This window comes from Aethalodelphis obliquidens, unplaced genomic scaffold (genome assembly GCF_003676395.1).
Source record: "Aethalodelphis obliquidens isolate GAN/ISIS:26980383/991018 unplaced genomic scaffold, ASM367639v1 scaffold32, whole genome shotgun sequence".
NCBI lineage: Eukaryota > Metazoa > Chordata > Mammalia > Artiodactyla > Delphinidae > Aethalodelphis > Aethalodelphis obliquidens.
The window spans coordinates 5,950,911-6,022,999 of NW_020837976.1; the positions used below are offsets into that span (position 1 = coordinate 5,950,911).

A 72,089-nucleotide genomic window follows, 5' to 3' on the forward strand; every position below is an offset into this window, starting at 1 on the left:
ATCACCTCTCTGAAACTTATCAGATTTTCTATCTCTCTCTCTCTTTTTTTTCTTTCTCTAGAGTAACCAATAACTGCTCTGAGGAAGCGGCAGACTGGGAGTGTCTGATTGGACCGAAAACCACCATTGATATTTGAATACACTTTCCACATAACAAAGAATTTTCACATATCAGGTAATACCAAGATCTTACTGTGTCGCACAGGGAACTATATTCAATAGCCTGTGATAAACCATCATGGAAAAAAATCTATATAAAAAAAGAATGTTTATATGTGTGTAACTGAATCACTTTTAAAAGAAATTAACCTGACATTGTAGATCAACCAAACTTCAAAAAAAAAAAAGATAAATTAAAGACAAACAAAAAGAAAACCCAAAGAATTTTCACATAACAGAGTTCCTGGAATCTAGTCAATCAGCACTCAAAAAAAGTTGCTGAATGAATAAATGAAGTACTGTACGGAGAGAAAATTGACTAATAGACATTGACTTTTGATAATGTAGAGAAAGCACATCAAAGTTAGTTTATGAAAAGAGGCGGGTGTTTCTGTGATACGACATGTATTTGTCAATACATGAGTATTGACAAATATGATACAAAATCAGAGTCTGTTGCAGGGGCAGGTGTTATAGAAGTTACCTTGTTAGCACAAAATAGAAACGGTAGAAACAACCACAGCAAGTTTGTATTAAGAACATACTCTCAATCTCCCCTTGTTTTCAAATGACTCCTTAATGGAAGATTAAAGATTTTGTTCTCCATTACGTATTGCTGCATAGGACATACTACTTTGCAATCCTCCTAAATGCTTTTGAGAGCGGGCAGCGTAAAAATGTTACTAAAGGCACTTTGTGAAATTTCTCTTACCATTTTGGAGAGTAGCCTTATTTACCCCATGAAATCCACAAATTTTGATTTAAATAAGCAATGCAACTTTCTGACGTATTTTGTGACTAGCTTCTAAAAACTCCTCCACGTGGTATATTCTTGGGAAGGAAGTGCAATCTTTGGTACTCTGCCTTTCAATTCTGACCTTCACATGCTAGGCATTTTAGCCTGACATGGTCACAACTCCAGGAATTGTCTTAGGCAGTTTTCCCTCTTGAAGACCCCAAGAGATTAGGTGTGCTTACAAATTCTTATCTCACCTTCTGCTAGGGCTTGCTGATCTATAAAGGGAGCCCCTTTTGTGTCTAGGGCTCTAGACTAAAACCCCATGGGATGCTGGAAGTTGTGGTTTCTACACAGAGTGGGCCTAGGATTATGGTTGCAAAATATCTACATTTTTAAATTTAAAAAACCCCTTATATGTCACAAAATAGAAAGTATACAATTTTACAAATTTTGAATTATGTCGATGAAAACTAGAAAGTATCCCTTGTCCATTCTTCTGATTTCATTCTCTATCAGAAGTAGACATTGCTAAGTTTGGTGTGTATCCCTTCCAAGTCTTTTCCTATACTGTTACATTTCCTGTAGTTCTATAAATCTTTGTCTTGTTTTCTCTGCCTTTGTAACACACACATTTTCCCCTCCCTCCCTCCCTCCCTCCTTTCCTTCCTTCTCTCCTTCCTTCCTTCCTTCCTTGCTGTACCAAGGGGCATGTGGGGATCTTTGTTCCTGGACCAGGGATCGAACCTATGCCCCCTGCGGCGGAAGCGTGGAGTCTCAACCACTGGACCCCCAGGGAAGTCCCTTTTCTTTCTTTTTTTTAATACCCAAAAAGGCTATACCATTTTGGCTATACCCATTTTTGGCTATACCCATTTTTGGCTATACGCAAAATTGTAGACTATTCCGTTGCCCAGATGTGTCACAATTTATTTCACCATTTTTCCATCGATGATCATTTTTGTAATATTCCCTTTTTTTATTGCTGTTATAAGTGCTGCTGCAACTAACATCCAAATGCAGATATCTTTGCATTCTATGGATTGTTTTATATTGGTGTTGCTGTACATGAGGAAAATTGTGTGGCATAGTACGTAACATTTATTTAAACCTTCATCGGTATTACACTGTGGATCACCCTTTGTGGTTTTGAGCAGGAATCAGAGGATGACTAATACATATTTTAAAACCTCCTGTCAATGGAGTGTGGTGATGGGGGGCGATAGTCCATAACTCCCCACTATTTTACATTCTTCTGAACTGTTACAGTTTTCTCTGAGAGTGTTACATAATCATCACCTCAAGAAAGCTATAGCTGTTCAGTCAGCGGCCCCCTACCTCTTTTCTTCATATTTCCCTTTTTAACAGTAATTTGTTTGTAGAAAACATGCCAATGTTTTTCTTTTATTTCCATGTCTTCCCTTTCTTTTTTTCTCTCCTCCCTCCATCCTTTTTCTTTCCTCCACTTTGAGAGCACAACTTTATCAGACAGCATTCCTATTTGGAAAGCTCCCATCGGAATTACATTGTTTTCCCAGGGAAATTCTGAGTGTAAAATAAAAATAAGCAGGTGGCCAATATGCTAGTTCTCTACCATCCCCTTTTTAGTAGGTAAGGATCAGTGGAGTTCCAGTGGCTGTCAGCTCTCAGCAGTGAGCTGTAGTACAAGCATGTGCTAAGATTGCCTTGGAGAACTCTGCTGAGACAACGATGACCGTGTCTCATGGCAGGAAGCTATGGGGATCCCGGAAGTGATCCCCTTAATGGTGTGGTTTCAAGGTGGCTCATCTTTTCATGGTTGATCTTTCTTAGAATTTACAGGGACAGTAGTTTGACCAAGACCATAAAGTTAAGAAACACGGATGCAGTAATCATTGTTGATTAAATAGAACCAGAGGGATCATCGGTATGAAAAGAGAGGATGAAGCCTGAGACAGAGGCAAGGAAAAGTAAGATCATATTACAGAACTCACAATTAGCAGGTGTTTTCAGGGAATGTGGTTTAACCTGGCTATTCCTAAGCACATCATAATAGCAATTTATTCTATTTATTGGGAAAAGTTATAAGTGATTATTTTATATATTATTATATATTATAATATATATTATATATTATTATAAAATTATTTAACATAATTTTTTTCTGATGTGTCACTAGAACATATACATGACACAGGCAACAGATATTAGAACAAACAAATCAACTTTCTCTTTGATGAGTAAGTGATCAGATCGTACATGGCTGACATGCTCCAGTCACCATTACTACAACAGAACAATGTTTGGTTCAGTTGTTTAATCATTGAAGCTGGCCCATTAGGACTGGCTACTTGGAAATCAATTCGCAGTGGGAGCATTTTTCATTGTGGCAGCCAGACAACCTCACAACCATATGCTGACAGTCTCTGATCTTCTACATAGAAATAGTCACGGCTTCTCTGAATGAAGATGGAGAGTGAAGCATGTCGCCATGTTTTGTTTCGTGTAAAGAGCGTCTAAGATATAGTAGATTAAACCAAAGCAATAATCGGTGTTCCTGATCTTGTCTGTGGTTTGCCTTTATTGTTCTGCAAGAGGAAGCCTCACACATGGAAAACCATATGCTCTATCACTTCTCAACTTGCAATAGCTTGTCTGGGCGTGGTTTGAGCCCCCATCCCTCAACATTTTTTTTATGACTCCAAGATTAGAAGGCCACATTCCATCTTATTTTATTGTATCTTTTGAGAGAGACACAGAAATGATAACTCTTAGCAGAGGAGGGAGTTGTATGCCATCTGAGCTGGAAACAGATACAAATGTTCACCTCTTGGTAAGATCACTGGCAAGAATATACACAGTATTTCTGCATCTTTCAAAGTGAGGGTGCCTCTGACAATAAAAGAAAGGAAAAATTACCTCAATATAACCCCCCAAATACCGTATTCATATGTAATATCATAACATTACTCTTCTTTGACGAAAATTGAAACTTCAGTTGGTCACTCAATCGAAAAAAGCCAGTTAAAGTAGGGGATCATAAAACAACAGCTGAAAAAAAAAAAGTGACCAAGATGGCAGAGTAGAAGGATGTGCTCTCACTCCCTCTTGCGAGAGCACCAGAATCACAACTAACTGCTGAACAATCATCGACAGGAGGACACTGGAACTCACCAAAAAAGATACCCCATATCCAAAGACAAAGGAGAAGCCACAATGAGATGGTAGGAGGGGTGCAATCACAGTAAAATCAAATCCCATAACTGCTGGGTGGGTGACTCACAGACTGGAGAACGCCTATACCACAGAAGTCCACCCACTGGAGTGAAGGGTCTGAGCCCCACGTCAGGCTTCCGAACCTGGGGGTCCAGCAACAGGAGGAGGAATTCCTAGAGAATCAGACTTTGAAAGCTAGTGGGATTTGATTGTAGGACTTGATTGACAGGACTGGGGGAAACAGAGACTCCACTCTTGGAGGGCACACACAAAGTAGTGTGCACATCGGTACCCAGGGGAAGGAGCAGTGACCCCAGGGGAGACTGAAACAGACCTACCTGCTAGTGTTGGAGGGTCTCCTGCAGAGGCGGGCAGTGGTTGTGGCTCACCGTGGGGACAGGAACACTGGCAGCAGAGTTTCTGGGGGGTGCTCCTTGGCATGAGCCCTCCCAGAGTCTGCCATTAACCCCACCAAAGAGCCCAGGTAGGCTCCACTGTTGGGTTGCCTCAGACCAAACAACCAACAGGGAGGGAATTCAGCCCCACCCATCAGCAGTCAAGTGGATTAAAGTTTTACTGAGCTCTGCCCACCAGAGCAAGACCCAGCTCTACCCATCACCAGTCCCTCCCATCAGGAAACTTGCACAAGCCTCTTAGATAGCCTCAACCACCAGAGGGCAGACAGCAGAAGCAAGAACTACAATCCTGCAGCCTGTGGGAAAAAACCACATTCACAGAAAGATAGACAAGATGAAAAGGCAGACGACTATGTACCAGATGAAGGAACAAGATAAAACCCCAGAGAAACAACTAAATCAAGTGGAGATAGGCAACCTTCCAGAAAAAGAATTCAGAATAATGATAGTGAAGATGGTCCAGGACCTCAGAAAAAGAATGAAGGCAAAGATCCAGAAGATGCAAGAAATCTTTAACAAAGACCTAGAAGAATTAAAGAACAAACAAACAGAGATGAACAATACAATAACTGAAATGAAAACTACACTAGAAGGAATCAATAGCAGAATAACTGAGGCAGAAGAACGGATAAGTGACCTGGAAGACAGAATGGTGGAATTCACTGCTACGGAACATAATAAACAAGAAAGAATGAAAAGAAATGAAGACAGCCTAAGAAACCTCTGGGACAACATTAAACGCAACAACATTCACATTATAGGGGTCCCAGAAGGAGAAGAGAGAGAGAAAGGGCCCAAGAAAATATTTGAAGAGATTATAGTCAAAAACTTCCCTAACATGGGAAAGGAAATAGCCACCCAAGTCCAGGAAGTGCAGACAGTCCCATACAGGATAAACCCAAGGAGAAATATGCTGTGACACATAGTAATCAAATTGGCAAAAATTAAAGGCAAAGAAAAATTATTGAAAGCAGTGAGGGAAAAACGACAAATAACATACAATGGAACTCCCATAAGGTTAACAGCTGATTTCTCAGCAGAAACTCTACAAGCCAGGTGTTATTATTTTCGGAAATAATGAGGTGTTATTATTGTGTTACTGTCGATTTCCTCTTTTATGAATTTTGACAAAATTCAACACCTATTTATGATAAAAACTCTCCAGAAAGTGGGCATAGAGGAAACCTGCCTCAACATAATAAAGGCCATATACAACAAACCCACAGCAAACATCATTCTCAATGGTGAAAAACTGATAGCATTTCCTCTAAGATCAGGAACAAGACAAGGTTTTCCACTGTCACCACTATTATTCAACATAGTGTTGGAAGTCCTAGCCATGGCAATCAGAGAAGAAAAAGAAATAAAAGGAATCCAAATTGGAAAAGAAGAAGTAAAACTGTCACTGTTTGCAGATGACATGATACTATACATAGAGAATCGTAAAGGTGCCACCAGAAAACTACTAGAGATAATCAATGAATTTGGGTGATTGAGATTGACATGTATACACTGATGTTATAAAATTGATGACTAATAAGAACCTTCTATATAAAAAAATAAAATAAAATTCAAAAAAAATAAAACAATAGCTTACACAAATCTTATAGGCTTTATTTCAACTTGAAACCCATAATTATACACTAATTCACCAACCTTGTGAAGTAGGTAAAGACCTTGTCATTGAGTTGGGTCCTGCTGATGAATGTTCTTCCTTGGATCTCGTGTACAAGTGACACCCACACAGCATCATTTACAATGCTCAGCTTCAGTTTCTTAAGTGAAGGGAGAACTTACAGAAAGTCACAAGGCAATCTGAGATCAGGATTCTTCTAGATTTTTATGACTACTCCCCTCAATCCTTTATAGTTGTTTTGCTCACCTTTAACACAAAAGCATTTTTTTTATGTGACCCGTTTTTATTGTTTCTTTCCAACACGTTTGACGTGGTTTTGTAGAAAGAGATCTTTTGCTCTTTGTGTTCATATTAATTCCTTTTATGAATCCTCAAGGAAATAACATAATTACAGTAACAAGTACAACTGGCAACACTGGATTTAGGAACAGCCTCTTGCTAAGCCTCCCATGCAGGGGCCTGGACAGACTTGTACAGGTACGCTGATGAGTGGTCTACTAGTTGTGAGAGTTTGGTGTTCCATGGACACCAAACAGTACATTTAACTGAGGGCAATGAGAGCCTCAGTTAGTTTTTCCTGGTGAGATGGAGGCTCGTGAAGACAGGGTTTTTGAAATATTATCATCAAGTATGTAGGTCCCTGTAGATCAATGATCAACTCTTCCATATTCTTTTATTGCATCAACATACAGAATGGTTGCTCTTAGCTAATGCCTCTTATCATTAAATAGTTGCAATGTAGCATCTTTTAAAATCTGGTCTTGCCTTTGGGAGTCAGGGTGTCTTTATTCAGGCAATAGAAATGTATAAGTGAATGGAGTCTGTGCATTAAAACACTTCTGAGTGCAGGATATCTCAAACTCCTTTTAGGTTTCTTTTTCTTTCTTTTTTCCGAAAAGACATATGCGTTATAAACAATGGGAAATCTCTGTAGCCAACAATAAAAGTAAAAAAGAAAACATGAGTGTAATTTAAGGTTGGAAATCAATACTGTATGTCCCTGATTGAATTGAGAGGTGGAGATGAAGACGTTTACGGCCCTGGGTGGACTGGAAAATGTTGGTGCCTGCAAGCCTGCAGTGAGTCGGTCACAGAATATTCAGTTACTATGTGTTTTCACAGCTCTAATATTTCACAGCTCTAGGCCACTGCCTGTTCTGCCTAATGATAGGGCCACCTTGACTGGGAGCCCTCTGAACCTTCCCCCAGGGCCCCTCATGCTTGTTCATCCCTTGACATCCACCTTCAGAGTACACGATACAGAAATCTTAGGGACAGAAAGAGGACCGAGATGATGCCGTGTGCTCATCTAGCTAAACTCCTAACATCTGATGATTATATTTGATTTTTAAGTCATTCTGAACTTTATCTGCAACTCTGCTCCCTTTTATCTTTTCTTGGCATCACAACCTTTACTACAAAGCTTATTTCAAGGGAAAATCTCTTAGAATTCAAATCACTCCTGCTTCATGCTAGTCTGTTTGTTTAGGACTCTGCTTACAAGATGTGCTTTGAATGACTGCTTTTAGTGAAATTAAAGTGACTCAAGGAGCAAAACTTTGATAATGGAATATGTGTTTTATACTAGTTCAGGGGTTCCTCTTGCAACTTGATGGATAAATGTGAAAACTGAATCGTTACGGGTGAAGAGGGCTGAGGCCTGTGTCCTAGATTGTTTGCAGAATTCTAAATGAGCACCAGGAAGGCCAGAGGAAGTGGCCGTTTCGTGAGACTTCAGAAGCAGCCTGGAGTCAGATCCGTGATTCCAGAATATTTTCCAATTGGGGCGATGTATATTCTTTGTTGTCAGATGCCTCGGGCTGCAGCAATAAGAGTGCTTCTTGTCATTAGAGGGTTTTTCTCCTTATTTACTTTTGGGGCAATTCTTGAAGTGGTGGTGACTTCGGGGAGTTTACTAGGGGTTATGTAGGAAGAGTCTACCCTTCCCCTCCAAGCTGGGCTGGTACCGGGAATGCAGGACCTACTTCCTCCATCTGCAAGCCGTCTGGAGCTGGTCCAGCTCTGATGGCTGTACCTTCTCTTGGTTAGAAAAGGAATCTTCAGCATAAAACTACAGAATGATGTAGCCTTTTCATTCTTTCCGTCAGAGTGAACAAAGGTCTTACAGTGACTCACAGCAGCAAAAGTTACCAGGTGTCCATTCGTCACCTCTAATAAAAATACTGAGGACTTCCTGTGGACAAGGCATGGCACATGTGTGTTTCTGTGAATTTCCCCAATACCTTTAGTGATTTTATCATCCTCTTTCTACAAATGAAGAAAATGAGATTTAGAAAGATAAAGGTTCCACAGCTGGTAAGTGGTGAAGCTGGGACTTAAATGCAGTTCTATTTGGTTTCAGGAATGGTGGTTTTAACTAGGATTCATTTTGGGGCTCTCTCAGAGTGTTGCTGGGAAGAATTTATTCAGTATTATTCATTTCAAGTTAGAGAAATGAAAGCACAACAATATTCCATCTAACGTCTTCAATTCTTGGGAAGGAGAGCAAAATGAAAAGGTGAATGCTTTTTATTATTGTATTCTTAGAGCGACTTCCATGCTGCAGAACAGATGTCATACCTCTATCATCACCATGTATTCAGTGTAAGGACAAGGAAGAGAATTTAGTAGCTATTGTCTCACAGAGAGGAAAGAGAGTGGAGAAGGGAGAACATTCTAGAATAATATAAACTCAAGTGAAAGAAGACTGTTCTTGCTTGTGCAATAACTGGCAACCCCCTGGTCATTGCAAACGTCAATTGTTGGGTCCTAATGGCAAACAATGCTTGGTGAGACCCCCGGCCCCAGTGAGGTTTCCTTTGGTCCCCTTGGAAGTGGGTTCCATGGCCGGCAGAGGCCGGCATAGCTTCTGTGGTCCAGCTTCTCCTTGGGCTTCTTTCTGAAGCACTCTCACAGCCCATATTCGGACAGCCTGGCTATCCCGAGAAATAAGAACAATTTTCTTTGCAAGTATTTGCCAGGGTGTGGCCTAACATGAAGAATGATCTATATAATTTTATAACATTGTGATGAATGTTTTTACACAAAAATATACCCCGAAAACAGAACTGCCAAGCTCAAAAGCAATCCAGATGGATTTTCTGACCTCTTTCTGCACCAACATTTCCTTTATGTTCTTGGAAATGGCTGGAGAGAGTTTTATATCCATTCACATTTCAATACTGGGACTTGGAAAGTTTCTCTCCTGTGTCTTAAAGAGCAATGCGTGCCACTATTAAACTTGAACTGTCTGGACAGCTGTGAAGATGGAAATGAAATACCACGCTTGGAACATTTTCATTTTGTTGTGTGTATTGCTTGTTGTGCAGCTGGTCTGAATTCTTTCTAAAAAGATGTTGTGCAGCTGTTTCTCTGAGGCAGAACCTGAGGGCAAGTATCAACCCATCACCCCACACATCCTTTCCCATCTCGGCAAGTCATTTTATCCTTAACTCTGCTGTGCATAATCACAAAAGATAGCTACATATTGGAATCTTCTTTAGGATACAATATACAAGCTCATTCTCAGAAGTTGCTGGAACACAGCATTCCGTTGTAAGAGATTTTCTACCCCCTCCACCCCATTTTCACAGTTGCCATGGCAACATTTTGCTCTGATGATACCTCCAGGATTATTGCCACCATCACAGTTATTTCTTGTGATTACTATTGTTGCTTCTTGTCATCAACATCATTTTGACTGTCAGTTTGTCACATTCTGATCCTTAACACCTGGCCTCTAGGGAGCATCTTTTCAAAACAGTTGAAAAGTGAAAAAAAAATCAGAATGTAAATTCCAAGAGATTACCAGAAGGGCAATTATCCCACATCGGGTTTAGTTTTTTCCTTTCCTTTTTAATTGTCCCACAAAGTCAATCTAATCCTTCCAGAATATATGTGTATAAGTTTGTCATAATACCAAGATGTATGTGGCTGTTGCTACCACTTTTTGTTTCTAGAGGAAGAATGTACATGCGTTCACGTGTGTGTGTGTGCGTTGGGGAGATTATACATCCAAAGCTTTCTAATATTATTAAAGGAAACTTTCATTAGATGTTGGAAACTAGTTATTTTGGGACCTAGTTTTAACAGACAATTATCTACTGATTTTATTATAGGTGCCATCAACCCTGTGACCCTCCTCGAGGCTGAGTGGGGACCAGGCTTCCTTTGGGTGACATGTCAGCTAGACCCCAGGTCAGCTGGGACACCCTGTACCTTTGAAATCTGCTTAAACTTGGCTTGAAACCTTACCTCCCAAGTCATGAGAGTCCAGAACCCTCATTTCAATTTCGGAAAGTCCCCATAGATGTCTTTTTTGTGCATTGCATCTCTGGGCCCTTGTGTGGATGCTGGCTCCTCCTGCCAGGTTTAGGGAAACACTGGATGCAGGATTCAGTGTCTTCACCAGTCTCTAGAAGAAACTGCTATCGAGCTAGCTTACCCTCCTGCCCTCCTTCCCTCCCTTCCTTCACTCATTCTTCCTGCTGGCTTCCCCCCTCCTTCACTCCCCCTTTCCTAGCTCTTTCGATGGGGGGCAGGATGGGCTTCGAGGATTTGGTAAGTCACTAGGGGGAGTCACCTGCTAGGGGAACAGCCTTCCATCACCTGGCTACCAGCCCCACTCTGTCACCTCCTTCCTTCCTGTCTTCCTGTTTCCTCTCCACCAGCGCACTTAAGAATTTCTTTCCCTTGTCTCCCGTAAGGCAGCAGTCCCTGAAGGAATTCAGGTCTCTCCACTTGGTTTCATTTTGCCCATAGAAACATTTGCAGCACCTGCAAATCAATTACAGATCTTTCTCAACTTGTGATGAGGTTACGCCCTGATATCGAAAATACTGTTAAGTCGAAAATGCATTTTATCCACCTAACCTACCAAACATCGCAGCTTAGCCTAACCTATATTAAACGTGCTCAGAACACTTCCATTAGCCTACAGGTGAATAAAATCATCTAACACAAAGCCTGTTTTATGCTAAAGTGTTGACTATCTCGGGTAATTGATTGACTACTGGACTGAAAGTGAAAACCAGAATGGTTGTCTGGGTAGAGATTGGTTGCAAGCGTATCTGTTGTTTACCCTCACGATCATGTGGCCGACTGGGAGCTGTGGCTGCCCAGTGACACCAGAGAGCATCGTAGGGCCTTTTGCTAGCGCGGGGAAAGTTCAAAAGTCAAAATGCGAAGTACGATTTCTACTGAACGTGTATCACTTTCACACCATCTTAAGGTCAAAAATCTTAAGTGGAACCGTTGTAAGTTGGGGGCCATCTGTACACAAACTTTCTCCCGCATAAGGGACAAAGACAAAACCTGACACTGGTTAATTTTTTTGGTACACTAGAGCTTGCTCTAACTCACTGCACGAAGTCTTGCCTGTCTGCCTTCTAGTCATGGGGAATGCACTCTCACAGCCTCCGGGAACCTGGGAGGTGACTGACATACATGAGTCTAGGGGATCTGGAGGAAGCGACAGTACGAGTGGGGAGGGCACCTGTCCAGAGACAGTTCATCCCAAGGGAGCAGAAGCTACTTCGCTCTAGCCTATGGCTGCCGTTGAGGATGGAGGTCCAGGGATGACTCCTTTTCCAATTTTTCAGAAGCTTATAAAATTCCCCCTCCCCCAACTTCAATGTTCGCAGCTATTTTAATGTATTTTTTCAATTTAATTTATTTTTGGCTGCGTTGGGTCTTCGTTGCCACATGCAGGCTTTCTGTAGTTGCGGCGAACAGGGGCTACTCTTTGTTGTGGTGTGCGAGCTTCTCACTGCTGTGGCTTCTCTTGTGGATCGTGGGCTCTAGGCGCTCGGGCTTCAGTAGTTGTGGCATGTGGGCTCAGTAGTTGTGGCGCACGGACTTAGTTGCCCCGCAGCATGTGGGATCTTCCCGGACCAGGGATTGAACACGTGTCCCCTGCATTGGCAGGCGGATTCTTAACTACTGCGCCACCAGGGAAGTTCCTGGCAGCTATTTTAAAAAAGTAAAAGACAATATTTTGTTGGTCAATACGTTACATGGGAGGGGCAGACCTCGCCCGTCGATCTCTGGTTGCTTCTTCTGTCTTGGACATTGCAGGACAATCTTTCCCCTCCCCTCCGGGATTCCATCCCCACTCTAGCCCAGCCAGGTCGGATGATCATCCGCATTAGGATCAATTTCAAGGGATCTTGTAGTTTGGGGACTAGGCATCTCTTTGAGTCTAACATCGGCATCAGGGTTTGAGGGTAAATCGAAAGCAAACATCATTCCCAGCCTAGATTTTCTGCCGCACTTTCTCTACCTGCAGGATCCACCTCTCACCATCTTGGTCTTCCAGTTGCTAGGAGAGGAGAGAGTGCATCCTTTCCTCCAGGTCTTGGTCAACTGTCAGGGGAAGGAATGAGACCCTTATTACTGTTGTTTCTCTTTTTTCTCTCTCTTGGCAACTGGATAGCTCAACCCTTGGTGTTTTTTAAAAATCTCAACCTCTGGAGAACTGGGATGGGGAACTCTTAGGTGTAAAATTCATCACAAAGTATCCATTCTTATCACAAACTCCAAAATGTCCACCCCCAGCTCCCAGGCAATTCTTTGTCATTTCTAATGCCTGCCCTTCACCCACTGCAAGGATGGGGTGGGGACAGGGTCTTGGGTGTGCCCAATGCCGACGTGCGGGGGAGCACCCTGGTGGGTGTGCCCTGTCAGGCTCTGATCAGAGACTGCAGTTTGGACTATGAACCTTCTGACCAGAGTCTCGTTAATGGACAGACAATTCCTTAAAACACTGGGATCCTTCCTGGCTGGGAAAAGGAAGCTCATTGTCAATGCGCCTGGCACTGTCAAAGCTTCTCTCTCTGGCCCACGTGAAGACAGTGAATCCCCTGGATAAACAGTTCATCGGTTTAAATACATTTTTATTCATCAATTCACAAAAAGTTATTGAAGACCTACTAGATGCTGGGCATCAGGGAGACACACATCCTGTCACTAAAGCACTGTCAGTGTCCTTGAGGAACTCAAGGTACAGTGGGGAACAAATGTGAAACCCAGCAACTTCATGCAGCCTGATGAGGGCATAGAGTGGACAGCGCAGAGAAGAGGGCTTCATAGCAGAAGCTCAAGGAATCTGAAGGGTGGGAGGGGGCAGCCCAGGTAGAGGACACAAACGACTGCACTTGGGCATGGAGGTGGGAAGGACATGTGTGTTCAGGAAATGAGGCTTATGGTTAGGGAAGAGGTTGCAGAACATGTATCCGGAAACCGCAGGGCCCTGGCTGTCATGGGAGAGGCTCACGGAGGAAAGCTGCCTGGACAAGTTGATTCACACGGACTCGTCCTAGGACTTGAGACATCCTCGTCCTTGGACATACATTCATTGTGGGGAATGCTGGCTGAAACTGTGATTGCCATTAAATATATGTTTGTTCTATTTTTTATTTTAGTGCCAGTGTTTATAGTTGAATTTGTGAAAATTAAATGAAAGGATGATGCAGCTCCAATGGAAAGATCTTTTCCAAATACCTGCAGAACACCTACAATTTGTACTTCCGGTGCTCTCTAAGAACTAAGTTTTGGGCTGACTACTATTTTAGCTCTCAAAGAATGTCTAAGAGAAACACCTTCAGGGTGAGAGGCATTGTAATGTAGGGGTTAATAACGTGAACTCAGGTGTGACAGACACTTGGATATGAATCCAGGCTCTCTCTCTTAACAATTCTTAATGTTGAGCAAGTTAATCTCTCTCACTCTCTCTCTCATTCTCTTGTTTTCTCATGCTTCCTCATGTCCCAGAGCCCTTTCCTCCTCCCCTTTCACTTAATTAATTCTGACACAATCTTCTGATCTCATTTCAAATGCCACTTCCACAGGGGAGCCCTCCCAGATTAGGTTCAATCTCCTTGTAAACAATGTCACAACATGCTGTATCTTTTCTTCACCGCATTTCTGTTTGTAGTTGTGTGTTTATTTCTCATGATTTAATTCACATAAGCCTCCAGCCCTATACTCTTTTGTTCACCGTTGTGGCCCATTGTTTAGCATAGTGTCTGTCACATAAAAGATATACGATCAACATTTTTGAGCAAATAGGTAAATAAGTACCTCCTTTGTAAGACTAAGGACTACATTATATAATGCATTTAAGCGATTTGGCACAGTGCCTGGTATATGGTATGCACTTAATATGTACGGGCTATCATAATTATTCTTATTCCTGTTCTTTACTCCTAAACTGAGTAATGAAGAATTCTGCATGTCTTCAGCTAAGTTCCAATGGTTCTGTTCGCTAAGTTTTAACAGTACAGATACTTTCGTTAAGTTCAATATTATGCCCCTGGCTTTGACTGAGCATTGATTTAAGAAATGGAGACTTTGGAGGTCATTTGTGGAGCCACTGATGAAGGTTTTATGCAGTGTGGCCGTCAAGAACAGGAGCTTTGGGGGTCCAGAGCACGGCTTTTTTTTTCTAGCTGTGACCATGGGCAACTTATCTCTCTGTGCCTTTATCTTCTAACCTGTACAACAGGGAGAGCTGGCTATCTCACAGGGCAGTTATGACGATTAAATTATTGATACATAAAGAGCTTAGGAGAATGCCTGGCACATAATAGACATTCAATACATGTTAGCTATTATTTTATAAGGACTCATAGGATAAATTATTCCTGGAATTTAGTACAAAAACTAAAATAGTAACCCTTAAAGAGTTGGTATTTTTCTTTCTACGTCATGGCAGATTTAATACAGGCCATTACATTTCCTCTTCTGCCTTGAAATCAGAAACTTTAGAGCTAAATTTAGTGCTTAAGTGTAGCAAATATCTCATCTCTGACTCGATGTAATAAGCACCATTCTGTCTATAGCCTTTGTTATTTCTTGTATTTATCCTGTGTCCCTGGATATCTTCTTTAAAAGTTGAAATCCACCTCAAATCCTTTTGGGAAGCAGATGGGGCTACAAATGATAAATTCATGAATTTCATAATAAGAGGTTAGAAAGAAACACATTTTAGGTGATATTTATGTCAGATAAATTTTGTGTGATTTGAAATTTCTCTATAACCCTGCATAAAGGGCTCCGCGCCTTTGTGAATAACTAAAAGCAAATTCAGTATTATTTTGGGACTGATTCACTACAGATATTCTAGTATAATATGTTCCAAATGCTTATAACTAGAAATTGCAAAATGATGGCTGGAAATATTTGAAAAGTACAAATTGTTTTCCACTATTCATATCCTAGAATCATAGAATTTTAGAACAGGATATTGTTTACTTTTCATGTTTCACTTGGATTGACCAAACTGACCAACTTAATTTTCTGTTAATCTAAGTTTCAATTTCTTCTTAGAAACGAGACAAAGCTACTGTATTTTCATAGAATTATGGTGTTGGAGCATCTCTCCAGTTGCGTATTTCATTTGACTCCCTATCAAGGTCAACACTCAACCACTTGAAAGAGAAGGATACTGATCCCACTTTAAAGTCTTTCAAAAAAGACATTTTAAGATCTTCACCGGTAATTTCTGTCAAGACTTAGCATTTCTGTTCTTTCTGCAAATTGAAGCTAAAACTCGTACCTCTACTGGGTAGAGAGAGGGGAAAGAATTGGTGACAATTTGTTGTGTAACAGCCCAATGCAGAAAACCAGTAATGGCCAATTCGTTCATTCATTCATTTGGTCATCAGCCAATAAATATTTACAGGTTGCTGTCTGGGTGACACGTGGGTGCCAGATTTCCTTGGGCAATCTAGAGGCCGACAGAAAACCTGGTAGCTGCTTTGATGCCGCACAGCGAGTATTTCCCCTGGGAGAAAGGGCCAGGCTGCACCATCTTAATTCTTACTGCGCCGAGGACAGAGGGCTGACTGCAGGCCTGGAAGCTGGAATACACCCCCTTGAGCTCAATTACAGATGAGGAGTTCCTAGGGATGGGAATCCCAAAGAATTAAAAAACAGAACAGAATAAAACCAAAACACAACCTATGAGAGAGTCAGCAGTAATCATTTGCCAGGTTCAGAGAGCTCAAAGCTACCTAACAAGTCTTTTTATTTGTTAAATTTGGCAACTCTCTTTGCTTACTTCGCCCTCTGCCCACAGCTGAATGAGCCAGTATCCAAAGGGAAAGAGGGGAGCAGGGAAGGACAGAGCAGAAGCTAGTTGCACCCCCTTTCTGGAAGTCAGGCAGCTGCCAACTACAGACCTTAGCAAAGGGGAGGGGAAGCACTGCTAACTGGGGAGAAAAATTGAGGGACTGCTTCATATTTGGGGCAGGACACTTTCTACGTTAGTGAATCTGGTTTTGTGAATTAAAGTGTTCACACGACTGTCTTTTTCATGTAAGTAAGCAGGAAATCAGGGGCATGTGCCAGATTTGCTTCCAGGAACGGGGGATGAATATCTCCACTAAATAAAAATTTAAAGGGACAGAAAGAGACAAAAATAAATTTGTGTTTTGGTCCCATCCACACGCCCGTCCACGTGTCTGATGGGAGGAGCACAGAGCGGTAACAGGGGAGACATAGCAGAGGGACATCATGTAGGCTCGAGGTGGTGGGGGGTCTCCAAGGAAGTAACATTAAACAGAGAGCAGAAGCGAGTAGAGGATTTCTGTGCAGATTAAATGGCAGGTTAAAGATCCCCGTGAAACAATTCTAAAGTGATTTTATTTTTTTTTATCAAAGTATTAAGCCCCCAAGCATAAGAAGAACAGAAAAGGAGGCAATAACCGCAAAATTTTGTAAACTGGAAAGCAGATGGGGAGTGATGAAGGACCAGAGAGAACTGAAAGCTAAGTTCCAAAGCAGAAATCCAGCTTCACTACCCAGAATCCATAGCTTAGAAATGGGTCCCCTTTCTAGTAACTTCCAAAAGTGGGGTAGTTAGAAAAACTAAAATGAGGAGGATGGATTGAAAGTTAGTTTTTCGTTTTTTTTTTTACTGGTATGCGGGCCTCTCATTGTCGTGGCCTCTCCCGTTGCGGAGCACAGGCTCCGGACGCGCAGGCTCAGCGGCCATGGCTCACGGGCCCAGCCGCTCCGCGGCATTTGAGATCCTCCCGGACCGGGGCACGAACCCGCATCCACTGCATCGGCAGGCGGACTCTCAAACACTGCGCCACGAGGGAAGCCCGAAAGTTAGTTTTTGAAGGAGTCAGACTCCCAGATCACCTTGACAGCTCACCGAGCAACACTGGCAAGAGGAGGAGAAGTTACCTTTCCTACAGAGAGAGAAGCTACGAGGTTATGAAAAACTACTACACTACTTTCAGGTGAAAGGTGGAGTGATGGCACTGTGGTGGTTGGGTGAATAGAGAGCTCCAGGCGGAACAAAAGGCCATGTGAAGGCCCTGAGCAAGACATAGAGAGAACATGGCTCATTTGAGGGGCTGAAAGAAGGTCCAGGTAAGTGTGTTGAGCAGAGGAGTGAGAGGGGCAAGGTGGGCAGTGCTGAGATAAAAAGCCAGAGGATTGGGGCTTCCCTGGTGGCGCAGTGGTTGAGAGTCTGCCTGCTAATGCAGGGGACGCGGGTTCGAGCCCTGGTCTGGGAGGATCCTACATGCCGCGGAGCGACTGGGCCTGCGAGCCACAACTACTGAGCCTGCGTGTCTGGAGCCCGTGCTCCGCAGCAAGAGAGGTCACGATAGTGAGGCCCGCGCACCACGATGAAGAGTGGCCCCTGCTTGCCACAACTGGAGAAGGCCCTTGCGCAGAAATGAAGACCCAACACAGCCAGAAATGAATAAATAAATAAATAAATTAATTAAAAGCCAAGCATTTAAAAAAAAAAAAAAAAGCCAGAGGATTAACAGGGACCAGGGCATGAATGGATTTCAGTTCTATCCTCAAGACAAAGGAAATCCAATGAACGCCACTTTTATCTGCACGAAAGAGAATGATCAAATAAAAGTAGTCTAAACATTAAGGGAGTTTTACTATGTTGTATCACATAACAAGAAGCCTAGAGGTAGGGTCGTCATTAAGCAGCTCGGTGACATCTTGAGGGACCGGCTCTTTTCTTCTTTCTATTCTGCCCTTCTCAGTGTGCTGGGTATGTCTCTCAGAGTAGCTGCAAAAGCTGGATATTTCTTCTTCCTCCAATAGCATGTGAAGGATAGACAGAAGGGAAAGGCCATGTTCCGCCTTCTGTCTCTGCATCAGTTACTTATTACTGCATAACTAACCACATCACGCTTGTCCTAAAACAGTCACCGTGAGCTCATGACCGTGAGTCAGGGATTTGGGCTGGGCTTAGCTGGGCAGCTCTGCTGCTTGCTCTCTCCTGGCCTCACACATTCACTTGTAGTCAGTCAACTGGTGGCTGAACTGGAGGTGGATAGTCTAGGCTGACCTCACTTACATGTCTGGGGCCTCAGCCAGGATGGCGGGAACAGCTGACCTCCTGCTGCAAGTGGTCTTTCAGCTCCCAGTTGACTAGACTGGGCTTTACATGGCAGTCTCCAGAAAATGTCCCAAGGAAATGAGAGTTGAAGCTCAAGGAACCTCGAGGCCTAGTCTCGAGAGTCCCAAGTACCACTCCGCTGCATTCTATTGGTAAAGCAAGTTATAGGAACAGCTCAAATTCAAAGCATGAGAAAAAGATTTCACCCCATGACAGGAAGAACAGCAAAGTCATACCGTGAATGTCCACAGGAATAGGAATGGTATTATTATGTCTATCTTTGCAAATATATCTATCACAGCCTCCTTTTAAGAGTAGAGAATATTTTCTCAGATGGGGTTAAACCAATTGTTCTCAGGTCCTTTCCTAAACCAGTCACTGAAGAAGGCAATTACATTACCCTGACTGGGTAAGCCTAATAAAGGTTGACTCCCTGGAACTGAAGACCCATCCTTCTCTGGAGCAAAAGGAGTCTTACTGCAAAGAAATACGTGTGTGGGATTTGGATAGAAAAATAAACAGTATCTCCCAGATTTTACTAAAGAAATATAATTTCATTTTTAAAAGATAACTTTTAAAAGATAATGATTTAATTTAGATGATAACCTTTAAAAGATGAAAAGATATGATTTCATTTTTAAAAGATAACCTTGAAATATGATTCAGTTTTTAAAAGCAAGTTATTCTTTTTGCTTGGAGGGAAACAAGACTGAAGACAGGTAGACCAGTTATAGGGTTTCTCCATCTTAGCACTATTGAGATAATTGAGCCATATAATTCTTTGTTAGGGTGTGGAGGACTGTCCTTTGCACTGTAGGATGTTTAGAAGTATCCCTGGTGTCTACTCATTAGATGTAACAGTTTTCACAACCAAATATACCTCCAGACATTGTCAAGCAGTGGTTAAGAATCCGCCTGCCAATGCAGGGGACACAGATTCGATCTCTGGTCTGGGAAGATCCCACATGCCGCGGAGCAACTAAGCCCATGCACCACAACTACTGAGCCTGTGCTCTAGAGCCCATGAGCCACAACTACTGAAACCCATGCACCTAGAGCCCGTGCTCCACAACAAGAGAAGCCACCGCAATGAGGAAACCCTCTCGCCGCAACTAGAGAAAGCCCGCGCGCAACAACAAAGACCCAACACAGCCAAAAATAAATAAATAAATAATTATTTTAAAAAACACAACAATTCAGGCAGTTAAGTGTTTTACCAACCTCAGGAATTTCAATAGTCAGAATTTATTACCCCTCGTGTCTCTCAGTGTTTCAAGGAAAAGTTTTCCATTTATGTTAATTTGTTGTCGCAAATTCTTTTTAAAATAAGCCTTAAATGTCCTATTTGTAGGTGGGTGACAAAGCTCTTTTAAAACTGTTTGAATAATAGAAAAAAAAATGTCATGCCTCTTAGAGAACAAAATGGGCCATAATAATGTAAGGGAGAACATGTAAGAAGGGATGTAGTGGTTAGAATTAAAATGACGTCTGACAATTACTTTCAATTTGAACTGAGGTGAAGAAAATCAGAATTACAATACTCTTGTGATTAAACTTGGATGAGATGAAAATGTCATCATTGTTTGATGAGAATTTTTTATTAGAGTTCAAAGAATATGAATGATTTAACTACAATGTACCAACACCACAGAGCTGAATACTCTGTATCAGTTTTTCTCAACTCTTTCTTGCAGATCACTAGAGAAATCCCAGCGGTTCTCCTTCTTCTATTCGCCTGCCACCATTTCCGTAAGATCGGCTTTTGAAACAGCAAGATCAAACTTACGTCCTTTGTGATAGGTTTTGACACTGAAATCCTGGAGTAGCTTTAATATGGTGAATCGTCTCCAAGAGCCCTGTGCTAAGATGAGACTCATCGTTTTTCCTTTTGAAAGAAATACATTTTAAAGGCACGGTTTCTTGACGAGATGGGGGAGATCCTGCTTCCATCCGGCATTTGTTGCTGAAAATCAAGATTCAGTGAGTCCTTTTATTCCACGGGAAGAGTCTATTTCCCTTTAGTGTGAGGTTTGGACAATTAAAATTGAGATGAAGGCTTAAGTTTGTACAATGCACAGCCCAGTTCTCTCTGGGGCACTGATTACCACATAGGATGATAAGAACACACTAACTCAGCACAGGGACTCTTCTCTGCAAAGGGGCAGAGGCTGTCCTGGCAACTCCTGTATTGGGTGGGAGTAGGAAAGCTAGGAGCCCCTGTCCTCTTACTTTGCTGTTACCGAGGGACTTCTGCCTCCCCTCCTTCATCCATCCTCTTCATTTTTTTTTCTTTCCCCTCTGGGAGCCCCAAATTTAAACAAATAGTTCCCCAGTCATTGGCTGTTCATCTCTATACTGTATTTTAAAAGATTTTTGTCTTCTGAGAGTCTGAGTCAAAATACTTGTGGACTGAAGCTACAGTTTGGACACAAGGAGGTAAGTACTGGCAACTATCATTCCATTCAATCATTTCCCAAAGCTGTTGCCATTGTAACAATGTTAGTACTTGGCCCACTCATTATTACATGTATTCATTTATTTGTTTGTTTGCAGGACCTTAGGTCCCCAACCAAGGATTGAACCTGGCACCCCAGCAGTGAAAGCACCGAGTCCTAGCCACTGGACTGCCAGGGAATTCCCACCTTTATTTTATTTTTTTACAAATACATTCTGTCAACTTTATAGGCTGATCTAGGATAAGTTATCATACACTAGTTCAATTTATTGCCAAACACCGTTTTATTGCTTCCCTTATTAAAATTTTATTTTATTTAAATAAAATTAATAAATAAATGTAATTTATTGAAATTTTCTATAGAACCTTGAATAAAATAGGTACTTAAGCATATATATTGATTGGGTGATTAATAGGTAAAGAAGAATTAAAATACATATTACTTGTCTCAATGTAGGGCAGAGAGAAATTGTCAAATTAGGTAACTTAAAGACCAGCTAAGAATTTGAGTTAAAAAGTGGAAGGTATATTGTGTAACAAGTTTCTGCCGTAACCCTGCTCAAGAAAAGAAAGTGTTTTCTTGGCCATTCAAAGTCCCTTTCAAAAATACTTTAAGTTTAGCTGATTTATCTTTGTGGCATTTGCACTTGAGAGTTTAAATCTTCCTTTGGAGGTGGTCAAAATGATAACCAGAGGTCAAGTCGTGAACAACAGAGAGGTTCAAACATGCTGCAATCTGTATCAGGTATGAAAGAATCAAAGGCTTGGAAAAAGCAGATATGAACATTGGAATGACTGGGGAACTAAAGCACCCCAGGTAAGAGACAACACAGGACAGTGGCTAAGAGTAGAGTCTGTGGACAGACTGCCTGGGTTCAAATCTCACTTCTCCCACTTAGTAGCTGACTCTGAACTATTTACTTACTCGTCTTAGACCTTAGTTTTCTCACCTGTAAAATGGGAATAAATAGCAGTATCTACTTCATAAGGTTTCTTTATACCGTGTAAAGTATATGTCTGGTGCACAGTGCATGTTGAATAATTGAGGGCTAAAGTTATTATTATTACTGAAATGTGGAAAACCTTATCAGTACCTTTGCAATTAATCTTCAACTCTCTCTTATAGACCAAATGAAAATTATCTCCAATAGTGGTCTTTATAATGTTTTCCTAAAGAAAAGTCAATTAAAAATTTCCTAAATTATCCAAAGTATCCTAAAGTAAACCCATTGTAGCATTCAACCCTATTCTCTTACTTGGGATCTTTTCTAAGTTTTAAAATACCTACTCCTGATCTGTAGTACTTAATTTATTGCCCTTTGTTGGTGTTGTATATAAAGATTTCCCTTAGTATGGATAGAATATATTTCTTGCCACTTAAGGAAACGTGGCTGATGGGAAATTAGGCTGATGGATGAATGGGAGAACTTTGTGTGATTTAGGGAAATAACATAAGGGATTGGGATTAATTGGTATGTGGTTTCCAGTTTTTGCTTTCGCACTAGGTATAATTCTGGATAATTTACTTAATCTCTTTGACACTTGCTTTCCTCATCTTTGGAAATGAGAATGATAGCAATGCATGCCCCACAATGAGCTTTGAAAATTAACTGATTAAGACTAATATTTATAAATTCTAAAACCCCATATATACTCATAATTGGTAATTATTCTAATCTACACATTCCTCCTCTAGCATTCTGATCCTTGGCCAATACTTTTATAAGGGAAGAAGGAATACAGGCTATGATCTCCATCTGTTCACAGATTAACTTATTTCTTCCAGACTGGAGAGTTTCTTCCATCCATCCATGCATCCATCATCCATCCACCCAACCATCTTGCATTTATTGAGCACTAGCTATGTGCTGTCATTGTGCTATGCACAAAGGTTGCGAACATCATGGTCATGGTTTCTCAGAGACTTCTGAATATGTGGAGGTAGCAGAACTCAACCTGGCCGTTTTAGGGTATTTTATGTCTTCCTTAAACCCAAGGAAGAGCTAGAAAAAAACTAGAAAGTAGTAAGATTTAATTCAGGTGACATATTGTTTTGGACATTTTCCAGCAGGATAACTATAAAATCAGGCTGACATTTATTCACTAGCTTCCCATGCTTGTTAAAATACTTATCTTGCTGAAATAGTTATTGAGCTAAATTTCATCTAACATCTGGCCATCGTATAAATATAGCAATGAAAACGTGTCTTGTTGCTTACACGTTAGGTATAAATTTTAGAAAGCCAATTCGTGTTTCATTCTTTCTGCGCATTTTCCCTTTTATTTTCTTTAGTGCTTGAGCTAATTTTGGGCTCCTAACTGGAACTACACGCATTCAAATATTTTGCACACACCTATACAGTAAAAACCAACTTGATTAAGGTATATTGCTTTGTGTATTTCCTAATGATTGTGAGATATTCCATAAGTTGTTTATTCATTTATGCAACAAGCATTTATTGAGAGAAATGTCAAGCCTAGTTCTCAGTGCCGAGGGTGGAGGATACAGAATAAATAAGACACAGTCTTAGCCCTTAAGGAGTTTTAAACCTACTAGGGGGAGACAGAAACCTACACAAATGATTTCACTACAATGTGACAAAGGTGATAAGAGACGTACACATCCACCTGGCTCCTAAGGCAGCGTTCTCCACTCTTCCAGTGGGTTGCATGGTACATAAACGACTGTCCTCAATCCTTCCCTATGGGTCTGTAACCTCTCAAAATTGAGAGGTTCAAACCGAGAGCCCAAGGGAGTAAACCAGTGCTCATTGAACCTACATTATCCATCTGGGTAGGCAGAATTTGCCAAAGCCCCTAAGGATGGATCATCTATTTAGTAACACCAGCCTCATTTGAGTCACAGTTGTTTCAGTCTTCACTTTTTGACTCTACAATGACAGTCGATATTCAATGGTCTATTTTGCATAGATGTGAACATTTAGAATTAAGCCCACGAATACACAATTTTCACTGTCGATCTACCACACTGTGTACTCTGTAGGCTCTCAAAACTTGTTGTATTATATGGATTCCACCACCATTTCATTTGGTGTTGATTGTACTCGAATATCTAAACCTCTGGTCCTTCTAAATGATGCTTCTAGGATGGGACGTGCAAAAGCTCTAGATGAATTTTCAAAACCATCAAACACATTTTAAAACATTAAACAGTTTATTTGCACAAGCTTAGTAATATGAGATACAACATAATTCATGGAAATCAACCACAATGCTAAGACTTTAATAGATTATCCCAAATATTAAACATTACAGTTTCAATCTCCTTAACATTAGCTCTAACGTTGGAATAACATTTCAGTTAATAAAGAATTGTGAATATGACCATATGTTCAGTTTATTCTCACTAGTTTATCATGAATTACAATTTTATTGTGATTTGGGTCATAAAAGTGATAAATAATTGTTTATATAGTTTCATAATTGCATGTTTATTTAATTAATCCTGAAGAGAATCTAGAAATACATTCTGATGGGTTATATAAATTCAGTGTATTTTTTAGCTCTTGGATTTTAACATGCATAGGTAACACTATAATTGTTCTTAAGTTTAATGTTTACTGTACAGGTTGTATAACATTTATTTGATATCTATTTTCATAGGTTATTGTCATTTGCCAAAGTGAGTGGCCACAGTTTTTAAGCCCTGAATTAAATGTCTTCCATGTACTTTAGAGAGGGTTTCAAAAGTTACTGCTATTTCGGGGTGATCTGTAAAGTATTACAACACCAATGCAATGTACATGATTTGGGGTAAAGAGAGTGAGTTTTGTTATGTTACACTTTCCAGATAGTAAATACATCTTTCTAATAATTTTGATGCCATAAACATATTAGGAAAGACAATATTACTTTCAGGTATAAAATATTCTGTTTGCATATTCTGTAATGCTTATGATGAGAATTTACATTGGCTTTCTTTTGTCTGATAAGTTTGTCTGCTGGGCTTGCACTGTCATCCTCAGCTGTCACAAAGGCAATTTCTTTTTCAAATGTTCACAACATGCGGGAACAGTGTCAACAGGCTACAACAGATCACTGGGATTGATTCTAGCATTTGACTTTGCTATTCTATTTTGGAATTTTCTGGTTCATTATGGAGTTTAAACCGGTAAGTGAGTTGCTTGGTTTCACGACCTAAGAAGAATATTCTGTGCTGTTTGGAATCAGACCTCTAATAATTAGATAGCTTAATTCCATCATACATGTTAGCGACATATTTCTCATCTTGTAAAACCTTCAAGACTGAGCCACAGTTTAAGCCAGCACCTACCAACTGCATTAGGAAAAGGGTCAGACGATAGAAAGTATAAGAATTTATGAAAACATCAAGTGGCAGAGACAAAGTGTAAGAATCTTACATTTAAGCAACTATTTAGATACCAGAAAATACTTCCTTCCAGTGTGAAAGTTGAGGACTCTTTGAAGAAAATGTCCTCTTCTATCATGAAAACATACATTCAAATTCTGGGCTCCCAATTTTAAAGAAAGCCCTGCAAACTTAAAAATGACGTTTACCCTTTGTACTCTTTTGACAAACTATACACATTTGCAGTGTAGGGACCACCTTACAATTTGGGGGATGCTTGTTGTACTTTTCCTTAGGGAAGAGACGGCTGGCATTGTTTCCTGGCTGGGTATAATTCATTTATGTCCTTCCAGTTTTTTCTCTCTGATCTCTTTTCTGTATATCTGTCAGCAGTACTCTCCTGGGAGCAGCGCGTTGCACTTCATTAATAAGAAGGGATTAAAGGAAAAAGCCCCAGTCTCCTAACACACTTGGATAATTTGACGCCATCCACAAGGCAAAAGACCCCTGCTGCATAGATGCCATTAGAAAGGTACAATTTTGTTACTTTTTGCTGGTAGAGCCTTGAGTGAAACATACGCAGGGAAAGCAAAGTGCAAAAGCTTTCATTGTCTGCATGCCCCTAAAATAGTAGGATGTAAAAATATACTTTATGGATTTTACATGTCTATGGCCTTCCTTAGTAGTCCTTGAACTCATGCTCTTATTAAATATGGAGCAAAATAAAGATTAAAAGAAAATTTTTTATATCCTTAAATCACAAATGAAATGTATATATATATATATATTTTTTTTTCTTAACTAACACACTTGCTTTGAATACCTACTATGTGTCAGGCACTCTGCTCGCTGCTGGAAAACAAATGGCAAAAACATCATTCATGAGGGTTTTGTTTTTTTTTTCCCAGCACTAACTTATTGAATGCTCTAACTGAAGTGAGTATAAAAGTGAGGGTATTAGAAGTAAACCATATGGCTGAATAAAAATGATCATAAACTAGTAAATTGTAAGCGTATTTGGAAAATGTTTCATTTTTTTCCTTGCTAACTTATTTTTGAACTGACATGTTTGCTGATGGTTGATAGCATTATCTTTTGAGCTGAACCACCCCCAGTTTTAAGCCTTTAAGGGTATATTGTGCAAACATTTGAAAAGATCCATCGTTAGAAATACACCCTAGTTCCTATAGATGGTGCCCCAAACAGGAAGCAATGTGCCTCAGTGGTGGAGGGTGTGGCCAGCCACCAAAGAGGCCTGGGATTTAGGCACCTGCCAAAAAGATGTCAGGGGGACTCCCAGGGACTCCACTGGTGTGGTGTCTCTCTGGGAACCTCGTCCATTACTTTCTTAGCACCGAAGAGAATCAGATTTAATAGTGGTCCTTTATCTCACTGCCACACACACACAGCGGCCATTAACACCAAAAAGTGGCACACAGTTGGAACTGTGAGTAGGAGAAGACAGCCCTTGATTATCAGCTATTTACACGCCACTCTTTGCAGTGATAGATTTTTGCTCTACTATTAGCTTTTGTTCAGTGAAATGGACTTTTTCAGCTCTTTAAGATAAAGGCTAGACTAGACAGTTAAGATAATAGAAACTGGGGTTTCCAGAGACCATTTTACTGACGTAAGGCAAAGCAGTATGGGAAAGAACAAGTTATTTTGAAAAATAAATGAGTCAGTAATAAAAATGCTTAAAAAAACCTATAGTATCTCTACAAAGGAAAGATTGGTCATCTAGTCAGCTTTGAATACAGAGTGTTTTGATGCCCCCGCCCTTTTATTTTGTGGTCATGTTGTTCCTTGTCTCTCATGCATTTTAATTCATTAAAATATTGATGCGCACAATGAAGATTATCAACAAATGTCATGAAAAGTGGGAGAGTATCAGTGATTGGGACTGGCAGGACTAGTTTACACCTTCTAGAATGAGCAGAGCTTAATAATTAACAAAAAATCAGGACTCAACTAGTTATGTTCTTACTATCAAAAATATGTCTCAGCTAATGTTTAAATATAGTTAACCAAAATTACAAACAAAACCCCCAGTTTTGCCAATAAATTAAAAAAAAAAGCAAAATGGTTAAGTAGTTAAAAGCTTAGATTGTTAACTTCATGTGGTGTATTTGAGGATGTGCACTGAAAACAGATCAACTATTTGAAACCAGCATGCAGATTTTCTTTTTCCTTATGATCTTTGTATGATGGTAAATTTCCACCCACCCCCATAAGATCTTACAAGTCTGTCCTGAATCTCAATAGGTGCCTTATGATGTGGAGGTTTTATTAGGTGGAACACATATAGGATTTCTGAACATGCTTTGAATTTCTGGGCTTTAGTTCCATATTACCTTGGGCAGTGAGGAGGAGGAAGGAATATTATGAATTGGAGTTTGGGTTGAAAGTTGGATATTTGAAATATAAATGAAAACAATTCACTAGCAATGACTCTTGTTAATATTCTTTTGCCGAGGTAGTTGAACCTAGGGGAGCTGGTTATAAAAGAGCTTGTTGTATTTGCTCTCTTGAATGTGCATGACTCTATGACATACTCTGTATTTTGCCATTGATTAACTTGATTTAACAGAATAAATATTCAAATGAGGATTGACAATACTGGTTTCGTGGGAGAGGAGGAGTAAGCTGATAGGTATGCCTGTAAGTTGTCAGGCAAGCCTTAACAAAATCTCGATACACATTTTAAATTGATTATTAATGAATAGCAAATAGATAAACTAGATACACATTGGCTTTGGGGATACTTCAAAAAGATTTTTTTTTTTTAGATTTGAAATTCATGATAGGTTTCTTTCATTCCTCCTTGGTAAATAATGAAATATTTACTGTCTAGACTGAGTAATATGACATGAAACAACAAACTGCACATGTCTAATTTATAACAAATCTGTTTCCTTAATGGGCGGAAGAAAATCTGAGGACAGTTCTAAGGGCTCTCGTCTGCTTTCAGTGCTATCTTCTAGTCATACTGAAGATAGCACCTCTCCGGATGGGTCTTTCCCCTTCTTTTCCTCACCCCGGTCAATGTCGATCACGTGCACCACTCCAGGTTTTAGAATCAAGTCGTCGGTCTCTACCTGGCTCCTGTTGTCCTCCACCTCCATGTAGCTCCCTTTTGTTTGCTGGGCAGCTTTGTTGAAGGCTTCTTTAAAACGACGTTTGAGTTCAACATCTGGACAGAAGACATACTCATAAAGGCCACCAGCAAGGACAGCTCCTATTATTGGTCCAGCCCAGTATATCTGGGGGAAAGATGGAAGAGTTATAGAGTGTAAGTAGAGTAAAACTATTCCTTCGAACAAGGCACGGATATAGAACTTAGGTGGTTTAAATTAAGAGAGCAAATGTGGGGCTTCCCTGGTGGCACAGTGGTTAAGAATCTGCCTGCCAATGCAGGGGACATGGGTTCAAGCCCTGGTCCGGGAAGATCCCACATGCCACAGAGCAACTAAACCCGTGTGCCACAACTACTGAGCCTGAGCTCTAGAGCCCACGAGCCACAACGACTGAAGCCCACGTGCCTAGAGCCCATGCTCGGCAACAAGAGAAGCCACTGCACTGCAACAAAGAGTAGCCCCATTCGCCGCAACAAGAGAAAAGCCCGTGCGCAGCAATGAAGACACAACACAGCCAAAAAAAAAAAAAAAAAAAAGACATAAGTGGTTATTTTTTAAAAAAGAGAGAGAGCAAATGAGTCATGCATTAAAAAAAAGGAGAGAGAGAATTGGAAAGAAAATAAGAGAATACATTAAATCTACATCAGAGATCCATATATTGCTAAATAACATTTGAACAGAAAATAAGAAAAGACTGTTTCCTCTTCTCTTTTCCTGCTTTCATTAATTATGTTCTTTCCATTTTCTGATAATCCTTACAGTAAAGATAGGTCCTCTTTGGGGGTACGACTTCTTCAGCTGAAATAGAGGAAAAATTTTCTGGAGAGTACTTTTTTTCTTAATATTGCCATCTTACATTGGTCTTTTGCATAATCACAACCATAGTACAGATTGTATCACTTGGGGCTTTAATTATTCAGTACAGCATGATAAATGGACTATGAGCTCGACCACTTAGCAATCTTGTCACTGCTTGAATCTGTTACATAACTTCCTAAACCTTAATTTCCTCATCTGCAAAACAGGGATAATAATAATACATACCTCATGGGTTGTCAGGATTAAATTGAAATAATACTTGTAAAGTACTTCATAGTTCCAATTTCATTGTAACTTGCTCCATTCCACTGTTTCCTAGACAATTTAAAGATGTATGGGACTAGGCTGGCTGTAAGTCACTTTCCTCATGTTACATGATTTTCTCTCTCAAGTTTGGTGATCTGATTTAAGAGAAAACCTCATGGTTTGCCCATTAATCTTCTTGCAGAGTGCTTTCATCCTCATGGTTCTTGCACTGATGACTTGGTGGAAAAATCTGTACTGCATTTATGGATAATGGTTAGTTGAGGATTCGCCAGTCCATAGGAACTGATTTCAATAACTGGAAGTTTCTATCATATTAGACATTCATTCAACAGATAGACTTGAGCAACAGAAACCCTGTTTACTGAGCACTCTTGCTCAGCTGGCTACACTCAGTGCTTTTCTTGTATTAACTCATTTAATTCTAATGATGACCTTTGAGATAGATATTATTATGATCCCATTTTATGGGTAAGAAAATGGACACACAGAGAGGGTGAGAAGCTTGCTTAAGACTTCACGCTTAGCAAGTGATTGAGCTGGGATTTCAGGTCTGTCTGGTTTCAGATGTCTCTTTTGAACCATTATACTGTTTTCTACGATACTACACTTCTCCCATTTGAAAAAAATCTGATGAATCCTTCTGGCTTAAAACACTCTCTGGAAATGAAGCTCACTTAGCAACCTCATTGCAAAATCTAAAGAAGAAATTCAAACTTTAAGCTGAAATTGAACACATATACTGTACAGGCAAATTGTTGACAAAGTGGCTGCAAGAATCTTATGTTCAAGTTCCTTATCTTGAACATGAAAGAAACCATGTCAGAGTTTACCTTCTCTATGCCCTTTCAAAGGAGAAATGAGAACCCTCCTCTAAATGTCTTTGCGCTTTGTTCTTTTGGTAAGATCTCATTTGATATGTTCTATTCCACAAGCTACAAATCCCGCAAGGGAGAAAAGGGACTGCTAAATCATTATGACACTTCCCCCAAAACACCTACGAAGAAGATGTCTAGCCACATGCTCTCAAAAATAAACAAATCTCAGTTTCAAGTTGCTATTCCCAAACTCATAATGCCCTTTAAAGTAACTTTTAAACTTCATAAAGGTAAAGAAGTTCTACTGCTAAAAATATAGAAAATCCAGAAAAGAAGACTAAAAAATGTTATTACACTACACACAAAATTCATCATTAATATCTTGTTATTTATTGTCTATCCATCTATCTACAGACATACTTAAAATTAGTTGTTAATTTCACACACGCTTTGCTACAAAATGGACATTCATCTTCTGTAGGATTAAGTTTGTTATAAAATAGCAACAACGGGAAACCTTGGATTCAATCAACAGCTAAGGATTTTCTTGCTACTTAAATTTTAACTAGTGTACCACAACTCAAGTAATTAATAAAAACATATATTTTCATTCACATATTAAAGTCCTCATGGATTAAAACTTGTCATTTTTCTAAATTTTATTTACAAAAATTGTTTGAATAAGATGACCTAAAAGTTGTACTTTTATCATAAGATCTATATACTGCCCGTTACAAATTTGTATTCCCATTAATGTGGCAAATCTTTAGAGACATACATGGAAATATCAGTGGCAAAGTAACCAATCTCATGGGTGGTATTGTTGACTAAGTTTTTCATGTCTGGGTCCAAAACCTTGCTTTTGATCACTGACACTCATGCTGTTATTTAATGGGACAGATTACTTTAATGGGATAGATAGGTACACTTTTCTTAGAAGTGAATGCATATAGCAGTGGGGCAATTTCTTCTCATTTGCAACGTACATCAAGGTCGAGTGCGTGTGACTGTGTCAATAACCACCGTATGCGTGAGATTAAAACATAAGCGACACCTACAGTGGAAAAGAATCTGAGTATGTATAACTGAATCACTTTGCTGTACACCTGAAACTAACACAACATTGTAAATCCACTACAGTACAATAAGAACATTAAAAACGTAAGTGACATATTCTTACATTCATGACTTAAAAATAAAAGATGTAAAAGAGCATTCACGGCATATATACATGAAAATAAAAGTTAGCTCCATTTGAAGCTGGCTGACATACACCTATTTTTATTGGTTATTGTAAATTAGTGGGTAAGAGGTCTTCAAAACTGCCACATTATTCATTTAACGGATTGAAATTTCTTTTTGGTAAGAGACAATTGAAAAGAAATTGACTGTGGTATTTAACAATGGATACCACTGCTCTCTGGAAGCACTGTCCCCACGTTAATAAGTAGGGTAGGCATGGGGCTGAGAAGTGTGTCTTTTCTGAAAGTCCTTTCTTTTTCCAGTTATGGTTATGGTGATAATAGCATAAATATTTGCACTAATTATTTCTCACCATCTGCAGTTCAAAATGCTTCCCACTCCCATACTATTAACTGGGTTCATGCTTTTGTAAACAAAAAAGGTAAATATTTTTGCAATGGGCTATGCTTTTAAGCATTTCTCTTTCTCCTCTTCTTCTTCTTCTTTTTTTTTTTTGCAAGCATATTTTTCGTTATTGCTGGGAAGGATTTACTTTCAATTATTTAAACCCCATATTCATTTCACCACCCTGATTTTAACTTGTTCCATATAGGCAACCTCCATGTTCAATATATTCTGCTGAAGTCTGTCAGATACAGTGCCCAGAGCAGTGCTTTAAAAAAAAAAGACTGTCACTGAAGGTCCAGAACTGATATGAGATGTTTTGTAGCAGATCTGTCCTAGTCTCTCCCTAGTCTTTATGAAAGATGTAATAAATTAGGGGTTCAGAGTTGGGAGGAAGAGAAACTAGTGAGCAAAATAATGGGAAAAAAAGAGCTCTCTGGGTAATTGTCCTCAACTGTAGGAAAACAGGCACAATGAACATGGTGGTTACCCAGTGGTTTTCCCAATTTCCCATGATAACTGCAGGTCCAAAGGATCGGGCGGGGTTCATGCTGGCACCAGTGTAATTGATCTATAGGGAAAAAGAATACAACTTCAGACATTGCTGAAACAGGGCTATTCACAGGTAGACTTCATTGCAATGTGCTACCATTTGCCAAGTCAGTTAGAGATGTCCAGATGTTAGCAGCCATATCAATGTTCTCATCACAAAGTTAGCAAAAAAATCACCTAAAATGGACAGACGTAACTGGATACTAAAGAACTACAGCTGTGAAACATAACATCTTCATCCAGCTCTAGGGTGAGGATAAACAACATGGATCAATTACTTAAATGGGCTTGGAAACTTACTGCAAATAAATGTCCAATTGCAACAGAGAATCCAATTGCTAAAGCTATGGAACCAGTGACATCAGTCCGTTTGGAATCACAGCTGGCAAAAATAGTAAACACCAACTGAAATGTGATTATTAACTCCACCAGGAGACCATGACCAGCGCTAAGATTTCCATGAACCTGGAGAGAGAAAAACGCTCCATCTGAATTAAGGCAAGGGAACATTTTCTATGATAACATATCATTGTGAAAGGCACATTTTATCCCTGCAAAAACTGATGATTAGTTTGAGTCTTCTATCCCACCCCTAGTTGAGACACTTGCACCCCTGCCCCCTCAAAAAAGAAGAAATAAATTTCTATTCATTTGGGGCCATCACAGATAATTAATTACTCTTACAATGACCAAGGGGGAGTTTGTGCTGAATGTCCTTTTCTACAAAGGAAGCGAAATATGCCACTGCTGCACTTAACTTATAAAAGAGTTTCTTAAGAGTCTTGTAATTTTATAAGGCAATGATTAAATCCATTAATTAGGTTTAAATTAATTAATATATATTTCAATTAAAATTTAAACCGTGTGTGGTTTTTTCATCAACCCTGGTGCTGACCTAACAAAGGATATTCCTAATCAGCTAAGAACAAAACTAGGATCAAACGCCAATTTATTTTTTTAAGTGTGACCCTCGATGCAGATCACTTTAAACCTCAGGCACATGACAAGAAACAAAATTGTTCCTTTTGCTAATGAACCAACAAATAATTGTAACAAAAATGCCTTAAGTTAAATATATAGTCAATATAGTCACCGGGAGAGAGAGAGAGAGGAAAAAAACCAACACAATTTTTGTGCTACCCAGACTTAGTGCTATTCAAGTTACTCAATAGCACATAATGATTTCATATGATGTAGTCAGCGTGGCTGGAATCAGTTTTCACCCCTATCAAGAGTCATCAGACGTTCCCTGGGAATAAATTAGCAGTTTTAGGAAGGTCTCTTAAGCCACCAGTTGTCACTTAGTAGTCTATAAGAAGCCTAGAGTCCGAGTGTGAAAACAAGAGCTAAAGATGGTACCGTTGTGACTCCCAGGCCTCCCACCACACTGGGAGGCGTGACCAGATAGAGAATCCCGGCTCCGATGATAGCACCCAGGCACTGGGCTGCGATGTAGAAGACAGACTTGGCAATGCTAATCTTCCTCGTGCACACCATGGCCACCGTCACGGCGGGGTTGATGTGGCCACCGCTGATGTGGCCAAAGCACTGGACCATAGTTGCGATGCTGAGTCCAAAGCAGAGGGAGATGAGAACCATGTCGACCGGTAAGGGCTTTTCTGCTCCACCCCAGTTGATGGTGGATCCCAGGCTGAGCAGGACAAAAATAAGCATAGCCAGAAATTCCGCTGTGACTGCCTTCCAGAAAGCTTGAGTCCAGACCCCTTTGAAGGCCACCATGATACTCTCTCTTCTACACAAAGGTCCACACTTACTGAAAGGAAAAACAAATCGGCATCAGAAGCTACCAGTCCAAGGTTTATGCCTTTAGGTGAGGATGTCCAGGCCAGCAGTCTTGCCCCACAGTAGGGAGGCCACCCAGCCAAAAGTTATTTGCATACAGAGAAAGAATGCTTCTGGAAAAATCTCCTTAATTATCTCTTAAGGAGATAATTAAGTAATTACTGTTATGGTTATTCTAACAGTAACTATTGTTATGTTATTCTATTGAGATTGTTATTCTAATCTCCTTTGAGTTAATATCCAAAGATCATCCAGTTTCACTGGAAAATTATCTGAATTGTCCCTAGAAAAAAAATGTCTAAATCAAGTTCCTTAAAGAATTAAGAATAAAGTATATTTACCTTGTAGTCAATTCCCTCAGAGCAAGTTTTTACGTTTCAAGGTACTTTTTACATGTCATTTCTATTTGGAACCTACAGCCATAAAAAAGGGAGGTCTTTTCCAGTTCTGTCCTTTATGGTTCAAATGGCATTCTGGAAATGGATTTGTAGAGCTGACTGTCCCTCCTCTCCCCCATTGAAGACTCTGGATGAAGGCGAGTCCTGCTAGGAAGCCAGGAGGGCTGGAAAGCTGGAAGGCTGTCTTTGGAGAAGGTGAATCTTGTTTGGTGGGAGGGCCACTCGTGGTGACTGCAGGGCCGGAGCTGGGACCCGGGACTGGGAAGGGGACGCTGCCATGCTCTCCCCGGCCAGCGGGAGGAGTCCGGGAGCCCGCCCAGGTCCGGAGGCGGCTCAGAGCCGTTTCAACCGCAGGCCCCAGAGGAGCCGGAGCGCCTGTCCGAGGGCGGGGACCGGCCACCTGGGCGGGGCGGGTTCCCGGCAGCGCCAGTGCACCGACGCAGCGGCCCCGCCCGCTGGGTACCAGGCGCAGGCACCTCACCCGGGAAAGTGCAACCTGGCCTCTGCGCACTTTTGCAGGGTTGAGGGACCATCCCCTCTTCGGCCTGACTCTCCACCCCTTGAAGTTTACCTCTCAGATAAAACCTCCCAAAGGGGATCCTGGAGGCCAGTGTGTACCAGCGGCGCCCCAGGCACCCTGCACGCCAAGTGCGGGGGACAGCGACTTGGGCAGAGCTGCGGCAGGCAGGTGGGCAAGGAGAGTGGGGCCAGGGAGACAATGGTCCTCAAAGCAGGAGGATCCGGAGAGCAGTTTTTCTCTAGTGTCTTCCTGACGGCCTTCTGTAAATTCTGCTGGTGCCTCTTCCTGGGGCGGGGAGGGGGCGTGGGGCGGGGGAGAGCTTGCGCGCCTGTGGGCTGGGGGGGAGGGGGGAGGATGGGTAGGGCAGCGAGGCAGCCTTTGGGATGGAAGACCCTTTCTTCCTCTTAATGTCTTTGGATCTTTAGAGCTGATAAGGGGTGGGGGTTGAGGATATTAATGGCAAGAAATGGCTAGGATTCCCCTTGGGAGGCAATGGGCCCAGTTACCCCATTATTCAAGACATTTGCCCTTATCCTTCGTCTGTGATAGTGCGGGAGGGGAGAAGCGTGGAGAGCATTTAGCGGAGACTCTCATCCCAGGGGACTGTGAAAAGGGTTAGACAAGAAAGCCAGGTATTTTAACAGATTAGAATTATTGCAGCTTTCCCTCTGACGGGCTACGGAGCCCGGGCCCTTCTCCGCACTACCCCCACCCCCACCCCACCCCCAGTCACTTACAGTCCCCAGGAGCCCGGGTCCGGCTGGTTGGGCAGTGGAGACATGCTGTACCAACAAAGACCAGAGGAATGCCGCCCTGACCTTTAGGATCTCGGCTCAGCCCCTGGTCTGACGTGGGGATTTGCTTCAGAGTTGGAAAGAAAAACCCATTTTCTGCCCAAGCCTAGGTGGCTCCAGAAGGGGACCAGCCAGCCCTGTCGCCAGCGGTCCCTTGCCCCAGTGAACTCCTCTAAGTGAATCATGGAACTACGAAAAACCCCAGCTGGGAGGACAGTGACATCACACTCCCTAGAGGAAGAGAAAATAAAGAGACAAGATAGGGAGGGTGGGAGGGAGGGAGATGCAAGAGGGAAGAGATATGGGAACATATGTATATGTATAACTGATTCACTTTGTTATAAAGCAGAAACTAACACACCATTGTAAAGCAACTATACTCCAATAAAGGTTAAAAAAAAAAAGGGACAAAAACAGCACTTGGAGCAGGGCAGCCAAGGTGCCCTGGGGGAGAAATGACAAGTATCCCAAAGGGGGAGAAACTCACAAATTGAAAAAGCCTGGCTTCTGAACTCACCAGTGGCCCACGGCTGTAGCCGAGATGGCAAAGGGCAAGATGCTATGTCAGGCGATGGTCCTCTGTGGCCGGATTTAGTGGGAAAAAGGAAGAGGACAAGGCAGGAAGCTAAGGCAGCCAGGTGGGCAGGATGCGGCAGGTCCCATTCCCAGCACAGGGATCTGGGAGAGGCAGGCCCTGTGTACAAGACGCCTTCCTGCTGCACCCTCTCCCTCACCTTCCCTGAGCATTCTCTGTGCACTTGCCTCCCTCTCCAGAGACCTAATCTGAGAAGCTCAGTTGCTCTTTCAACTTCAAGCTTTTATCAGCCAGAGAAATAAAAACCCAACTCCCCAAACCCCCAAACAAGTAGACTCCTTAAGCAAGCCTTTAGCTTTCTTTGAAAACGTGCAAAACGCTGATCTCTTTCCAGGGCAGAGTGACCAACCTCAGTCAGCTGTGAACCCCAAAGTCCCCTGGCAGCACATACATACCTCTGGCTTGACATGCGCTCACCCCAGCTCTCTCACAGCCCCTCTTAATTAACTATTGTCAATGTTCCCTTCCCTGTTCACACTCCCTGGAAATGCATCATCACCATTTGTTTTGCTTCTTTCGCCCCAGAACAAAGGGGATTTGTTGATGTGACCGGGTTGTACAGAGCCGGACACATTACTTTCTAGCTGAACGCCCAGCCTGAGCCACTTCTGGACAGCTGAGGCCATGGGTGAGTAATTTTTCTGATGAAAAATACTACAGATAGATTTACCTCCATAGGGTCATTTTCTTGTGCTTTCACAGGTCTCCAGTATCTGGAGGATTTTGCTCCAAAGCATCCCATTTCTTCTGCCCTCTCTCTGCCTCTCCTCTCTTATGAATATGCCCGGTACCCAGCCCTGAAAGAACCACCCACCTGCCCGAGAGTTTCCTTCTAGATTCTGCCTGAGAAGGCACACGTATCTGTAATGAAAGAGTCAGTCTGAGTTTCATCTTTCGTCAGAGCATTGTTCCCTTAAGGCAAAGAAGGACTTACCCCCACTGCCTGCCTGCGGGTCTGTCACTCATGCCTCCTTTGGCTAGAGGGCAGCGCTCATTGCCTGCGACTGGGCTCCCAGTGCACTGGGAGTCAGATTACGGCCACTTGTCTGATTGGGCTTGTGGATTCTTAGGGGTGGAAAGATTCTGCACCATGTGGCAATGGCTAAGTTATATTTGAACTTGAAATGACTTTTTCTACCTGATCGCTATAGACACAGGGCATTTCAGGAACACGAAACGCTGGCTCGCGTTCATGTTTCTTTAGCTGGTGACCCTTGAAAATGAGGATTTCCCTAAATCTTTATTTGAGTTCCTCCCACCACAGAGAATTGCTGACAATTTGTCTTTTTTTTTTGGTTACATGTATAGTTGAAATTGGGCAACTACTACCGCATGGATTTGCTTTATCCAGCAGTTGAGATGAATTGAGATTTCGGCCGAGGTGCATTTGTTTTTGAGCGGCAAAATATCCAGTGGGTTCTATGTGAAGTTTTTGTTCCGAGAAGCCGCTTTTTTTTAACATCTTTACTGGGGTCTAATTGCTTTACAATGGTGTGTTAGTTTCTGCTTTATAACAAAGTGAATCAGTTATACATATACATATGTTCCCATCTCTCTTCCCTCTTGCGTCTCCCTCCCTCCCACCCTCCCTATCCCACCCCGCCAGGAGGTCACAGAGCACCGAGCCATATCCCTGTGCCATGCAGCGAGAAGCAGCTTTTGAAGCACAGCAGATAACTGCAGGTCTCTTGTAGCCTGTGCAGCACTGATTTGGATAACAGGAAATAAGGCTGCTGTAGAGTCTCACCTGACTGTTATGTTAACGATTGTTGGGTGAGAAGTGGCAAATTTTAAATATATAGAGGCTGGGTGGGCACAAAATTATTGGGAACTCTAGGTAAATTTAATATCTAGAAACCTTGGGACAGGACTGACTACATTTTTTGTGGGAGCCAGTGCCAAATGAATGCAAGACTCCTTGTTGAGGAACTATAAGAATTTCAAGTTCACAACAGCAGGACATGAAACAAAGTGTGGGACCCTTCTAAGTGCATAGCTGTGTGCCCATGAAGGCATCCTCGACTGAAGGTCTGATATCTGGAAGGTCTAAGAATTAGTGCCTGTGTCACCATCTCATTCATTTTTTTTTCTCAGGTACCTAGAATTGGAATAATCCTAATCCTTGGTGTATGACACTCTGTCATCACTAATACATGTATGGCCCTCTTTTATTTTATAATAGGTAATTAATTACTTAAAAAAATTTATTTGGTTGCACCAGGTCTTAGTTGTGGCAGGCAGGCTCCTTAGTTGTGGCACGTGTGAGCCTTAGTTGCGGCTCACAGCCTCCTTAGTTGTGGCATGCGAACTCTTAGTTGCGGTATGCATGTGGGATCTAGTTCCCTGACCAGGGATCGGACCCCGGGCCTCCTGCATTGGGAGTGCCACGGAGTCTCATCCACTGCCCCACCAGGGGTTAATTCATTCATTAATTGATTACTTTTAAGGTATATAATGAACATCCGTGAACCACCACTCAATCCAACAACTAGATCTGTGCTAATAACTCACATCTACCTACGGGACCCTCCCTCTCCCTGCCCTGCCTCTCCACCTACCATCGCATTTCACGTAGGAGTTTTACTCAGAATGAGGTGTGGCAAGAAAGAAATACAGGAGAGAGAAGAAGAAAACGGTTATGTTTTCACATCATAGTTACAGTTTTTTGTTTTCTTGTCTCCTTTGGGTCCTTGAGAATTGGGAATGGTTGAAAAGCGCTCACGAGAAAGAGGAATTACAATTTTGAGTGAGAATTGCAGAGGAGCCCTTTAATCCTGTTTCAAGCATTCTCAGATAACAAAGATTGAATTTACATCCTTAAGAATGTGGCTGCACACTGATGGCTGTCCATCAGGGGTTTCAGGCTTTTAAAAATATGCTCCCTGAAAGTCCCAACAAACTCTGGTGAGAGGGGAAGGGAGGAATTTCTGGGAATCCACAAAGAACACTTAAAATATTTCAAAATATTTCATGTTGATTCTTAAAGCTGTTTACCATTCAGATTTTAGAATGAGATTTTTTGTAAAGGTGCAAAACAATTTTTTTTATTCTGAAAATTTTGACATTGAGTCAGAAGTGTTTGCGAGGTCTTTGAACCCAAGGAACAATGTTGCAAGGCTTAGGTCTGTCCTCAAGAATGAGGCCTGTGGTCCTATCCACAGGAACCTACAAAAGTGGCACTCCCTACAGCTGCTGGTCACTGGGGGGACATTTTTCAGGCTCACGCTTTGTAAGTTGCGCTCAGCTCATTAGCATTCACTCCATGGCCTTGGCAGTTCCCGGCACCATTTTGCAAAGGGCCAGCAGAACTTGGTTACCACAGTTTCTCAGACCCTTTCCCTTTCTTCTGGCCGGCTGATCACTGCCAGTCCAGTTCCTAAGGGATGGCTGTTCCCATCCAGCGAAGGGCCACCCTAACTGGCACAAATTCAAACTTATTAGTACTCTCGGCAGAGAGGTTCAAAACTGACCAGGGATTAACCCTTCACCTACTGGAGGTAGTTTTTCTTATTAGCTCTTCCTTATTATCCTTTTTATATTTGAGATGGTCTTATTGGTCTTCCGGCGACACGTTCAGTCTTGTGCAATAACCACCTACTTCCCTGGCTTTTCTTTAAACTAGGGACAGAAACTTCCAATAGGATTGTCTGTGACAATGCATGCAGCATATGATAATGGAAGATATCAGCTATAATGCACTTGTGATGGTAGAAAAAGTATGAGGCAGGGAGCCCTGGCGAATATAAGTGATAGCTTCTAAGTTGACCTGTTTTTTTTGGTTTTATTTTTTTGTGGTACGCGGGCCTCTCACTGCCGTGGCCTCTCCCGTTGCAGGGCACAGGCTCCGGACGTGCAGGCTCAGCAGCCATGGCTCACGGGCCCAGCCGTTCCGCGGCATGTGGGATCTTCCCGGACCGGGGCACGAACCCGTGTCCCCTGCATCGGCAGGCGGACTCTCAACCACTGCGCCACCAGGGAAGCCCAAGTTGACCTGTTTTTGAACAGGCCTAGGCCTAGAGCCAAATGAGATTCGGGATCTAAATTGTCTTTTTCCCATTGGTAACCTTGCAAGGGCCTAAATTCATTTAAAGATGGAATAACAATTTATTGATGAAATCTTCTTGACTTTCTTACTATATAGTGCTCTGATCTTTAGGAAAAGGATAGTGACATGGTACATTGATTTAAAATCAATCTTTTGTGTCAGGCAAGCTTGTGAGTTTTTAGTTGAATAGCTTTGTGAAGTTGTAGGTCAGTAACATATGAGAAAAACGAAAGAAGGGTAAATGAAAATTACCAGTACTCGGCAAAAACTAGCAATTGGTGCACTTTGCTCCTAATTTTTAATCTACTATATCACATTGTTATCCTTGGGAGCTGATGTATATCTGTGGGATTTGTAGACCCCTTTTCCCATCCTGGCCCTCAGAACTTTTAGTATTCCTTCATGTGTTTGGAGATTGAAGACTAATTCAAACGCACTAAAAATGCCAGCAGTACCTCAGGACCAGACAGGAAGTGTCTCTAGGCTGGCAGGGACAGACTCAGTTGCATCTCACAAATCTTATCTTGCTTTTCATGAATCTCAGTGATATGAATTCTCCCCCAGAGCACTTATATATCATTATGTTCATTAAAAACAAACAGATAAACAAACCAGCAAAAGCAGCAGCAGGCAACCCCCAGCACCACAACAAAGGGCTTCCGTGGACATTTATTCCCTTTTCAAAGAGGGGTTACCTCACTGTTATAGTAATTCAGAGCAGTTGCTGGAGATACGGTTCACCACCGAAAGAGAAAAATAAAAATAACAATCAAAAAACAGCAAGGAACCAAAAATAGTTTGACTTAGCTTCCTTTCCTCAGTGAGGTGAATCTGACAAAACATGGGTCTTGGTAATGGACGTGGACCCTTTCACTCTATTGCTGCCCCTGTCCCCTTGCCCCATGGGGCCAGGTTTTCCCGTTTGGTTATAGCAGGCGCAGTTTTCTTGATTCAGGTCCAGGTGGATTCTGCTTTGGCTGGCAAGTTGTACTCTGCTGACATTTAAGGCAGGAATTCCCTGGGAAAATAGTCAAGAGATTCTTTTGGTCCTGCTGGCAGGGTTCCAAAAGGTTTAGGGTTCCCCTCTCTAGGCCAATGGGCAGAGAGAAAAGGAGGGAGGGAAAGAGAAACAGAAGGACTGTATTGAGTGACTGTATTTCATCCGAAGCTTGTACAAAAAAGCAGAAATGTGGTTGGATGACTGGATACTTTTCTTACCCCTTATCACCTACCCAGCTACTATGACAGTTCAGAGTTTGGTTGGGCGTTTTAAAGGCTGCTCAGACATCCACAGTCAAAAATCTGTTTTCTGGGAAGCAAAGGACTTTGGGATCTAATGGGTTGGACTGAAATGTTTGGAATGGTCAATAATCTGTAAAGTGTAGTCTGTAGTAGTCATTGTTCCAAAATTTAAATTAAATTTGAACATATTAAAAGCCAAATCAACGTTTTGGCAATTATTATCACTTATACAAAAAGGTTTGGAATCCTTATGTTTTTAATAGACTAAGGAAAATAGTCCCAGTTTCAAGGAAAGAGCAAAATGCTTAAAATTCTGTGTGTAAAAAGGGGGAGTAGATAGGAGTAGACCGAAAAACTAGGCAGTTAAAAGAAATGTTGCCTTTTCTTAGAAAATGAACATTTTCTAAGAAAGGAGAAGAAAGCGTCATAATCTGTGACCATAAAAAAAATGTGATAGACTCTCAACGGCCTAGTTCTTTAAGAATTTTCTCAGATGACCCTTCCCATAATTCAGACTAAACTTTCTCTTGCTTCTTTCCTAAATGATCATACATCCTTCTCTTTAACCTCTGTATTTCCTTTTCGTGTACAATCAGAAGAAATCTACGCGTGAAGAAATTCACAGGACCTCTTAGAAGTGTCAAACCTCACTGATGATTTCACCATACTTGAATATTCTTTTTTTTTTTTTTTTTTTTACGGTACGCGGGCCTCTCACTGTGTGGCCTCTCCCGTTGCGGAGCACAGGCTCCGGACGCGCAGGCTCAGCAGCCATGGCTCACGGGCCCGGCCGCTCCGCGGCATGTGGGATCCTCCCGGATCGGGGCACGAACCCGCGTTCCCTGCATCGGCAGGCGGACCCTCAACCACTGCGCCACCAGGGAAGCCCAGAAGTAACATTTTAAAAAAACCCTCTGTCTTATGGATTAATCCAAAATGTCTCAGCAAATTTTATTTAAAAAATAAGAAACTGGGCTTCCCTGGTGGCCATAGCCGCTGAGCCTGCGCGTCCGGAGCCTGTGCTCCGCAACAGGAGAGACCACAACTGTGAGAGGCCCGCGTACCGCAAAAAAAAAGAAACTGCCTTTATGTCATCTCCTCATTAGCTCTTTGGGGAAGATAATAAACGACATTCATGGCTCCACATGTCCACTCAGGCCACTGAGTACGGCTGGAAAAAATAATACCATTGAGGATGGATAATTTTACAAATTTATAATTTCCAAAGTAAACTTACTCCTCAATGCCACCCAGAAATCCTATTCGTCCAGAATCATCTGTCTCTCATTCCCTGGAAGACTATAAAAGGCACTTGGAACAGTTCTTTGCTCAAAAAGATAAAATGTTTTGGAAAGATGGAATTACAAAGCTGCCTGAAAAATGGCAGAAGGTAGTGGAACAAAAGGGTGAATACATTGTTCCATAAGGTTCTTAGTGAAAATGAAAAATGTGTCTTTTATTTTTACTTAAAAACCAAAGGCACTTTCTGGCCAGCCCAACATTTTTTTTAAATAACATTTTCATTTCTAATTGGAGGGACTTTTAAAAGAACAGTTTAGTGAACCAGGAACACACTGACATAATGAACTATGCTTCCCACTGCTATCTGAGAGGGATTAGTACAACAGAGCATTGTAACAAGGTCTAAACAGTTTTACAGACATACTCAATGTATAGTTCATAGTTTTCTTGTGATACTTTTCTGTGTACAAGTCTTTATAATCACCCAAGGGGACATGCAAAAATCACTTTATAAACTTTCAAGAGCAATACAATTCTTCACTGTTATTGCTAATAATTCCATTAAAAAAAATGAGAGCTTGTTGAGTAGATGGAAGAGCTCTATAATGTCCTGGTAATACCAACATTATTATACCCTTCAATAGCGGATCACATTGAAGACCTCACAGAATAAATATGCAAACTTCATACTACCCTTCTCATTCTGCACAACATTTTGAGTAGAAAAATTGTGGTACCATATGGCTCATGGGACGTCAGAGACAGAGATTGTTCGTGTCAGAACTTGTGATGTTCTCAATACCTTGACCTCAGCTGCGATCGCTGGGCCCGCCTGCAGCCCAACATGGGTATATAGCTCCTCAAATGCCCCAGAGTATTGTGTAATCCTCTGAACCTTTAGTTTTGGTGAAAGGAGAACAAGTGTCTCCATAGTTAGTGAGACTGAAGTCCTAAAGATTAGTTACCTGTCAAAGTTACACAGTCAAAGGCTCTGAACTTTGGGGCTGGTTGTCAGCCAATGGTTATCTTACAATACTTGCTTTTTCAGGACTCAGACCATGTCATAGTTACTTGTACTCCTGTAGCATCCACGGTACAGAATCTTGGCAGGTGCTCAATAGTTGCTAGTAAAATAAGACTCTTGGTGCCTAGAGCACCAGAGACCAAATGATTTACACCAGATTATGCATGAAGTGGTGTTCTACTTGTGAAATAAGTGATCTTCACATCTGTGTAATTAGCATGTGTTGTATTGACTAGTGCTCTGCAAACACTCATAGGTGCTTCAAATATACTTGTGGTTTTCTAATTTATAGTAGTGATAGTCTTATGTATCATTTATACTTTTTATTAATTTCTTTTGTCATTACTGTCCTGTTTTATAATTTTGCATTAAATGTTCTAATAAATATAATCACTGAATAGCATAAAAAATTACATAGTTGAGGACATGATCCAGTCCTAGAATTTGGGTGCTGAAGATTTCACTTTAACCCTTGGAATTTGTTCACTTCTACAAGAAAGCTGAGCTTTGATTTTTTTAGTTGCATCAGAGCCTCACTATGTAACACACTGAGTCAACAGGCCATATAATACCTTTTAAAAGAGAAAGTGAAAAATGAATCCATTTAACAATTTTTCCCCAGTAAAATTGCTGCTGTCTGTATAAAGCTAAAATAAGACAGCAAGATTATCAACTGTCCAATCTTCTAGAGTTACATTTCAAAATCAACATTGGAAGCAGAATTTAAAAACTGTGTGTTTATAAAATCAGAATGTCAAGAGTGAACTAAGCAACTAATCAAATATTTTAGGACATTTTGAGGTATCTAGAAATAAGTTAGCTTAAACAGTCAGTCTACGTTTCCTATGGCAAAACATTATAACTGTTAAAACGGTGGTGGTGGGCCTACAACGTTTTGAGATTCTGTTCTATTTCTGTATGGTTGTAATATTAAATTGATAAGAAATTAACTAACTACCATAAATCCAGCTGGCTGGTAGTTTGTGACTGCCCTTGTGGAGTGGCTTTGGCAGGGTATTGAGCACAGGGTTTTCCCTGGTTCAGCAGAGCAAACCCACCCTGGGGCCCTGTACCGCTTAGTCTTCCCTCCTAATGCTCTGGCCAGGTGTTCTCTGGCGCCCCAGGGCTGTTCCATGGGTCCCTTGAACTCCTCACCTTCCTGCTCTTTCCCCTCTCTTTCCAGGTATGACCTCAACCCTTGCATCACAGTGAAAACAGCCTTCAGATGGGAAATCCTTTGAATTCCCTTGAACAAACCTAAAAATGCCTTGCATCTGGTAATGCTCTCCTCCTTACCTGTTTCCTATGGGAGAAGTATCCCTGCAGTGTTTTGGAGGGATTCCTTCAGTCCCGTTCTGCATCCCACCCATTTCTGCCTCCTAGTACCATTCTCTAATCCGATCTTGTCGATCAGACTTTACAGTTGAAAAATTACTGAACCCTCCAATGAACATTTTGTTTATGTGAACTGTGGGTATTGACCCTTACCGTATGAGGAACTGAAACAGAGAATTTAAAAATTGTTTTAATTTACTTAAAAATAACAATAATAAACCCAGCATATGTCAACTAAATCGAATTTTCAAAGAAAAAGAAATATATTTATATTCTTCAAAGCAAAAAGATTAGTGAGAAGAGTAGCATTGTTTTATGTTTTTGCAATTCTCTTTAATGTCTGGTTTAATAGAAGACAGCTGATTCCCCTTTCTGCTTCTCCGTACGATCTGTTGTGAAATGATTGTCTGGTTGAAGTATGGGAAGAGAATCCTGCCACACACATATATGGAGCCGGAAAAGAGAGGTCTATTTTAATAACTTTTTCAGATAATTGTAGATAATTTTCTTTGATAGTACACCAAAACTCAATAAGTGGTTGTTTTTTTAAAGGTTAGTGTCACTGTAGATGCTGAAGGCATCTTAATGAATTTTCATACCTTGTTACTTTAAAATCTATTCATCTATTTTTTACTTTGAACTAGTCTTCTAATAAGGTATCATTTTGAACATTTTGTTTGGTCATTTGGAATCTGTTCATTCATTGACTTATGTGGATCTTCCAAATGTTGGCATACTTTATTTTATAATATCAAAAATATCATATTCATCAGTGTCACCACCAATCACATCAGAAAAGTATTAAAATTTTGAGAGCTGTCAACCTCACAGTGGCAGACACAAATTTTCCAAAATGATAAGCTTTTTGAAAGCTCAAATATTATTATTGGCAACAAATATTGTCAGTTTTTCTGGAAGTGATGGGCTCATTTGCTCATTTCCAAGAAAATGTCAGCCAATCACTCAATTTGAATAGCCGTAGTTTGCCAGCCATTCTTTAAAGGAAGAATGGTATTCCATGAACAAAGGGGCTGGTTCAGCTCACGAATCCATCAGTCCTGAAGATAGCCAGCACACTCCATCTGTAGCAGAAGTACTTTATGTATACTGCTCATTTTGTCACAGAGAACATCACAAAGACCTCCACTCAGTGTCAAGATTTAATAAAATCAGTAATTTTTTGCTACATCAAAGACATTCTTAAGTAGAACTGACACTTGCTGTACTGCATGTGATGGTGAGGACACCCCTGCTAAGACGGTTTTGATGCCTTGGTTCCTGACAAGGTGTCAGCAATTTTACCCACCATGGCTTTTGTGCTGACGATACAAATGTCATACAGTAAAACAGGCAAGTAATAAAAAAACGAAAGAACAGCTAGGGGCTTCCCTGGTGGCGCAGTGGTTGAGAGTCCACCTGCCGATGCAGGGGACACGGGTTCGTGCCCCGGTCCGGGAAAATCCCACATGCCGCAGAGCGGCTGGGCCCGTGAGCCATGGCCACTGAGCCTGCGCGTCCGGAGCCTGTGCTCCGCAACGGGAGAGGCCACAACAGAGAGAAGCCCGCGTGCCGCAAAAAAAAAAAAAAAAGGCAAGTAACATCTCATTAGGATTAGGAAAACAGCCATGATCGCCCAGACCCCCTGAAACATCTCAGGGACCCCCTAGGGGTATGGAGACCACTCTTTGAGACTCATAGCTCTAACCGATTATCCTCATGTTCTGTATCTTAATTCTCTACTTAATATTACCTCTTTCAATTGGGAAAAGAGCTCACCAAAATAAATCGCCCCTCAACCCCAATGACCTACCAGTAAATCTACTTTCCCCTGTAGAGCCAAATACCCTTAAAAAATTATCTCCATTTATTGTCTCTTTTCTCATGTTTTACCCTTCGGTACCGGTTATAGCCTAGTTTCTGTCCCTATCACTTCCTGTAAATGCTCTCTTCACGTACTCAGGCCTTCTCTGTTGTGTGACTCTAGAGGCAATGCCCCAGCCTTTACCTTCCTCTGCAGCACCTGGCCCCGCTGACCACTCGTCCATCATCATATGTGCCAGGGTTTGTGCCAAGTGCTTGGCACGACACAGCTCATTTAATCTGTGTGGCATCCTGATGATGAAGCTCCAATTATTATTCCATCTCACAATTAAAAAAAAATAAGAAAAGTGCCCAAGGTCATACAGCTCACAGGTAGAAGTGCAGAGTCTCAAACTCAGGTCTCCATGACGCCAAAGCCACAGGTCATGAGCACCACAATATACCCCCTTCTAGAAACACCCCCTTCCCTTTCCCATGACATCATTCTCTAGGTTTGTTGTTATCAGTTTCTCAAACTTCTATCACTTCTGTTCCACCTTCACCATTTTTTCCATATCTAAGTCAACTCTTTACAATTTTATAAATTATATAAATATATATGTATATAGTTGACTCTTGAACAATGTGGGCTTGAACTGCACAGCTCCCCATACACGGACTTTTTTCCATAGTAAATACTATAACACTACACGATCCGAGGTTGCTTGAATCCACAGATGCGGAACCGCGGGTCCTGAGGGCCAACTATAAGTTATACGCCCATTGATTTTCGACTACTCGGAGGGTGGTCACCCCTAATCCCCGAGTTGTTCAAGGGTCAACTGTATTTAAAGTCAACTCGGATTTTTACTCAACGTCAATCTATGCAACAATACCATCAGTCTGATATGCTGGTTAGATTTTTATAATGCATATTAAATTCAGTATATAATTTTCAGAAAAGTCTATTCCATGTACCACCTCAAGCCATCTTGCACACCATCAGTGTGTATATGCTGTTTCCATCGTGAGGAATGACCCTCTTTTTGAGAAAGGAGGCAAGGAAGAGAGGACTTAAGGAGGAAATGCCTTCTGTCAAGATGAAATGAAAAGAGGAGGAAAAAGATTTGTGTTCATCTCAATTGATGGTGGTAAAAAATGGTTGGCCCTTCAGGCCACAGAGATTAAGGAATGTTTGATAGAGCAGCACAGAAATCATTACAGAATTAATTACTTCGGGATAAAGGATGGTGTTTTTCAAGTGAAAAGCTCGGGCTCTACTGTCCTTCGGAAACTGTTATGCAGATCAGAGGACGACTGAAGTGGCAGCAGTGCTGTCCTCAGACCCTGGCAGTGGGGCCCTGCCCTGGACCCCTGCTTTAGAAGACTCTGCCTCAACTCTGAGTGCATCGTCCTCCTCCGGTACTTAGAGCCCCTGTAGACCACACGCCCCATGACTGGGACTCTGGAATTCTCTGCTCTCGGGGCCTGGACCGGCCTCTTCTTTGGTATCCCTCCCCCGCCCCCCCGATCCCACAGCTGATGTGCACAACCTTGGTCCCAGCTGTGGCCAGCGAACAGCTGTTACAGGTGCATGTGTATGGAGCTTGGACTGGGGTGTCCACACTTGTGCATGTGACACTCCACATGGGGTAGTGTGGCGCTGTGACTGGGAAGAATAAGGGGGACCCAGTCATGCCACTATCAAGAGTAGACTTGATTACCCCCGAGTCAGAGAACTGAGCCAAGGAGAGAGAAGCGATCCCCAGGAAACAGGAGCCTCAGTTCAAAGGGAATGTGTACTGCAAATTCCACCATCAAGTTGGGAACTTGTCAATTTAAGACCAAGACATGGAGCGTTATGTGCGATTAGCACCAAGACAAGAGTCACAGAAGTCACGACTGTGACCATTTTGATACAGATCCAGTTGGAACAGGGTAATGTAGGACACAGAACAACAGCAACAGTCATGGAAACAGGATGACAGAAAGGGGCCTGAATGGGATGAACACAGAAAATTGTCCCTTACCTGCATTTGGCTAAGGTTTTCCCTAATTCTTTAGAAAAAGGGAAGTAGAAGTTTGTGAAGAAACTACACTAAATATTGTTTTTGGTTTCAATCAGATACATATATATTGAATAGCCTCTATCTTTCAGGTGTTTTGCAAGGTGCTGGTGTACATAAAATAGTAGGAAAATCAATTCCTGAACATCAATAGTAGGAAAGTCAATCAATAGTAGGAAAATCAATCATGTGGGAGAAGAGACTTCAGGTGGAAAAGATTGAAGATAGCAAAGATTTGGATGTTTGTTTAGGAAGTGTGCTAGGGAAGGCCCATGAGATAAACAATAAGGTTTTGGTTAGCTAGGAGTGCCATAGAAGTTAGCATGAATTTATAGAAAGGTCAGTAAAGTTCTATAAATTTCTTTAGCCATGATCACAGGCAAGGGAAAGAACAGGAAAAGGGAATGGAGGGGCTTATATCAAGCCTCGCACAGTGACTACTTAAAAACAAAATCCAGTGTTTGGTGAGAGCAGCACCACAGTGGCTGCCTGCCACCTGGGCCAACTGTCATCATCATAATCACTAACTTTTTTTTTTTTTAGTTCTTACTACATAACATTTTCTGTTCTTAACTCTAAATGCATCATTTCTGAACTTGGCAAGAGTCCTGTGACCACAAGAAGGTTAGCAAGCTGGGGAGAGTGGAAGGGCAAGGTGATTCCGGGGCTTGAGGAAGATTCCAGAAATTTGTGTCCAATTGCTTCAACTTACACTGAAGATGAATGGAATTGCAGTATGAGGGATTTGATGATTTGACAATTCCAGAACGAACACCTGAAATAGAGTCCAGTGAGCTTCTCTGAAGGTCATTAAAAAATTGAATGTATCATTTTAGCTGTTTTGGAATATTTTAGATGCGGTTTTGTTTGGAAGTGGGTTATAATCAAGATAATCACCCCAAACCCTTCCTATCTTTTTTTTTTTTTTTTTTTTTTTTTGCGGTACACGGGCCTCTCACTGTTGTGGCCTCTCCCGTTGCGGAGCACAGGCTCTGGACGCGCAGGCTCAGCGGCCATGGCTCACGGGCCCAGCCGCCCCGCAGCACGTGGGATCTTCCCGGACCGGGGCACGAACCCGTGTCCCCTGCATCGGCAGGCGGACTCTCAACCACTGTGCCACCAGGGAAGCCCCCTCCTCTCTTTAGGGATGTGAAATTAAGCTTGGTATTTTTTTTGTTTCGTTTGGATTTAGGCTCTGACTGATAGAAGAATAATGAGGATTTAATCTCATTATTTAGAATTGAGAAGATAGATTTTCAAACAAATAATTTGGTTACCTGTGCTGTGGTTGAGAGCTGTGGCTGTCTGTGACGAGGTGGAAAAAAAAAAAAATCCAATCTGGATCGGGTTCACCTTTCATTTGGTTAAGATCTGGTAACGTGGCCACATCAGGGAAGAAATTTAAATTTGCTATCGTGTGTGGAAGATCTTAACTGACATTTGTCGTAACTAACTTTTAGACTTATGTTTAGAGGCATGTAGAAAAAAAGACACAGATTTGAGCCCACCTGGCTTGTTTGCTTGTTTGTGGATACGGAACAATCTTAATTCAGATATCATGAAAGTCAGCGGGCTGCGTAGGCAGAATCGTCTGTGAAGCTGATTGTTCATGCACCGCAAAACTTGCTTTCAATTACTGAAATCAATTTTTTCCAATGCCTCAAAGCAGGGTCCATTCTGAGGCCTTTGAAAGCAATTTTTCATTTTATTTCTTTGCAAACTGACACATCACTCCATTTGCTTTGTAACAGAAGAGCCAATTTAAAGCAGTTTGCTGCTATGGCTAGCTCTCTCTGCCTCTTCTACCCAGGATCCCCTGACCCTCTAGACTGTTCTGTGCCATGTGGTAGAAACAACCCCAAGATGGCTTTCTAAATAGGAGATGTGTGGCAGATGAAAAATTAAGTGAATTTATGATTTAACTAAGGAGATTCTTTCCCCCGTATTGGTACTTATGTGATTGCACTGATTCCTTGGTCAATTTTATTGCTTGGAAGATTGTAAGAATTCAGCAAATCGCTTTTAAAGAATTTTCATTTTTTACATATGTAGGTCACCGGCTCAAAATCTTATTTCCCAATTTAAATTGTTTTCTAACTAATGTGTTATATGTCCATGGATAATCTCACAACTGTAAGAAAAACGTTTTTCTCTCCTAGTGATAAATACTAAGTTCACTGCGTTTCACAGAACACAACACTGATCATTGGTAGCCTCTGCTCATCTCTCTAGTCCTCCTGTCTGGAAAGATTAACTTAATATGGAAAGCTGTGTGTGTGTGTGTGTGTGTGTGTGTGAATGTGAGTGAAATAAAAGGGAAATCCACTGTGCTGTATGGTTAGTTTCCAGATAATAAGTTTTGTCTTGCAAGTGATAGTTTTTAAATACTTTGAACTCTTAAATTTACTACAATTTAAAATCTGTATCCAGGAACATTGCTGTTAATACTGGAAATTTAGTTACAGCCTCAAGTTTGAACCCCTAGTAAAGCCATATCCTGGAGCCTATAAACGTATATGAAAGATGCTCTGAAAAATATTTCTTGGCCAGCATGGCATGGAGTGGAGAGCTGGGGAGGACGGGATGGTAAGGAGGAAGGGTCCGGGAGGAGAGCTTTCCCTGAACACAGGCAAGGTCAACCAGGCTCATGTAGGTGATGCCACTTTCTCCTTGTTCACATAATACCCAGAAGATGTGCTAATTGGTCAGCAGTTTTCCAGAGCTGCTACCTTGGCTTTCAGAGAGTGCTCTGGGGTATATTTACACAATCATAGAGAAAAAATTTCTTGAACACATAGTTTGTGCCCGGTACTGTGGCTGAGCCCTCAGTGTCTGAGTGTGAACCATAGCCATACCCTAAGGGCTAAAAGTTGTCTTGTATTTTGATCTTTTCTGCCATTTGCTTTTTAAAAAAATGTTTGCATTTTCCAGCAAATCATTATTACCCATATACGCCAGTTTTGTTGTTAAGAATTAGTACAGGGCTGTTCTTTTCATTTTATGTTGGGTCACAGGCTTGCAAAGCTTTCTTTAGGACTGCAGTAATTAAAGGTCCATGGCTCAGATTTATAGAACCACTGGAATCTTGATATCTAGTCGAATTCGTTCACTTTTCAGAAGGTGAAATAGAGTCCCAGAGAGATTTGTTGATAAATGGAGAGAGTTGTGTTTTTAACTATATTTTATAACAGAATTGTTCTTCAACATTTTAATTAGGGTTTTGTTATGATGTTTAAGTATCTGACACTTGGTGAATATAGAGATTGAAGATGATTTACTAAATCAAAAGGTTGCAGGGCATCTAATAGAAGAGAGCTTATCCCTCCTTAGTTTTTTCTTGCTTTTCTTCCATATGCATTAGCCACTTTTAGCTCCATCCCAGATGAGATCTTCTTATTTTCTACCTGAGCATGAATTGGCCCTGTTTGTTTCCCCAACATACTAGGAGCTGTTAGGTTAACTGTTTAAGCGACAATCATTAAATAAGTATCCACTGGACTTAAACTATGATCCATGAAAGGAAAACCAGACATGATTCCTGCCCTTGAGTTGAGATAAATACATGCAGAACAGTGAATAACATCACCTTTCAAATTATTATTATATGATGGCATAACAGAAGCAAGGTTGTATATTACAGACAGTAAATAAGGAGGACATATCTGCATTGATTCTATATCAGATCAGAGTCTGGTGATGTGTTAATCGAATGCTTGGCAATCCCTTTCTTGGTTTACCTATTCAGACTACTGCTATTGAGGAAATGAAGACAGAAAAGATGGGTGGCTTCATTTTACACTGATACTTTGGAATAGAGAGCATGGGCTGGGTGGCATGCTGAAAATTATGGATGAAGAATTTTTAGGCAAGTTAAGATGGCTGCATTAGAGAATCCAAGAAATCCAAGCCAATATCTGTCATTATCTTTATAACATACGAGTGACTTGTTGGGGTGTGTGTCTCGTCATTGCAAACGCTGCCTACAAGGCAGTTCACGGACAGGATTAAGGAGGAGGTGCATATGAGAAGCTAAGTTGCATTTGGAGAGAAGTACCAAGGTAAGGTTGTGAGGTTTACTGGTCACAATCCCAAATTTGGAATGAAAAAGTTACCCTTTTGTTCAGTGTTCAAGTTGGGAGTTTGCCCTGCAAGAGACAATCTCAACTGCTGACTTTGCTTGAATGTACTTGGAAAGAGAAGGACTTAAACCAGCCATGAACAGGAGAAGAATGCCAGGTTTTCTGGAAACATCGCCAAAACCCAACAATTTCTCAGAATTTTCAGAGGCACCAGAGGAGTGTTTGCATTTCAATGGAAAAAGTTCTGAAAGCTCTGAAAACTATTCCCAGTTTTACTTTTTCATTGAAAGGCAAAAACCATTGCTGTGAATAAGACACAGAAGCATTTGCTAGGGCTTTGTTGAGAGTTAAAAAGGGGACCTCTGGGAAATTTTAATTGTTCAACCCTTCAACACAAAGCCAAGACAAAGAGGATTGAGTCATAATGACAAATAGAAAACAAAACTACTGTTAGCTTTATACAAAAGTACCCAATGTCTGGAGCCATTTTCCACTAGTCTGGCTTGGAAAGAAAGGCAGAACTTTCTAGGTTTAAAGAAATGTCCTAGCAACAACATTGCAATAACGGAATCATACTCCTCATAAGTACATACTCATCATAAATATTAATCTTCTCACACACTACAGGTACTGGTTAGGTAGCTTGGAGATTATAGCATTTAAAAGAGGTAACTTTTGAGAAAAAGAATAATATTTCCAGTTGAGATACAGAAGGATTTTTAAATAGACCTATAGTAACAGTCAAAAGTAAACAAAATTATTTTATGTCTAATTATACCTCAACAAGCTTGAAGTTGGCACTGTCCAGTAGAAATATAATGTCAGCCATATATAATTAAACGTTTCTAGTAACTACAATAAAAAAAGTAAAAACCAACGGGTAAACTTAATTATAATACTGTATTTTATTTAATCCAATATATGTAACATACTATCACTGCAATAAGAAATCAGTATAAAAAATTAGTAATGAAACACTTTACATTTTTTTTTACTAAGTGTTTAACTTTTTTAAGTATTGTACACTTACAGTCTCTTTCCATTTGGAAGTTAAATTTTCATTGGAAATACAGTTGACCCTTGAACAGCACAGGTTTGAACTGCCCAAGTCCACTTATACATGAAGGTTTTTCAATGAAAACATACAGTACTGCACGATCCTGGGTTGGTTGAATTCCCAGATGTGAAAGCATGGATATGGAGGTCTAGCTATGGGACTTGAGCATTCCATGGATTTGGGTGTCCACAGAGGGTCCTGGAACCAATCCCCAGCAGATACTGAGGGAGGACTGTACTTGACTGGTGTTCAGATATCATAATACTTACATTCTAAAGAGTAGAGTCACAAACACACTTTAAAAATTTCCAATAACTGAATTCACAGTTTTTATTTTAAACTAATAAAAATGAAATAAAATTGAAAAATCAATTTCTCAGCTTTACCAGCCCCATTTCAGGTACCCAGTAGCCAACATGTGGCTAAGTGGCTACTTATTAAATGAAGCAGCTCTAAGAAGTTGCTAAATTTTTAAAAATTATTATGCTATAATTTTATTGTTTCAATTAGCTAACCTCATGAATTTTTTAAAGTGACTACTGATATTCTTTTTTTTTTTTTTTTTTTTTTTCCGGTATGCGGGCCTCTCACCGTTGTGGCCTCTCCCTTTGCGGAGCACAGGCTCCGGACGCGCAGGCTCAGCGGCCATGGTTCACGGGCCCAGCCGCTCCGCTGCATGTGGGATCTTCCTGGACCGGGGCACGAACCCGTGTCCCCTGCATCGGCAGGTGGACTCTCAACCACTGCGCCACCACAGAAGCCCCACTGATGTTCTTCTATGTAAAGATATTTGGGGCGGTAATACAAATGTTGTATGAGCTTTGACCTACCCTTTGCTATAGAGGTCTGTTTCTCCATTTAAGATAAAGTATGCATATATTGCTAGAAATTTTCAGAACCCTGAGCAAACTTGGCCAGTGGGGCCCAGGGAGTCGCTTGGCAATGAGGTGCAGTGGGTGGAGAGGAAGATGAGGAGGTAAAGCAGGGTAGAAGGAGGGTGTTTTTCCACCAGGCTCAGAAATGTGAACAATATCTTTCAGGTAATATGACATCACCTCGTATTTTCTGATTATTAAAAAATGATTCTTTATTATAAAAAACATTCAGATAATCCTGAAAAGACAATAAAGCCATCCATAATTCCACCACCCAGAGTTAACCCCTGGTAACAATGAACATACTTCTTTTTAGTTTTTTGATTTATTCAGACAATGATTGCTTTCTATAGGGAATTCTATAGTCCCTTTGGAGGTCCTATCCTGATGGCTAGTAGGGGGACTTTGCTCAATCATGAGTTATATCTCAGTCTTAAAAATACTTACTTTCTGTTTCAATATTCAACCTTTTCTGAGTTTCAGCCTCTATCAAGGCTAGTTTAAATAGTTTCGTTCGGATGAGCAAGACTCTAGTTAAATGCTCAGTCTTCCAGATTTCTGCTCCTTTCCCTTCCCCTTTCCAAGGTCACAACTGAGTGTATGAAGCAAGTCCTTGTACCCATCTGGCAGTGACCCTGACCTCAGGGGCAGAGGGACTGTTCTGATTTACTCCTTACCAGTGACTGCAAGATGCCCCTGATTCATCTGGTTTCTTTTCTTTCTTTCTTTCTTTCTTTCTTTCTTTCTTTCTTTCTTTCTTTTTTTTAATCTTACCTTCATTTACAATAAAAAAATTTATTGAAGTATAGTTGATTTACAATGTTAATTTCTGCTGTACAGTGAAGTGACTCTTATTCATATATATATTCTTTTTTGTATTCTTTTCTATTGTGGTTTATCACAGGATATTGAATATAGTTCCTTGTGCTATACAGTATCCATCACACACACACACACACACACACACACACACAACCTCAAGAGACAAAGAAGAAATTAAAACAAAAGTAACCTGCTAATTTCATTCAGGAAAGTCCTTGGTAAAGCAATATATATATAAAATCTCAACTTTTGATTACACATCTTTTGAATTTTCTGTGTGGCTAACTAGGGAGTACAAATAAAGGACTTCTAATTTATGCTGAAACACAACGGGTATTTTGAGGAAATGCACTTATGTAATTATTTGAGTTGTGAGCTGAATTAGCAATTTTTTTTCATGGAACACCATTTTTACTTGAAAGAACAACTGATAGACAAACTCTTGAGTAGTCAGACTTGCATTTTTGGTGGACATTTTCTCAAAAATGAATGAAGTGAGCCTGTCATTTCAAGGAAAACAACTGGAAGTATTTGTTGCCAAGAACAAAATTTGAGCTTTCAACCCAAAAGTGGAAGCTTAGAAAATATGTATCCACCACCATAGGAAGTTGACAGCTTCCCAACACTTCAACATTTTTCTGATGAGATTTGTGATGATGGTGATTTTTGATATTGTATAATGAAGTCTATAAACATTAGGAAAATCTACATAACTCAGTGAACTAATATTCTCCAAATGATCCATGCATAATGTTTAAAAATCATGCATGGGTTAAAGATTCACTTGGAGTTCAAGATAAATGAATGAACTCTAATGTAGCAGGATGAATGTTCACTGATATCGTTTCAGATTCCAAGTTGTAACTAGCATTTAAGAAAGTATTAATTGTCGAGTTTTGACATAGTATCAAAGAATACCCACAATTATCTGAAAAGGCTATTAAAATACTTCTTCTGCCAGGTACATATCTGTGTGAGGCTGGATTTGTTTTCCTATATTTTAACCCAAACAATAATCCCACAACAGATTGGAAACAGGAGAATCCAGCTGTCTTCCATTAAGCCAAACATTAAATAGATTTGCCCAAATATAAATAATGCCACTCTTCTTACTCATTCTTTTGAAGTTGGAAAAGGTTTTTTTCCACAAAACTACGTAGTTGACGTAATGTGGTGGAGTTATTTTTATATTAGGTGCATTAATAAATATTTTACAATTTTCTCAGTTTTAATTTCTAATATGGTATCTAAGCTTGGGTTACTATAACACATTATCAGAGGCTTAAACAATAGACATAGATTTCCCACAGTTCTAGAGTCTGGAAGTCCAAGATCAAGGCGGCAGTGTCTGGTGAGAACTCTCTTCCTGGTTTGCAGATGGCCATCTTCTTGCTGTATACTTACATGACAGAGAGAAAGTTCTCATGTCTTATTCCCTTTTTATAAGGGCGTTAATCTATCATGAGAGCTCTACCCTCATGACCTAATCTAACCCTAATTACCTCTCAATGACTTTATTCCAAATGCCATCACATTGGAAATTAGGTCTTAGCATATGAATTTGGGGGGAACACAAGCATTCAGTCTATGGCATGTGGTAACTGTCAGTAGATATAACCCACATAAACAAATATATATCAGTAGTTAAAATAGAAATGATCGGGGTCCTCAATAATTTTAAAGAATTGTGAAAGGGTTCAAGTTCACAAAGTAGTTCGAGAACCACTGCTCTCTCTTTGACCCTGAGTTTTTGTTCATAGCGATGCAATTCTGTGATCTGGTCCTCAGTATGGTGTCTTATATTTAGAGCTTGGTTGGGAGCTAAAAGAACTTCTAAAAGTCAGTTCTTGTCTTGGTAAAGAGTAGATTGCAAGACTATTTCAAAAATTCTGCTTCAATAACCAAAAGCTGAATATTGCCTTTCTCCTCCTCTTTGCATTTCTTCTTTCTGCAAGAACAGGTCTCATCCTACATGCCCAGCCCCAGCCCTTGAATGCAGACGGGTCCCAGATACAGAAATGCAAGGAAAAAGGATCGGACTCTATTTCAAAAACATTACCCCAGGGCTTCCCTGGTGGCGCAGTGGTTGAGAGTCCGCCTGCTAATGCAGGCGACACAGGTTCCTGCCCCGGTCCGGGAAGATCCCACATGCCGCGGAGCGGCTGGGCCCGTGAGCCATGGCCGCTGAGGCTGCGCGTCCGGAGCCTGTGCTCCGCAACGGGAGAGGCCACAGCAGTGAGAGGCCCACGTACTGCAAAAAAAAACAAAAAAAAAACATTGCCCCAGAAATACACATTTGAAAACATACATACAGTATTTAACAAGTGAAACCCTACTGTACAGGCTCATTTATGATTTGCCCCTCTCCTTTGTCATAAGCATATTTTCATTTCATGAATATTACTCAAAAGTGTGATTTGTGGAGCTTGCATAGTATTTTACTATAAGCTCAGTTCATTTGTTGTGTCTCCTGCCATCAGCAAGGTTTAGACAAGAGAATGGTGTTTACGTTCTAAGAAGGTAACTCTAATGACCATACTGAGAGACCCAGGGGAACCTGTCAGAAATCTATTGTCCTCACTTCCTCCCCAAGAGAGGAGTTATAAATTTAATCACACAGAACGTCTCCTACAAAACCAAAATTTCTAAGAGAATAAAAAAGAAGGCTCCCTTCTGGTACAGCTTTTTTCCAAAATCACAGTAGATATTCATCACCTCCCTCCTCAATTCCCCATTCTAAATTTCCTGACCCTCAGCCAGCACTGTTCCTTGTTTGGGTTACTTGTCTGGTGTCACCACCCAGATTGGCATCCTTCAGGGATGTGAGACATTTAGTTGCTTTTTGCCAGGAGGACTGTGATTGCTGCCATTGCTTATTTTCTGTTCTCCCTGGGTGTGAAAGCACTAAGAGACCTTCCAAGAGTCCACTGGGTTCTAGATTTCCTCCTTCCTGTCCCTATTGGGCAGTAGCATCTCTAGTTTCTTATGGAATCAGAGTCAAATCCCCTTGCCAGTAGAGTGACTCCTTTCTCTGCCTTCCCCCTGTGCCCCCCTCCTCCACCCCCAGTGGCAGAGGAGTCCAAAGTGTTCAGAAACTTAACGGGACTTTATAATTTCTCCTTGCTGAAAATTTCCTCTCCGGGAACCAGTAAATCAAACCCAGCAGTCTAAGTTTCCAGGGGGAAGCACAAATTCTGCAAGTCATTCGCTGTGAGTAATGAAGAGAGAAACAGCTGCGTATTCCAGTTATTGGGACACAGCTCTATCTCTCAGTATATATGTTGTATCCTGAAGGACGAGGACCCAACTTAGACAGGTGTATTTCTCAAGCTGGTGCTTTAGCTGAGTCTCTAACAGGCCATTCCATCTTTCATTGGCTATTTCTGGGGAAAGCAATACATGGTCAGTCTAGTGGATTCCATGGTTGTGTACCCACCATCATACCTCATTTGCCAAAAACTGAATCTCTTGATTGGAGGCAGTGTTGGGTGGGACACCTGTTGGTAGATCAATCTTTCTGAGTGTCCTGACACGAAGGGCAAACCTACATTAGGAACACATGTAGATTCCAGTAGGACAAACTGCTGCTCCCTCCAGAGTGGAACAGGTCCAATGGAATCAGTGGATGCCAAGTAACTGCCTAGTCTTTGCTGCAAGCAGAGAGGGCATTCAGTAATGGAAGGAGCTCGATCCGTGTTGGTGACAGGGAGTCACGCTGTGGGACCCATGCAATGCCGCCATCCCTGCTCTCATGGTCACTCTGCTCATGCACCCGCTGTACCAACGCCGAGGAGGCAAAGCTGAGAGGCGAACTGATAACCCTTCTGTCTACGTGATTGTTGAGAGATTCCCTTGGGATGACTGCTCCTGAGACACAAAGATCTCCATGCACTGTTTGTGCCATTCTCATATGTCCGCATATCTTCTCTGTAGATCTCATTTTCCTTATTCTTTCAACCTCATTTTCTTTCAGGCCTTTTCCTGAACAGAGCTGAGCTATTGATACTATTGGTCTCTACCTAGAGGCCCTTGCATGTCTACCTCTCAGGCTCCTCCTTCCATGGAAAGTGGTTGACCAAATATATTTTCTTATAGCTTTCTCATCTGCAGGAAATTACTTTTGCCACTGTCCTTAAGAACCACCCCAAGGGGCTATAATGGGGCTGCTGTCTATTTTTGTGAAAACAACATATCACATTAAGCCAGCTGTGAACCAGGCCCAGGTTATTTCTTCCATCAGTTGGTCACCTTCAGACCATAGGTGGGAGTTGATGGAGAGACATTGATGCAATAGAGGTAGGTGGCATGGGAATATAAGCTTAGGTGCCAACAACTATTTTCCAAAAGGAGAGTAGTCTTAAACTGCTGAAGGCATGGATCTGCTCCACAATCCAAGAGGCATGTGTGGCAGCTCTTCTGTTGGGACTTGCCAGAAATTCTCTATAGCATCTTTATCCATCTTAGGCACATCTGGTACTATCAGACATGCTGGGTCATGTTGCCAAGTGACAGAGCAACTTTCACCCTAGCCTGGGCTTGCTTCCGGGTCCTCTCTTGGTCTGAGCCGCCCCTGAACTGGCAGTCCCCTTAGTGTCTCCCAACATGGATCGGACGAGTATCCCCAAGTACAGTATTTGCTGCCTTTAAAATCCAAGGAGGTACACCATGAACTCAGCCTCCTTCTTAGTGGTGGGAGATGCAAGGTACAACAACTTGTCATTTCCATAGAGGCAATGCCCCACATCTCCCAAAGTGTTATACCTCCAAAACCTTTAATGATGTGGGAGACTCTTAAAATTTCAAGGGGTTTACCTCCCACTCTGTTGCACACATGTGTCTTTCTAGGACATCTGGGGAACTTGCCATTTCCTGTTCTACAGGGCAAATTAACCTGATGTTATCAGTAGAGTGAGTCAATGTGATGATTTGCAGAATGTCAAGGTAATCAAGGTCTCTGGGGAGCATACCCCAACAAAAGGCAACAGAATTAACATAGCCTTGGAGCAAGAAGGTGAATATTCTCTCTTCTGTGTGAAGGTGATCTGTGTTTGATCTTTTCTACTGAAAGAGAAGAATGCTTTCCCTAGATCAAAATCCACAAAGCAGATGTCAGAGGCGGAACTGATCTGATGCAGCAAAGACACCACGTCTGGCCAGCTATCCTTTGGTTTAGATTACAGTAGCCCTTGAATAGGGAGGTGATAGAGAGTATCGCCCTTGCATCTTTTAAGTCTTTGAGGACTTAAAATCTGAAAGTACTCCTGGGATGTGGCGTTTCTGATTTAGCATCTTGGCCAGGGGTGGAAGCAGTTTTAGGGGATTCCACTCATCTTTTCCTATCATAATGGCCAGGACCACACAGCTAAGGGGACCAATGTGAGAATTATGCCACTTCTAAGTATATCTATCCCAATTACAAACTCAGAGACAGAGAAAACAAACACAGGGTAGGTCTGTGAACCCATTGGACTCACTGAAAAATAGATACAGGTTGAAATTCCATTTATCACTAGGTCTCCATAAGCCTCTACTCTAACTGGAGGATCGTGATGGTGTTTTGCGTCCTTAGGTATCAATGTTATTTCAGACCCTATATCTTACAGAACTGAAAAAGTCTGGGTATCTTCCCAAAGCGTAGTTATCATAACAAATGGTGGCAAGTTCCTCTTTGAAAAGACTGGGGGAATTCTTACCATGTCCTCTTGTCATAGTTTTGCAAGGCCCTTTCTCAAGGGGATAAGATCTTCATTTCAACCAAGGATCTCTGTCTGTAGACCAGCATAGGTCTGGAAACTGCACGAACATCCATGCTTTTTCACTGAAGCAGAGGATTTCACCATCTTCTCTCTCCTCTCAAGTGTTTTGATTACATAAATTGAGCAACATCGTGACCAGCTGGCCACCCATCTTGCCTCCAGATTCAAATGATCTATTAACCATTGCCACAGATCACTGCAGATCCAGCCCCCTGATTACCACCCCAGTCTTCTCACCCATTATGGGAACCACATATACCTTGTCTCAGAAAGCCCAGTGTACACCTGGCTTCTACCATCCCCACACCATCATCCCCAGTCATGTTATAGTGTCCAGTTCTCTTACAGCATCTTCAACTGTCAATCCTGCCCTACAGAAAAATTTGTTGAGCTTCTCAAAAATGAGCTTGTACTCACTCGTGCATTCTGTATTGCCTTAGAGAAAGGAGTGTTTTTTGTGATCTGTCCTGGTTATTATGGTCCAGTGGTGAGTTCCACGGTTTTACACATTAAGTCCATTTTGACAATTTCCCATCCGGAGGCGTCTGATCCCTTCCTTGGTACTGTGCCCAAAGTTCTGGCATCTCCATTTATTTTCTGTAGGCCATAAACATACCCAACATTCAAGGAACCATACCAACCAACTATTAGGATTACCTCCAGGAATCTTTGCAAGAACAACATGGGTAGTTCCACCATGTCCATAAATTGTGCCCTTTCCAACTTTGTATTTCATCTTGTCCCCACCTAACCAACACCCTCAAATTTCACTCTCACATGTGTTCCTCTGATTCCTGCTGATTGATATTGGTGATGCATTCGGCATGCAAGCTATTTTATACCAGAATGTCCCCTGTTGGGCTGTGCTGATCTTAGTATCAGCCTGGAGGTAATGAGGGGGGTAATGGAAGATCTTGAGGAAAATAGCATCATCTTATCCCTGCCTTCGGTGTGTTTTTGTGTGACCTTCATGGAAGGTGAGGTTGTTGTCAGGCAAGGGGAAGGGGGTTGCTGCTGCTCGGCTGGATGTTCAAGACTCTTCTATCTAAAGAACTCCCATCCCAGATCTTAGTGTTCAACTCAGCCCCCATCACAGTTTGGTCCTGGTCCTGATTTCGCAGCAGAATCTGCCCTGATGCTTCAGGAGTTGAAAGTCTTCTTCAAAGCTGTCATAGGTTCTCTGGCTTTGAAAGAATGCCGTGAGTTGGCAGTAGTCCACCCTGAGCCTATATCGTCCTTCTGCAAGGTTTCAAATGCTGTTAGAAGAAGCCAGCCTACTCCACAGCCCTTATAAGTATCATGGTCCAGACACTGCATATTTCAATGACTCACCTTCCACCTTCCATTTGAACCTCATCTAACCATTCACTGACCACAGGTAAAAGCCTTAGTAACTGTGATGCCCCTGCTTGTTAGGGATTACCCAGTACACTGGACGAGCATTCTGAATACTCATGTCCACTTGGAACCTTGGAAGGTAACCGTATTGGGAAATAGGGTCTTTGCAGATGAAATCAGTTGTTAAGATGAAGTCATAGTGGATTAGGGTGAGCCCTAAATTCAGTGAGTGGTGTCCTTACAAGAAGGCCACGTGAAGAGACCCACAAGCACCCCGGGAAGAATGCCATTTGATGATGGAGGCCGAGATTGGAGGGATGAAGCTACAAGATGAGAAAAGCCAAGGTTTGCTGGCAATCACCAGAAGCTAGGAGAAAGACATGGGACAAATCCTCCCTCAGAGTCTCCGTAAGGAGCCAACCAAGAAGAAAGCTTGATTTCAGACTTCTGTCCTGAATTGTGAGAAGCTAAATCTCTGTTGTTTTAAGGCCCCCAGTTTTAGGTACTTTGTTACAGCAGCTGTAGGAAACTACTACACCCCGGTTCCCAAGAAGGCAGCATCTGAGGCGGAGGTCTTACATGCCCGTCCTGAATCAGTACAATCAGTACAACCCCAGGGAGCTGAAGTGAGGGTCAGTGGAGTGAATCAGGGACGGGAGGCTGGCCACTGTGAGGATGCAATGTCTAGCTGGCTGCCAGTAGAACCACTGGGGAAAAAGTCTCTGTACTGTCTGTTGAGGAAATAAAGGGAGAGTAATATGTCCACTTGGTCCCACTTCCCATTGATCAAAAGCTCTCCCCATCAGGTATTAACTCTCCTCTACCTACAGGTTGCATGTGCATTGGCACCAGATGCTCAGAAAGGCCCTAAGATGGGGAACAGTGTGCTTATCTGAGGAGATCGAGGCTCAGTCCAGTCAGGATGTCGAGGTAACAGAAAGAAAGGGGCTGAAGATAGCAGGTGTGACAGGTTTTTCTTATTTGTTTCTATGTTGTAGTTAGAAAGCCCACTATTTTAAACGATTATCTTATTAAAAAGAATCAACACTTGAAAGTCTGAAATTCAATTCCACGTACATTTATTGAGCGAGACATGGTTTCTGCCCTCAGGTAACTTAGCATCTAACAGAAAAGTTAAGACACATTTTCATATTGTCATAATACAAGTCATAATGCCATAAGGGAAGGACGCAGTGCAATGTCAACATAGGGGTAGGTGTGCAAGATCCGTTCCTGCATTCATTTCTTCAACAAATATTTAGCGAGTGCCTTCTCTGGGGTTACAGGAACTCAGTGTACTGGGGGAGCCAGACACATACAGAAATAATTAGAATTCTATAAGTGCAAAGATAGAGATACACAAGGGTCTAATGGGATAATAACAGTAGTTATAATTCATTGAGCACTTATTAAACACTTTACACAAGTTTCCCACTTATTTCTCACAATAACCTTACAGGGTAGGCATTGCTATCTTCATTTTTGATATGAGAAAACTAGCACTCAGGGGAGTTAAATAAATTGGAGAAGTCCCAAAGTTTGAAAGTTGAAGACATGGGATTCAAACCCAGTTCTTATGTATGACAAGCCCCAGCTCTTAACTACCATAGGATTTTGCTTCCCAGTAACACAGGAGCAGGGCATCTCATGTGAGCCAAAGCAGAGGCAAGGGATGCCTGTCCGAGCTGAGATTAGGGATTAGGAGGCCTCGGAAGGTGAATGGAGGGTAGATGATACTCCAGCAGAGGGGACGGGATGAGCAAAGGCAGGGGGCAGGAAAGCACCCACGGTCCGGGGATCACGGCCATTCTAGGTCATTGGAGAGGAAGCAGGGAGGTAGGAACTGGCAGAAAATGTGGCTGGAGAAGAATTAGGATCATGGAGGACACTGCACGTGTGTTAGGAGACAAAACTGGATGATTGGCACTACTAAGGAGCTTTAAGTGGAGAAATGCCAGGCTTGGGTTTACATCTGAGAGTGAATATGGCAGTATGGAGGATGGCGTTGAGCACAAGGGTGGGAGGACGGTTAGAAAGTATTGCAGTGTTGCAGGCCAGACAGGGTGAGGGTTTGAACTAGGAAAGTAGCAGAATGGATGGGAGGAGAGGAGAAGCTTGAGGAAGATGTAGGTGGTGAAGTTAGGGGGCTTGCCTCTGGCTATGGGGGGTCAGCACAGGGAGAGGTCTGGCTTGAATCCTCAGCTCCTGTCATGGGAGACAGAGGAGATGAATGGTGATGGCATCAAATAAGGAAAAAACAGGTTTGGGGGTTAGGTAATGAGTTCAGCTTCCATCATGTGGAGCTGGGAGTGCCCATGGGCCATCTAGGTGAAGGGGTCCAGCAGGAAGTTGGAAATCTGAGACAAGATCCACTACAGACATGTGGGCTAGAGACAGGGATTTGGGAGCCATCAGTCTATGCATGGAGTTACAGCAAGGGGAACGGAAGAGATTCCCCAGGCAGAGTGGGTGAAGCAGCTGAGTGAGGGATGGTGCGGGTGGGGAGGGAGGGATGGGGTTAAGAATGGGGGGATGGGAGGCAGCATCATGTTGGAGGGGGCCTGTGAGGAGGCCATTTAAGAGAGAGAAACATGGACACTACAGGCAGTGCAAATAATAGGAACAAAATAGAGAGAAGAGCAAGGATATTTTCAGGGAATGTGATAGTTCAATTTGGCTGGATAATAATGGGTCTGATGCCATTATCAGGTAATACTGGATAAAAGTTAGATTGCTGAGGGTCTTAAAGCCAGGCAATGAGAAGCTGGGAGCAGAATGATGCTGTAGGAAGTTTATTTTCGAAGTGTGCAGAGTGGCTTAAAGGGAGAAGTTACATGTACAAGGGAACATTATTCAGTTTTAAAAGGAGGGCAATTCTGACGTGTCCCCAGCATGGGTGAACCTTGAGGACATTTTGCTGAGTGAAAGAAACCAGTCACAAGAGGTCAGAAACTGTATGATTCCACTTACATGGTGTACCTAGAGTAGTCAAATTCATAGAGATGCAAAGTAGAATGCGGTTACCCGGGCTGGAGGAAGGGAAGAGGGAGTTATTTAAATAATAATGGGTGTGACACTTCGGTTTTGAGGATGAAAAGAATTCTGGAGACGGATGGTGGTGATGGTTGCATAATGAATTAAGAATGGTTAAGATGGTAAATTTTAGGTTATGTGTATTGAACCGCAATCAAAAATTTAAAAAGGAAAAAAGAGAAAAGGAAAGGGAAGAGTGGTGAGGGGTAGGGCGTTTTCCAGAGGCGATTTCTGATAGTCTAGGCGAATGCTAGTGTAGCTAGAATTTGGTAGGGAGCAGTAGAACTCATAGTGGAAACATTAAAAATGCTGTGATTGTATGTCAGAAGTGCTCAGATGTTGACAATGTTATGTGGTTCAACCTCACAGAAAGGAAAGGAGAGACAAATTCTTTAATGAAGCCCAAGAAATGTACATTCTTATGATTTAAGTTAATTGCAAAATATTTCCTGGGGCACTTGCTTTCAAACTAATAACCCAAATAGCAAATATTTTCCATTTTCAATCATCTTCGTTCAATTTGAAAAAGGTTTTATATTTTTTATTGGAGAAACTCATCCTGTCTTCACTTGGTTTAGTGTGAAGTTGAGTTGCCAGAATTGCCCTCAGTACACATTTGTCTTTTGTGTTTCAAAAGGGGAAAGTTTCCATCTCCCCATTTCATCCTGAAAGCTTTCAAAAAGCCTGGGCAGTGCCCAGCGCTGTCCCCATAACTCACTTCATTCCAGCTCTAGTTCTTGCAGTTGGCAGCCTCAGATGCCAAGTTTCTGCTTCAGCACTGGTCAAAATCCCATGCCGGGCTTTGGTACCAACACCTGCTGACCCATCTCTCAGCTGAGAGCTTTTAACTTTTCAACAGGGCAATGGAATGAAAGGAGCAGGCTTACAATCGACCAGGATTTTAAAAAAATCACACACATATAAGTGGTGCTCAAACTTTGCTGTATGTAAGACTCATCCCAGCAGATTGTTAAAAAAAAATTCCCAAGTGGGTTTCAAGAGATTCTGATTCAGTGCATCCTGGGTGGGCTACAGAAATCTGTTTCTAACAAAAATTTGGTCCAGGTGGTCCATACATTATTTTTTTGAAGAACTGATAAACTAAATCAGGATTTATTTTTTCCTAAGGATAATTACAGTCACCCTAGTAATATTGTCATTTTAATTCGGTAATTACTCTAGCGTGCCAAGTACATTTCAGTTCAAAATATTTCTGAAGAACATTTTTCTAAGCCTTGGATATATTTTGAGGAAATGAATGGATAAAATGAAGTACTATATAGGTTACCACAGGTTTTTTTTTGCTCTTTGGGGACAAAAGTTGTGGCTATTGATTTTCATGGCTGTGTTTCTGTTTTCTCCAGCTGTCCAAGCGTTGAAGTGGGAGAAAGAGAGTTTAGAGCACTGAGAAACAGAGCTGGTGGAAAGTCATCGGGAATGCTAACGTCACCCAGGATAATTGCAGGAAGGGGATGGAGAGGAGTATTATGAGCCAGATAGGGAAATCCTCAGAGAAATCTGGGAAACAGTCAATTTTCAGAGTTGAGGAAGAGTAGGTACCCCTTCAAAACAGGAGTTTTTGCAGGAAGGTTATCGAATAAGAGTCTGGATACATCAATGTGAACCAGTTTTCGTCCCTAGATGCCAAGGTTCTGAGGGCATGGGAGAATGACTCATCTCTGCTGGAGGGGATGGGAAGGACGGTTATTTCCAGGGGTACCCAGTGGCTAAGACAGAAGGATGCCAAAGAAAGGTATTGGATTTCTCCCAACATCTCTTTTGTTGGTCAAAAGAGATTTCTTTAAACGATGAAATATTGTTTGGCCATCACACTGGATAGAAGACCAAAGGACAAGCAGCATTTCGAGTGAGGATAAGGAAACACAAAACGTGATGACCTCAGGGATTGCACAACACAAATACAGACAAAGAAAATATTCAGAAATCGCTTTTCCTTTGGAAGCTTGTTGGATGGAAGAACATACTCTTCAGAGCAGGTGTTGAAAAGTGGGACACTTAGGAGTCAGCCAGGTAAGGTAAATGAGTGATGATGGCTAGGTGGAGAGCATGAACAAGAGAGATCTCTGGCCTCATCTGAAGGGGCTGACCTTGATTCTGCATGTTTTCAGGCAGACAGGTAGGACGCAGGGTAACAGAAATTCCCTATCACTGACCAAAGAGTCCCAATTTAAAATGTTGCCAACTAATCCAAATAGTAAATAAAATGCGTTGTAGGTCAAACCAAATGTATCTGCGGCCAGATCTGGCCTGTAGGTGGCTAGTGTGGTCTTAGCTTTGGAGCCAGAGAGACCTTGGTGGGAAGCTGGCTCTGGAGCTAGTCATTAAACCTCTCTGATCCTCAGTTTTCTTATTTATAGAATGATGGGTGGAATAATATGTAACTTCCATATTTTGGGGAATGTATGAAACATACTGTTCATGTCAAGTGAATGTATGTATTTTTCCAGTGTCTGCTACCCAGTAGGTGCTCAGTAAATGGCTCTTATATTGACCAGAATTATGCATTTTTTCAACATTTCCTCTGAAAACTTCATAAACAAATATGTCACCTTAGAAATGTATCAATACAAGATTGCTGTGTCCACAGCTATCCTTTAGGTTAAGGTGTGACTGTTAGTATAGAAAAGGCATGTGGCTTGGGTTCACTTCCCCCAGTTGCCCTGCTCTGGAACCTCCTCTTTAGATCCACTGGGCCTATAGATGCCTGAAAGTCATAGGCAGAAATATGCACATTATACACTAAGAGAAACAGTAGGGGAACCTTTACACAACATCACAAAAACATTTATTAAAGGAATTCTTTCCATGCAATGCTTTGCTAGAAACTGTGCAAAGTGAAATAAACAACACTCTTGGAAGACCTAAGACACATTCCAATGACAACAGAGATTTTGTATGCATATAAAGAGGGATATAGCAAATGAACAAATAAATTAATGAAGAAAAAAAAAAAAGTAAGGGAAGGAATGTCTGCATTCATTGGCAGGAGAAGAAGAATCGGATGAATGTCGTATCAGGAGGAGATCATTCTGCCTTTTTCCATTGATGAGAGCGCTCATGAAGAAATAAGATTTGAAAATTGGCTAGTCTAAAAAGATTTCTGGTGAGTTAACATGAAATGAATGTCCAGAGAGAAAGTATTTCAATAGAAGAGGCTTAGAGCAGAGGCTTAGAGACGAGAAAAAATGATCGCTTAAGTGGATTTGAAGAAATTCACCTGGAAGAATAAGATCCTGGTGAAAAACCAAGACGGGAGGGACTAGGCAATCCTGAGAATTAAATGATGCAGGGCAGTACTCTTTTGTTGGACTCAGAGTTGGCCTTCCTCAGGTACAGCGTCCGCAGGCCTAGGAAAAGTCTGCCGCCTTCTAGCTGAGCACTTATTTAAGCTGACTTTTTCATGGTGGTTTTCAGTTGGTTTAAGTCAAGCTGCTCCTCTATTCTTTTCTACAGTCTTCCTGAGTTAGTTTAGGGTTATCTAACTACTAAACTAGTACTGGGGATGGGAACTCAGGAAAAAGATACGAGCACAATTGCTTAGTTTCTAACAGTAGTCATTGAGCTTTCCCTTCGGCTGACTTGCTGAGTCATGAGCATCTACAATGGCCATCAAGTGGTGATGTGTGGAAAACAGGCCGAACTCCCTTCCTCTTGAACTATATCCCCGGTGACCTTGCCCACTGCTGTATCTGTCTGGACTTTCTTGTCAAAATGACATTGTGTTTCTGTTAGACTAAATTTGTTCTAAGGACTTTTTTTCTCTTTTTGAAAACTTTGTGTCTCATGATCAACTAGGAAAACAAAAAAAGGAGGAGGGAGAGGAAGTGTAATTTTTTATCAAATCTTTGAATTTGTCAATTTAACTCAACAGGAATAAAGAAATAAGCTGATTTGAAATGTCAAAAAAGTTTTCAGCTGCCAATATATATTTCTTTCCTTTGGTTGTTCTGAATATAGGTAAGAGAAACCAAAAGTAAGTAGTTAAGTTTATACTATTCTAAGAAGAGTGTTTGAGGCTTTCTTGGTGGTTCAGTGGTTAAGAATCAGCCTGCCAGTGCAGGGGACACGGGTTCGAGCCCTGGTCCGGGAAGATCCCACATGCCGCAGAGCAACTAAGCCCGTGCGCCACAACTACTGAGCCCACATGCCACAACTACTGAAGCCTGAGTGCCTAGAGCCCGTGCTCCACAACAAGAGAAGCCATAACAATGAGAAGCCTGTGCACTGCAATGAAGAGTAACCCCTGCTTGCCACAACTAAAGAAAGCCCGCACACAGCAACGAAGACCCAACACAGCCAAAAATAAAAACAAATAAACAATTAATTTTTTTTAAAAAAAGAAGAAGAGTGTCTGGTAGTGGTATTTGCTGCTTGGGTTCATTCTGCCTCCCCACCTAATTACCAGCTATGCCTCTTTAGCTGGTAATTTAACTAAAGTACACCCTGCTTTAGTTTCTTTTATTATACATGGGAAATGGTGGTGCATATAACAACACCTAACTTAGATTGACTATGGAGATTAAATAAATTAATGCATGAAAAGCACTTAAGTACTGAATAGCTGTTAGCTATGATTATGAATATTACTATAATGATTATGATTAAGATTGAGACGGTGTGACCCTAATGGTAGAACTAAATTATGTTAGCCCTGGTCTAAGGTCCTCAGGTGGTTGAGCTACTATGAGACACCTTGGTCAACCATTCTTCAAATATCAGGACACACGGGGGATGTCAGCCAGGGGCAAAGTTTCTGCTTCACCATATTCCACAAAGGCCTAGAGTTTTAAAGGTGCCCCAAGGGGCCAAATGAGAATTCAGAGTAGGGAGATGTTTATTGCAGCCCAGTTTACTAATTCCAACTTATACTAATTCAGCAAGTGATGTTTTCAAAGAGAGCTTTAATATTCAAAAATTCTCTGTATCTGCTTATATATTCCCTTCAGCTAAGCACTAATATACAGTGTTTAGGAGATAACACCTTTCTGAAGAGTAATTATTCATGAAAAAAGTGTAATTAACAGGCTTTTTTCCTCTTTGTCATTATAAATGGTGTCCAAGTAGTTCTTGAATTGCTAGATAATATTTATAGACCTTGAAGTTAGAGAATTTAGCGAGTGGCCCCATGTTCCCATGGACAATGGATATTTCCAAATGCATGAGAAAATCAGAAAGTTGGGTGTCCCGTGCAAAAACGTCTCCGTTGAAGTTTACGGCAGTTTCTGGACGCAGTCACATCAATAATGCATATCCATGGGTAGTTTACCAGGTTAAGTAACTGTGGTTTTGGGCTTCATTGCCAACTTGTTACCCTAATAGTAATTCCAGACAGGAGAATAACAGAGTGAAGGGGCCTGTGCTACTGCTGTCTATAAAAATAAATAAGATCCTTAGGGTTTAATTAGAGGACTAACAATTACACCTAAAGCATGCTAATGTTAAAATGGGAACACTGGACATCTGGAAGATGAGTCCAGATTTGGTCACTTGCCTTTAGGAAACTAAATCCAGGAAATGGTGAGTGTCCAATGGAACAGTGATGCTCACACTTGGCATTTACACTCAGGCAAAAGTGACAAAGGCGAACGTGAGCTGGTCTAAGAAATAGAGTAATTCAGGGGAGATAAATGGGAAATGTATTTGAAATCCCAAGGAATCCAGGATGATGATGGCTTCTTTGGTCCTAATGTGAAAAGACATCGTTTAAAAGGGAGAGCAGGTACATTAAAAATGTTCTTCCTACCTAAAAACACACATGGCC

The 72,089-nt window shown here is 41.4% G+C and overlaps 1 protein-coding gene across 1 annotated transcript; it reads right to left on the reverse strand.

Annotated features, from left to right (window-relative positions):
• Window positions 1–24,132: 24,132 nt before the first annotated feature.
• AQP4 (aquaporin 4) lies at window positions 24,133–45,545 on the reverse strand. Its single transcript, XM_027127657.1, has 5 exons — window positions 45,443–45,545; window positions 33,843–34,257; window positions 32,784–32,948; window positions 32,422–32,502; window positions 24,133–28,569 (listed from the first exon to the last, which is right to left on the reverse strand). The coding sequence occupies exons 1-5, from the start codon at window positions 45,514–45,516 to the stop codon at window positions 28,291–28,293; spliced, it is 1,014 nt and encodes a 337-aa protein (XP_026983458.1). The 5' UTR covers window positions 45,517–45,545; the 3' UTR covers window positions 24,133–28,290.
• Between the last annotated feature and the right edge of the window lie 26,544 nt (window positions 45,546–72,089).

What these genes read in the sequence shown, in the direction of transcription:
- AQP4 (XM_027127657.1), bottom strand. Translation starts at nt 45,516, where the DNA reads ATGGGTGGGATGCAGAACGGGACTGAAGGAATCCCTCCAAAACACTGC. An exon ending in ACTTCTCCCATAGGAAACAG is followed by an intron (nt 34,258 to 45,442) that starts GTAAGGAGGAGA and finishes TTTTCCTTTCAG; the next exon opens with TAAGTGTGGACCTTTGTGTA. An exon ending in GAGGCCTGGGAGTCACAACG is followed by an intron (nt 32,949 to 33,842) that starts GTACCATCTTTA and finishes TTCTCTCTCCAG; the next exon opens with GTTCATGGAAATCTTAGCGC.